Raw genomic sequence first — 72,089 nt, 5'->3', positions numbered from 1 at the left:
CAACCCCCAAGTCAAAGAAATACCAATAATTAGGTGCACTGTGGGTACATACATCAACCAAAATAAAATGGCTCGTGATCAACTTTCCACTTAGCTCAGCTTACTCTCTAGTGAGAAAAGCAAGCAGCCAGCAGATCCCAGAATCTAGAGAGTAAGCTGAGCTAGCAGCCAGCAGATCCCAGAATCTAGAGAGTAAGCTGAGCTAGCAGCCAGCAGATCCCAGGAATCTAGAGAGAAAGCTGAGCTAGCAGCCAGCAGATCCCAGGAATCTAGAGAGTAAGCTGAGCTAGCAGCCAGCAGATCCCAGGAATCTAGAGAGTAAGCTGAACTAGCAGCCAGCAGATCCCAGGAATCTAGAGAGTAAGCTGAGCTAGCAGCCAGCAGATCCCAGGAATCTAGAGAGTAAGCTGAGCTAGCAGCCAGCAGATCCCAGGAATCTAGAGAGTAAGCTGAGCTAGCAGCCAGCAGATCCCAGGAATGATGCCTGTTGGCCTTCTACCTGGGCTCTGAGAAGGCAGCTGTCTAGACAGTGTATATTCTTAGATATAATCTCTGGATCTCCTTGACAGTTGGGTGCAATTCCAATTGCACTTCAGGGGGGAAAGTCTGTGCTAAACATCCACTGCAGGAGATGTTCCAGTTCACTGGAATTCCATTATTCAGAGGATGATTCCTAGCCCAGAACAACAGAGCTCTATGTTTGTGCAACACTGGCGTTTCAGAGTAGCTATAAATTGGATTCCTCTGAGGGCGCTTATGTAAGGCTTGAGAAGGAAAGACATAGGTGGTGCTTTGCTCACAATGCTGTTTTTATATTACATACTGGAGAACATATACTTACAAAAGACAAAACTCAGATGCACTCCATTACCAAAGTTAAAATGACGTACGGTAAAGCTTTAATTTTGCCTATTCCCTTTTCAAGTTCAGTCTTCTTTGGAAATACTAGCTTACAAGAGAAATATTCATAAATAGTTATGGGGTTAAATGAGGGAACCCCTGATCTTGCCTTCGATTGTGAAAGGCTAGTTATATTAGAATGGCTTGTATGTTACAAGTTAGTACAAGTACCTGTCTTTTTTTCCGAAGCTACTGAGAAATCTGAGTTTCCCAATAATTGTTAGAATTTCAGGTGGCATTTTCTTATTAGAGCTGGTTGACCATGCCACCTTGCCTATAAATAAAATGTCAAGATAGCATTAAACTTTGGCAAAGAGGAAAATGATCATACCTGCATCTGCTTGCAGCCACATACTCAGAGCAGGTGGTAACAGAAAGTTTAATGCCAACACCAGGCGATGTTATGGCAACACTCTCCCTCACTCACAGACTCCTGTTCCCCATGGTGCCTTGCGCTGTTTGCTTTGCTGACAACAAACACACCACAATATGACACTAGATCACTTTCAATTAAGTAAGAAAGAGCTGAGTGGCAGACAGAAGCTCAGGGGAAGATGCATTTTGACTTAATGCCAGTATAAAGCACACCAGCTCTATCTCTGCAAAGCCGTGGTAGTGCCAGATAAAATTCTAGATATTTTACCATCAAAGTTGGCATGAAATATTCATGATGCACATCTACCCTGGAGTGCTAGCAGTTTTCTCTTGTGTTTTCACTCACCTCCACCCAAACTGGGAAAGCAAGACTGTTAATTTAAGCCCCTCTAATAAGAGGAATATAGTATTTTGATTGCACATACTCCTAAGTACCTTTTTTCTGTAAAGTCTAACCAAATAGCAGGGAAAGCATGATATAGACTAAATATGCACTAAGAAATGAATGTAGTTGTGCTTAAAATAAGTAGCATTAACAGTGATGATGTGACTCTGAGGCAGAGTTGATAAACCAAACACACTGAGTCGTGTCCTGGAACACATAGTTCAGAGAAGTGGACACGTATCTTTATATTGTGTCAATTAAATCCTTTATTGCTTAAAGTATCAATAGGAAGTTTTAGTCAGGAATCTGACTCAGATCTGTGCTTGGCCATTTAATCCGAGATTCCAGATACTTCTTCTTCTAGCGTTTGCCCTTCTTCCGTAGCCAGTCAACAGCGTCAGGTTGAGCCTGATGTCTGCTTGTTGCTGGCTTTGAAAGTGACTGGGATCCATGTGGATTCAGTCGGCTAGGAAGGATCGTCAGTTTCCCCAATAAATGGGTACTCACGGGATGCACCACGAGAAGGTCGATCCAATGCATCCCATTCCAGATACTAATATCTCTCAGATCCTTTTGATCAGCATCAGATTTAGTTAAATATCAGGCAGTAAGTACTGTGTCAGACGCCCATGTCCAGTGGAGAAACAATTACAGAAGGCAGAATTCCCACCTTCTGCAACCCATAGAATTTTGGTCCATGCTTCCTACAATGGAGAAATGTTAGGGGAAGATGACTGGGGGCTCTGAACTCCAACTCCATCAGGACCTGACGAGAGAAGAGAAAAACAGGAATATTTCTTACTCAACACTAAAAACATGAGCTGTGAAGCTGCTCTTTGTTTGTGTGTCCGTGTGTGTGCATGTGTGTGTGTATGTAAAGGAAAGTTATTTGTGTTTCATAAATTATAGTATGGTTTCAACCATACAGCCTTTTGAGAAGGTCAAAACTTTGAAATTAGTGCAAAGAGAAGAGGTTGCCAGCATTGAGAGGGAGACAAGCACAGATGGAGCCACAGGGAGCTTTAGGGCAGTGAGTTATTCTCTTGGATCCAATAATGGTGGGTACATGTCCTTATACATTTATTAAAACCTGCAACAAGTCAAGGATGAGCCTAATGCTTCTATGGCTATGAAGTGGTCAGAATGATTGTTCACTGACTGTTAGAGAAACCCTCCTCTAGCGGCAAGTTCAAGGGCAGGGGTAGCTTGCATGTGAGGAGGGAGGATGTGTGAACTGTCAACCTGATTTTGTTGCAATCCCATTGCTTAAATAGGCTACTCTTAAATTTTAGTCTTTATTTTTCAAACTATGCAGTGTCCCGTAAATTTGATTTAGGTTTTTGTTTTTCAATCACAGCTAGGTTTTTTTCATGACCTAACTTTTTTTCTTTCCTTTGGAAAGGAGAAATAATGCAAATTAGAAAACACTGAGCATAAGATGGTAGTTGAAAGCTACCCAGCCAGTGACTATTTAAAAGGAATCACTCATAGCTGTCATGATGCAAGTTAGGTTCATGGACATCTTGTGACGAACACCTCTCCAAAACCCCATTAGGAGACACATGAAATTTCCACTTTTGATTTTGCAAAATTTGTTCTAATCAATAGAATTCTAATTTGTCCATATACCTCATCCTCCTCTTCTTAACATCTCTATCTATCCACTTTTTCAGATTTATCAAACCAATTTTTGAAAATGGATGAGACTAGAGTTAATACAGCTTACTGAAAAAGACACTACTTTTCTTTCTCAGTGGTTCTCTGTAAAATTTGGAAATATTATTGATGCAGGTTAACTCAAACTAGTTTTAATGCCAGTGCATTTCTCATCGAATCTCCTCAGCTACCAGAATTTCATTTCTGAAAGCCACCCTTGATAACACAATAGAAGTGGCAGAGTGGGATTATGAGGGAAACTGTGTGATCACTGAAACTCATAAAGCCTTTGCCTAAAAATAGACCATTTCTGTAAGGCTTACCGGGAGTTACTGTGAGGAAAAGTTCATTTATTTAGCACAGTCTCCACGCCAGCCACAGTCAAGTCCAAGAAGGGCCGCATAATGACACCACTCTACATAATGTCTTTTCGAGGAATGCATTTGAGGTAGTGTGAAGACAGCACCCAGTATTGTCCCGTGTGGCATCACACACGTGTGTGCTTGATAATTGTGTGCTAAAAAACTGCACGTCCACAATCACAACATCCTTGCGGTGTTTGGGAGGACAGTAGCCTGTGACTGGGTACCAAGCCTTACAGACTTCTCCCCTAGAAAGATTTCATGCTCCTGCATGATCATAAAGTTCATCATTTCCCAGGTAAGATTGCCTGACATGTGATAAACCTGATCAATGTATGTTTCAGTGTGTGTATATAAACAAGAATAAAGCTAAGGGCTGGGTGGTGGGGCAGCCAGTGCAGCCCACATATTACAGTACACAAGGACCTAGGTTCAAGCCCCTGGTCCCTACCTGTTAGGGAAAAGCTTCACAAATGGTAAAGCAGGGCTGCAAGTCTCTCCTCTCTCTCTTTCTCTCTCTGATTCTCATTTTCCCTTTCCCTCTCAACTTTTCTCTGTATCCAATAAATACATAAAATATTTTTAAAAGAATGAATCAAAAAGAAAAAAATACCTATTCTGATTTCTCAGTGGCATTATAACTAGCATTGCCAATTTCCAAGAGTCATACCTATAATTAACAGTGAGTATCCTAACCAGGACGTGATTCTTGGTGTAGCAACTGCCCATGATCACGAGAGGCCGTGCCTCTAACTTTTGTCATTTTTTAATTTTTTTATATTTATTTGTGTATTCCCTTTTGCTGCCCTAGTTGCTTTATTGTTGTAGTTATTGTTGTAATTGATGTTGTTATTGTTATATAGTACAGAGAGAAATGGGGAGAGGAGAGGAAGACAGGGGGAGAGAAAGACAGACACCTACAGACCTGCTTCATCACCTGTGAAGTGACTCCCCTGCAGGTGGGGAGCTGGGGGCTCAAACCGGAATCCTTACGCCGGTCCTTGCGCTTTGCGCCACCTGCGCTTAACCATCTGCACTACCACCCGACTCTGAGTTGTGTTTTAGCATCAACACTGCCTTCTTGGTAAGCCAATTTGAAAGGGTTTGGTGGTAACCAAAATGTTGCATCACTTATTTGCGGGCCTTCTTAGGAATGTCTCCATCCTGTGCTCCCTGTTGGTTTTGCATACAGAGCACATGTCTACTGAAAGGTGCCCATCCAGTCATGTTCTCCCCCAAAAACTCCTAAACGGAAACCTTTGATAGGTGCCTAGCTGCTGACCATTTACTAGGCGTCTATAACTTAAATAAAGGGAGAAACTGAACTGTCCCTCCTCCAGGAATCCGTGAACAAACAGGAAAACAATGCCCGTATCTTGGTGGCGTGTAGAAGAATATAGAAATAGACAACTCCACTAGTTGTGATTCATTTTATTAGACAAAATATCCAGCTTGTTTCTTTGAGTACCCCAGAAATGTTCAGATTAAGCATGCGACTTTTTTTTAATCTCTCATCTAATTCACTCTCTTGGGAGTCAGTGGTCTGTCACTCAGGTGCATCCATGTCCCCACCAGCAGTTTCTAAAGTCCATGTGCCCCTTTGTGAGGCCAGAAATGGCCCCCTCCTCTGCACCTGGTAGTATCACTACCAGACTACCCAATTGCCAGCTTTTCTTTGCAGAGTGAACAAAGCAATCCAGAATGCCTAGAGCTTTGGTTCTCCTCGTGGGCAATTTCTTCTCCTGTTTGTGTCTTCAGTGAAGGCCTCTAATGTCCTCCTTCCCCTGCCCCATGAAAGCCCACTGTATGATGAGTGAGGGGTGCTCAGGCCAGGCCTGGAGCAAGTCCAGTTTACAGCGATAGCAGCCCATAGGCTCTCCTGCCAGCTGGGGCGGTGGGGGTGGGGGGAGCCCATTGGCTGTCTATTTCCATCCAAAATAATCCCAAGCAGAATGTCAAATGGTACAATGTTTTGGCAACTCTTGTTAAGAATGGTCCAGTGCCAAATAATGAGACCCATAGGATGGAGAGCGCTTGGCACGTTTAAAGCAAAGAAACAGAGTGTATCTTTTAAGATTCATGGAATTGCTGTAGCCTTCAAAAAAGAAAAAGAAATGCACCATCTGTTTCTTAGTTTCTCTTTCAATTTTTATTTCTGTGGAAGTTCTGCTATAATGACTAGTTCCCTCCAAGATCCCTAAGCATTAACTCAATAGATAATGGCATCTTCTTCTCTTGCTGTGGCATGAGAGAGCTTTACATGTGTGGATCCCCCACTGTTATGTGCCATCTAAAGCCCCTGATGATTATTCAGTGCTATCAGCCAAGAAGTTGACTGATTCATTCTCAGTTTAAAAAAGTCTGGGGGTACTGGGTCATAGTATAATAGTTATGTGAAAGACTTCCATGCCTGAGCCTCCGAGGTGCCAGGTTCAATTCCCAGCACCGCCATAAACCAGAGCTCAGCAGTACTCTGGTTAAAACAAAACCAACAAGAAAATTTAAACAAGACTGTTTCCTAGGGAATCTAAGGGACCATAAATTATCACCAGTCACGGTTATATGTTTGTTCTTAACATCCAACAGCAAGTCTGAGGCAAGTTGAGTGTATGTATGTTTTATTTATTTATTTTTACCAGATCACTAGTCAGCCCTGGCTTATGATGATGTCTAGACTTGAACCTGGGACTTCTGGTTTCTCGGGTGTGAAGGTCTTTTAGCATCACCATCACGTCTCCTCTTCCCTCAGATGAAGGACAGATGAAGGAGGCAAAAGCAATTTTGAGAAGATGGGTCTTAAAAGTAAGCTAGCTGACGTTAGCCTAGAGAGTTCTTGGGGTGAGCAGTGACCTTCACAGCCCCTGACCTTCCTACATGCACAGGCCACCCAGCCTTTCGACTACACAAACCTCCAGCAAAGGTCTCCCCTCACCTGCTGGAAAGCCTGCTGGCCCACGGGATGCCGGCCTGGACGCCTGCCCAGTGGTCTCAGGTTCCCTTGCCTACAGGTCACTCCCAGCATTCCTCCTGTAAGCCTGGGTTGGCTCTCAGAGCTGCGCGTCTCTCTGTTCTTCCACAACTTGATCCTCCTCCCGTGTGTATTTTCCTACCAAGCCCTCAGCAAGAGAAACACCTAGTAGTCTTCACCTATAACTTAATTCTACCATTTCACAGTTGCCTTTTGTGAGGTGGAGTCTCATTAAGCATGTTTTTCTCAAGATAAAACTTGTACATGCAGATAGTGGAATTTAAAATGTTCTCTGTGACTATAAAGATGGTGGGCACACTTCCAGATTTTCCTAGCATTCTTCAGATTTCAGTAAAACTGCCAATAAAGAAATGAAAGAAGTGTTTTTTTTTTTTCTCCCCGTGGAGGGGTAGGTTCCTTTTGCAGAACAGAAAACAGACCAAGGCCCTTAATCATTACTATTATTATTATTCTGGCGCTAGGAGGATGCTACCTGATTAAATTTTCATCTTAATTTGCAGCCTCTCCTAAAGGAAGCACTTAGAAGACTCATTGAAATGCACAAATCTTCCTGGCTACCCCATTCTGTGGACAGGATCAGTCAGTAGAGGTGAAGAAGTGAGAGGTGGGTTCTGACATGCAGATGAGAGCCCTCAGCTCCTCTCTTGGCTTCAGCATCTAGGCACCTCCCTGTCTCAACCCCACTTCCTGAGCAAAAGCCAGCAAAGCGAGGGTGTGTTAGGGCTGCTCAAGTTGAGCAAGGTGTCTGCCGTGGCATCCCCCAGCCTGTGACCGGAATCTCAGGGACTTCGTGAGCCAGGCCTGAGAGCGAAGGGGGTACCGTGCAGAGTCAGAACTATGGTCCGCTACTTGAGCAGTGAGTGGGCGACTTGTTCTCTTGCTGCCTCCAGGGTTTTCACTAGGGCTTGTCAGCTGTAGGACATGCCCACTGGTCCATTTGTTTAACAGGGTAGAGAAAAATTGAAAGCGGTGGGAGGGAGACAGACACCTGCAGCTATGCTTCACCACTTGCGAAGCTTCTTCCCCAGTAGATGGGGGGGGGGGGACTCGGGGCTTGAACTTGGGTCCTTGTGCAAGTAAGGTGTGCACTCAAATGTGAAGATGCTAGGTTGAATATTTCTGATACTGTAGATTTTTTAACTACTAGATTGTGTGTAGCTGTTTGTGCTCTCTTAGTAAAGATAGTAGGTACATCTGTCAGGTTGAATACTGGCTGTGTGTCCAGTAACTATTCTGAGCAGAATGCAACAGGATTTTACCAAGTAGTAGTGAACACAAACATATTTGATACCCAGTTGATCTGAAAAATGTTTATTTTTAGGAGGAACTGAATTCCAAGTATGACCTAAGATAAGCAAGATTATGCCTCTTTAACTTTTCTCCATCAGAAATAGAAAAAAATAATCCAGTTTTAGATCAAAGTTTTCTTGGGAATTAGAGGGATTGATGCACATGAAATTCATATACACACCCTACTCAGAAGCTGAGTTCCTTTTCATCACTTTTTTTTAAAAGATTTTATTTATTTGCTAATAAGATAGGAGAAAGAACCAGACATCATTCTGGAACATGTGCAGCTGGGGATCGAACACACAGGACCTCCTGTCCCAGAGTCCAGTGCCTTATTCACTGTGCCTCCAGGACCACTTAAGTCACTATTTTTTAATTTTTTTTCTTTAAGAAAGGAGACATTAACAAAACTAGGATATGAGGGGTACAGCTCCACACAATTCCCACCACCAGATCTCTATATCCCACCCCGTCCCCTGATAGCTTTCCTATTCTTTATCGCTCTGGGAGCATGGACCCAGGGTCATTGTGGGTTGCAGAAGGTGGAAGGTCTGGCTTGTGGAATTGCTTCCCCACTGAACATGGGCGTTGACTGGTCGGTCCATACTCCCAGTCTGCCTCTCTCTTTCCCTAGTGGGGTGGGTCTCTGGGGAAGCGGAGCTCCAGGTCACATTGGTGGGGTCTTCAGTGCAGGGAATTCTGGTCGGCATCATGCTGGCATCTGGAACCTGGGGGCTGAAAAGAGAGTTAACATACAAAGCCAAACAAATTGTTGAACAATTATGCACCTAAAGGCTGGAATAGTGCAGATGAAGTGTTGGGGGGTACTCACTGCAAACTCTAGTGTACTTTTGCTTTCAGGTATATATTTTGCCCTAGTTTATGGATACGTGTGAACATATGCTCTCTCTCACAGAACCTGGTCTATATCTAGATTTTGGGACTTTGTTAGGAAGTGAACCACCTGGGATAGAATTAGAGAATACTATGAAAGGAAAGGTCTCACCCGAGTAATGAAGCTGAAGGGTTGTCGTTCCACACGTGGAGTCTCTGGACACAGTCTGAGCTGCAGCATGTTGAGGTGGCACTCATTGTGTTGATTAGGTTGCGATCGGCGGATGCAATATCATTTGGTATGAATTGGGAGAAGCATGCAGGAAAGTGAGCCCTATCCTAAGGTTCCAGGACTCGGGGAGTCACTCTCTTTTTAAGAAGTCACTCCATTTTAAGAAGTTCCTTTCCTTCAAATTCCCCCATGTAACAGCCTATGTGTTAGGGAAAGCCAACATAAGTGGTGCTGATTTTTCATCTTTTAAAGAACTTTTTCCTTTCAGTTCGACACATTATTGAATTATTGATATTCATTCTTCTTTCATTTTTCTCCCCGACTTGGCATCAGATGTACTCTCCATGTTTCTGGCTGGGACTCGGCCAGCGTGAACACAGAGGGAGCAGGAAGGAAGAGGTGCTGAGGCCCACGTCTGTCTGTCCTGCTGGGGGCCCATGCCTAGGTCTTCCTCTGAGCAGATTCCCATGGCTTCTCTCCTTGGCACTGTGTTCTCTTTGTCTGTCAGCATCTAGCTGTTGGGGTACCTGAAACAACCCCTAAAGCAGACTGAACTCCTGACAGCCTTCTCCCAGCATGGCCCCTTCCTTTGTGAACCAGCAGAACAACTTGATTCACACATGCAGTGGAGCAAGAATGGAGCAGTTACTTCTCACAGACCCAGGTCTTGCTCTTACAGGCCAGTCTGGCCATGAGTTTCTCTCTCTCTCTCTCTCTCTCTCTCTCTCTCTCATATTAGTGATTTAATAATGGCTAATAAGATTGTAAGATAACAAGGTATGATTCCATATAGTTCCAACCACCAGAGTTCTGTGTCCCATCCCCTCCATTGGAAGCTTCCCTGTTCTTTATCCCTCTGGGAGGATGGACCAAAGATCTTTATGGGGAGCAGAAGGTGGGAGTTCTGGCTTCTGTAATTGCTTCTCCGCTGGACATGGGTGTTGGCACATGGATCCACACCCCCAGCCTGTTTATCTTTCCCTGCTGGGTTAGGGCTCTGGGGAAGGTGGGGTCCAGGACACGTTGGTGAGATTGTCTACCCAGGGAGGTGAGGATGGTTGGTGAGATTGTCTGCCCAGGGAGGTGAGGATGGAGTCACAGCATCTGCAACTTGGTCACTGAGAGGCAATAAGATAGAAAGCAGGACAAAATGTTTAAACAGGAACCCAAAGGTAGGAATAGATCCCATAGTGGAACTAGAGGTCTTCATGTGGGAAGAAGCCAGGAAGTCTATTTCAGGTATGTTCCAAGGGGGCCGTGACTTTAGTAATTTTTGCCTGAGCCTGACAGCTAACATGCCAGTGGACTAAAAGTATTGGCTGGGGGAAGATGGTGTCAGAGTTGAGAATAGGGCTAGAAAACTGAATTAGGGGCAGAGAGTAACTCCCAATCATGAGGAAAGTATATAAACACCATTGACTGTTTACCCCATGAATCTGACCTAGGAACCATATATAGGTGGGCTCACCTTCTACCGCGCGCGCCAGGTTGAGTATAGCTTCCAGAATAGTTTCATAGCAGGTGGTGATAGCTGCCTTGGGCAAAATCCCCCCACTAAGTTCACAAAGTCTTTGAGATTAATGTTCTGGTTTTCACTTCTTATGACTTTTGAGGTGGTCATGGCCCAGAGAAAGAGGACGCCAAGTATGAAAGATAAAATTGGCTGCATAGAAGGAGATGACTGTCTTACAACGTGTGGTGCTCTCACTGGGGATGAGAAATGTGGTTCAGCTTGGAAATCTAGTCACTCCACTTGCCAGTCAGTCAGGTGCCAGTCCCATCAGGAGCAGAGACTGTGCCCTGATAGGAAACAGCTCACATCCCGGAGCAGAAGAGAAGACTTGGATCTCGGGTCTGGCACGGGGGCTTGCTAGGTGCCACCCTTCCTTTCCTCTCGCCTGTTTCCTTCTATTATGTTTCCAGAACCTGACCTGGTTCATGATGGGTGTTGAGAAGTATTACTGAATGTGTTTATCAGTAAACTGGAAGAATCCATCACCCTGCTAAAAATTGTCATTGGTCTACAGTGTGTCCTGTTTACATGTTTTATGAAGTGGTCTAAAGAGCCTTGCGAAAGAAAGCTGAGGTTGACTAGGGGCTGCTGGTTGAAGCTGTGCAACAACCCCACTTAAAGCCAGGAGGGTCTCCGTGGCTCTGTTTTATATTCTGTTTTATTCCACTTGATTGCAGACAGTGGCTCTGACTTTCTCTCCCTCACTGAACTGTCCCCTGCTGTGCACCAGATTTGTTGAGCAGGTCCACAGAACTCACAGCCTCACTCTCCATGGCCCCATGCGGCTTCCACGCAATGGCCAGACAGCCTGGCTGAGAAGCACAGCCCCGTCCCACAGGGAGGACCTTGAGTACCACGTGCCAGCACGAAGACAGGCCGTGGGAACTCTGCAGGGCACAGAGACTTGTCCATGCTGCCACCAAGTGGGTCCACTTAACCTGGTGGATACAAACAGGGAACCAGGTGACATTCCTCCTCACCTACCTCCCAGATTGAGAAGTGCCATTAAACATAGAATGCTATGCATTTGAAACCCCCAAATCTTAAGGTCTTAGGGTAATTTTCTCTGCCTCTTTCTTTTTCTTTCTGCTTCTTCTCTCCCTTACCTCCTCCGTCCCCCCAGCCCCCCCCCCCCCAGGGTTATCAGGAGCCATTTCCTTCCTTCTGTGGAGGGACAGGAGGTATCTGGAGGGGACAGCCCAGGAAATGGGGGTGGTGACAGGTGTGGCTTGGAAAGGTGGAGGTGGGGCCTGGGTCAAAGGGGAGACCTGTGGGCTTCTTGCTCTTGTTCCTTTCTGTTCAGATCACCATGTAAATAGTAACTCCATGTCTCTCTCTCTCTCTCCCTCTCTCTCTCCCCCTCTCTCTCCCCCGTCTCTCTCGTTATAACATGTGAATGTTCTCAATTTTCCTGAGTAAAACTAAAAATTCCTGAAAATCATGCTCTCTCCTCAGTTCTTGTAATAAGTGAACTCTTAAAAAGCTGGTGAAAGGGAGTCGGCCATAAGGATCCCGGCTCCCCACCTGCAGGGGAGTCGCTTCACAGGCGGTGAAGCAGGTCTGCAGGTGTCTGTCTTTCTCTCCCCCTCTCTGTCTTCCCCTACTCTCTCCATTTCTCTCTGTCCTATCCAACAACAACAGCAATAAAATCAAAAATAACTACAAAGATAAAAACAACCAGGGCAACAAAAGGGGGGAAAAGTAGCCTCCAGGAGCAATGGATTCATGGTGCAGACACTGAGCCCAGCAATAACCCTGGAAGCAAAAAAAAAAAAAAAAAAGATTAATCATCAAATCAGTATCTATGGTCTGAATAACCCTAATCTGTTAAAACATACAAATTGGTTTTCTTCATCAAATGATTGATTTTACTGTAATAGGCAAATCGTTTACATAGCTCTATGTCACTTTTGACATTGGCAAATGGTATTTCATTCATGGGCAGGGAGCGTGTGTAGCCTTGAGAAGGATGAAAAGTAGAGTATTGAAGAGGAAAAGTATTGATGGCTTGTTTGCTTCCCACCGAGTCACTAGTTGACAAACAAGAGTTGTGCATTGCACCTACAGATGAGCTGTAGTGTAGACTTTGAGCCACTAGACCACTCGGAACTGTTGATAGACGGCTCACCCCATATCAAGTACTCAGTCCCTCTGCGCACTGCGTCAAGCCATGCTCATGTGTATGCTAACTACGGAGAATCAAGTTGCTGCAAAAAAATAAGTACAGTAGATTTCTTTGCCTCTCCTCATCTGGTCCCTGTTTCTCAAAGCATCCCCTCTCCATTATGTCTTTGTTTCAACCCCATCCAATTTGACTTTGTAATCCTTTAAGCCCATGAGACCATCCCTTTTTTGAATTATCTATTTTTCTTAGACTCATGAATTAACCTTTGGGCTTGAGACTGGATTTTCAGAGGAGAGCTGTTTTTGTTTTTTTGGTTTTTTTTTTGCTGAACTTGGGAATGATATTGGAAGTGGAATGTGAATTTCTCATTCTGTGAAGTTCAGTGACCTCTGAATGAAAAAAAAAAATAAGGACCTATATAATCCATTATTACTCAGCCCTGAGCATTTATGCAGGGGAGAGAGAAGTAGCTAAAACAGCCACCAAGATGGCTCACCTGGGTAGTGTGCCCGACTTGTCAAGTTTACTGCATAAGTGCTAGCGCAGCCCTCAATGCGGTCTCCTCTCTCTCTCTCTCTTTGAAAATGTGCGCCAGCAACATAGAAACCCTGGTGATGACAATAAAAAAGTAAAGAAAGGAAGAAAAAAAGAGGAACTGAAGGGTAGATAGCTTAAATAGCTTGTGATCTAAAGGAGATTGCTATCACAGTGAAGTTTTTGACTTGTTAAAATCCTGCCGCTTGAGAAGAGAGAGATCTCTCATTATCTGTATTTGTGTTTCATGATTATCAGGTCAAGAGGTTCAATTATTAGAGAGGAAAGCTTAGACATGGCACATGGCAAGTTAGTGAAATTAAAATAATAGATATAATAATAGATTAATGTCTTGAACTGGGAAGCTTCATGGAGTTAGTTGGTGGTTGCCTTGAAAAAGATAACACTTCTTTTTTTTTCTTTTGATAACCACCAAAATTTTCACAAGTCTCTGAAACATTTTGCTTACTTCTGTCTTGTTTTCTTTCTTTTCAAGTTCATGTGTATCAGTTTCAAGATTCATGTATAAGTGAAAGTGTCCTGTAATTGTGTTTCATCTCTTTACTTATTTTGCTAAACATAATCACCTCCAGTTCTATCCATTTTGTTCCAAAGGACACAATATCTTCTTTTTTGACTGTAGTATTCCATGGAATATATATCCCATAACTTCTTTTTAAATTTATATTAGTGATTTGATACTGATTTGTAAAATTGTAAGATAATAGGGTTATAATTCTGTACAGTTCCCACCAATAGAATTCCCTGTCCCATTCCCTCGGAGTATGGATCAAAATTGATGGGGTGCAGAAGGTGGGAGTTCCGAGTTCTGTAACGGCTTCGCCACTGGGCATCCCATAACATTTTCAGCCAGTCATCAGTCGATGGGCACTCAGGCTGCTTCTGTTCTGACTATCGTGAATGATGAAGCTATAAGCAGGGATGCATATGACCCTTTGAATTAGAGTTTCAGTGTCCTTTGTTTAAATGTCCAAGAGTGGTATTGCTGGGCCATAAAGTCATTCCATTTATATTTAAGGCCTCTCCATACAGTCTTCCAATGGGGCTGAGCCAGTATGCATTCCTACGAGCAGTGTGGGGGTGTTCCCTTGTCTCCACAACCCCTCCAACACCTGTCACTTTCTGATTGATAGATGGAAGACATTCTGTCAGGTATAAGAGTTTTAATTTGTAATTCTCTAATGATAAGTGGAACATTTCTTTATCTGTCTATGGGTCATGTGTATCTCTTCTTAAGAAAAGTGTTTATATCATGGCCGACTTTTTTAAGACTGTATGCTTTTTAAAAATTTTATTTGCAATTGAAGATTGATTTACAAAATTATGAGATAATGGGTATAATTTTACACTGTTCCCACCATGAGAGTCCCGTGTCCCCATTTTATCCATTGGAAAGTGCAGTAGTTCTCCCAAGCTCACAGATAGGGCTTACCTTTTTTTTTTTTTTTTTTTTTTTTTTTTTTTTTTGCCTCCAGGGTTACTGCGGGGGGCTTGGTGCCTGCACTCCTGCACTATGAATCCACTGCTCCTGGAGGCCATTTTTCCCATGTTGTTGCCCTTGCTGTGGTTGTTATTGTTGTTGGATAGGACAGAGAGAACTTGAGAGAGGAGGAGAGAGAGATAGATACCTGCAGACCTGCTTCACCACTTATGAAGTTAAACTTGTCTTTTTTTGTGTGCATTTATTTTCATGATGATTCAGAGACAACAATTTTCTTTTACTTAGTGTGTGTGTGTGTGTGTGTGTGTGTGTGTGTGTGTGTGTGTGTGTGATTTTTTAGCCAGTATATCTCTTGGCCAGTTGTATACAGTGCTTCTCAAGACTGGAAGAGGTGACAGTAGTGTCCATGCCCTGTCAGAAGATGAAAAGAGGGAGGAGGACACTGTCTTCCTGTCTTTTGTATAGTTAGTTGACTGGCTGGAGTGAATGAGTGAGTCAAATAGTGGATAGGAGCCATGTAGGCCTAAGGAATAAATATTTGATTAGAGAATTTCTGTGCCTTCTTTTTTTTTAAACTTTTTATTTATAAAAAGGAAACACTGACAAAACCATAGGCTAAGAGGGGTACAACCCCACACAATCCCACCACCAGAACTCTGTATCCCTCCCCTCCCCTGATAGCTTTCCTATTGTTTATCCCTCTGGGAGCATGGACCCAGGGTCATTGTGGGATCCAGAAGGTGGAAGGTCTGGCTTCTGTAACTGCTTCCCCACTGAACATGGGTGTTGACAGGTGGATTCATACTCCCAGCCTGTCTCTTTCCCTAGTGGGGCAGGGCTCTGGGGAGGCTGGACACATTGGTGGGGTGGTTATGGTGCCTTCTTTAGGTCATTCTACTAGATTTCCAGGCTTGGTAGCTCAAAGTCTAGTCATAGAAGACTGTTAAGCACCTTTACTTTGGGCTTAGAATTGCCCCTTAGCTGTGCAGGTGTGGACACATGTACACAGCACCATAGGCCAGAGCCTGTACCTAGGATCTGTAACTTTGTATTTCTTTTTCAAGATTTTAATTTTAGTATTTTTAAATATTTTACTTATTGGCTAGAGACAGTTGAGAGAGAAGGTAGACATAGAGAGGGAAAGAGAGACACCTACATCTCTGCTTCACTGTTTGTGATGCAGCCTCTGCAGGTGGGGAGGGACGGGGTAATCTTGAGAAGCTTGCTCAGCTGATAAGGATGCTGTCATGTATTTATTCCTCCTGTGATGGCATTTTCAATATATATATATGTGTGTGTGTATATATGGTATTAATTTGATCTCTGTTACATAATACACCTTTATTTAATGTTGTTTTTTATTAAATTTATTCATTCATGAGAAATGATAGGAGAGAGAGAAAGAACCTGACATCACTCTGGTACATGTGCTGCCAGGGATTGAACTTGGGACCTCGTGCTTGAGAGTCCAAAGCCTTATCCACTGCACCATCTTCCAGAGCACCTTTTATTTTTTCATCCAAGCGTCAGCTCAAGCATCAGATTAGTGCTGTTTGTTTTATAGATGGAAAATTATATAATGGTAGAAGTCCTGTTTTGTCGGTTATTTATACTCCATCTAATGCAACTGAGGAACACAAATTTTATATTTATCTTTGAATTTCTTTCCTGAAGAGGTAGACATGCTACTCATAGATGAAAAGGTAACTGGCTACATAGAAGGGAGTTATGGAGAATTTTGCTCTTGCAAAATTGTCATCCACTTAATTGAAGAGGTTATCATTTAGTCTGAAGAAATAACTTCGTCACTTGCCAAAAACATGCATGGACTTCACACTACAGATACTTTGTGAACATTTTAATTGCACGGTGATAGATAAAATTGTGTGTTGTCAGCATGGCCTTATTTGTTCAGAGAAAAGACAAAGTCAGAGAACCTACCAATCATCTAAAAGGACTCTTATCACCACATCCATATAGGAAAGACTAATAGCAACTCTTGTCAGACTTAGGAATTTTAATGGTATTAACTAATCTTTAAGACTTTTTTCCTGTCATTTTTCATTACTGTTAATATGACAGGCTGTTTCTATTTAGTCTTTGCAGGGATGCTAAAAGGGTTCATAATAGTAATTTTTTAAATAGGACATTTTTTTAGTCAAGAAATAAAACTAAATTTAATATTTAATAATGCTAAACTATTTAAAATTTTGCTTCAAAATTAATTCTGAAGTTACAATGTTGGATATTATGAACTACCTAAGAAAATACTATTTTTATCATCTTTATTTTTATTTATTGGACAGAGACAGCCAGAAATCGAGAGAGGAAAGGGAGAGAGACAAACACTGGCAAAGCTTTGCCCCAGCAGGTGGGGACTGTGGGCTTGAACCTGGGTCCTTGCTCACTGTAACATGCACATTTAACCAGGTGCACCACCATCTGGCCCCCAAAAATACAAATTATGTTAGCATAGAAGCAAAGGACTACAAAAAAAAATGTAGCACAAAGCACAGGAACTGGCATAAGAATCTTGGTTCGAGCCCCCGGCTCGCCACCTGCAGGTGTCTGTCTTTCTCTCCCCACTCTGTCTTCCCCTCCTCTCTCCATTTCTTGGTCCTATCTAACAGTGACATCAATGATGGCAACAATGATAACTACAACAACAATAAAAAGGGGCAACAAAAGGGAAAATATAAAAAATTTTAAAATCCCAGGAAAAAATAGATAAATCAGTTGTATCAACATGTACCACTTGTTCAGATTTGAACAGTAACCTGTTACTCTAATGATCACCTCAGTCTCATGGTTTGGTCTGTCTGCTTTTTAAATTTCTGTTTGATTCTTTTCCCTCAGATTCTCTAGACGTACTTTTTTAAATTTTTATTTGTTACTGGATAGAGACAGAGAAATTGAGAGAGGAAGGGGAGATAGAGAGGGAGAGGGAGAGAGACAGAGAGACTCCTGCAGACCTGCTTCGCCGCGTGTGAAGCTTCCTCCCCCCCTTCAGGTGGGGACCAGGGGCTTGAACCTTGGGCCTTGTACACTGTAATGTGTGCGCTCAACCAGGTGTGCCACCTCCTGCCCCCCCTTTAAAAATTAGACATGATTTTTTATATTTATAAATATCTAGTCATTTCTTGGTTTTTAAAAATACATCTTTCACGAGCACTTACTGGTTCATGAACAAGGAAGAGAAGCACCCAGGTGCCATTCTTTGCTCTGTGTTGACGGGGTGACCACAGGCCCGACAGGGTCCAGGGCACCAGTTCCTACACTGTGGAGCTGTTTGTTTGTTTATCTGAATCTTAGACTATTTAGGTGACTGCAGTCACTGAAGCTCGCCATGTGGTGTGTGAACATAACTAAGCGGAATAGTCTCTGCGTCCTTAAGAATGTGTGCTCTGGAGTGAGGGCTACCGTGGCCCCATCACTTTTCTTTTTTTTTTTTTTTGCCTCCAGGGTTATTGCTGGGGCTCGGTGCCTGCACCATGAATCCACTGCTCCTGGAGGCCACCATTTTCCCTTTTGTTGCCCTTGTTGTCTATCGTTGTTGCTAATACTATTGTCGTCGTTGTTGGATAGGGCAGAGAGAAATGGAGAGAGGAAGGGAAGATAGAGAGGGGAGAGAAAGACAGACACCTGCAGACCTGCTTCGCCGCCTGTGAAGCGACTCCCCTGCAGGTGGGGTCCTTGTGCTTTGCGCCACCTGCACCCAACCCGCTGCGCTACTGCCCAGCCCCCGTCACTCGTTTTTACTAGCAGCCTTGTTGATGTATCCTCTATCCTGACTGATTTTCTGATTAGATTTTATATAGATTACTGAGGACTGAAATCATAAAACTATAATCATCTCAGATTCTGCTCCATCTTCCCTCATGCACTGCGTACACACACACACATTTCTTGCATTGTTGGTTTGGTGCTAATGAATTCCTTTGACTTTGATTATCTGTAAAGCGCTCGGTGCTCCTTCAGACCTGAATGGTATCCTAGCTGGGCAGTACTACTCTGGGGTGGAGTTCTTCTCCATTCAGGCCATTCCATCTGGCCTTGAGCTTCTGTTGAGGAGTGTGCTGATGTCTTAGAGTGGGTCCCTTCTGTGCGGCTCTGCTTTGCTCTCCTTGCTTTTAGGGTACAGAATGACTTAGTTCCACATCTCATATGCCTGACTTTAGAATCTTCACTGAAGAAAATAGAGTGTCCCATCAAGTTTCTAGACCTGTTGTGATAAACTGCTCACCATCTTAGTCTGCTGAGAGCACAGAGATCCTTAAAGGATGCTTTAAGGAAGGGCTCTCCTCCCTCTCCTGCTGTGGTCTGGTTTGACTTTTCTTCATCTGTCTCCCATTGGGTAGGTGCCACTCACCCATCTGGTCTTCACTCCTCCCCAGGTCTAGCAGTGCTGAGCAGGCTCCCAGGGCTGCGGTCGAAACATGTAGCCAGGCCCATGTCTAGGAATTCTCATGTTCTGTCTTTGTGACAAGTGAGGACACCAGTCTTTTTTTTTCTCTTAATAGCGACAGACCAGAGAGAGCGAAAGAGACTCCAGCTCCAGCGACCAGGCAGTGCACACCTGGTGCAGAGCACAGGTGCCCATGAACCAGCACCTGGCTCCGTGCCCCGGCTCCCCACCTGCTGGGGGAGTGCTTCACAAAGCAGTGAAGCAGTGAAGCAGGTGTCTCTCCTCTCTCCTTATCTGTTTAAAAAAGTACTTTTTATTTATTAATGAGAGAGAAAGAAAGAACCAGCTTATCACTCCGGTATATGTGCTGCTGGGGATTGAACTCTGGACTTCATGCTTGAGAGGCCAATGCTTTATCCACTGTACCACCTCCTGGATACACTCTCATCTCTCCTTATCTATGCCACCCTCCCCTTTCAATTTCTCTCAGTCCTATCCAATTGAAAAAAAAATTAAAGAAAGATGACTGCCTGGAGCTGTGATTTGTAGCATCAGCACCAAGCCCCAGCGACAACGCTGGTAGCAGAGGGAGAAACCTGCAGTGGCCAGGCTTCTCTCAGCAAGGGGAGGGCTGGGCTCGAATTGGGTCGCACACAGGGCAAAGTAGCACAGGGTCCAAGTGAGTGATTTCACTAGCCTGAGGATTCCACTCTTGGGAGAATCTGCCTGTCCCCATCCTTGTTTATTTTTTTTGGTGTGTTTTTTAAAAATATTTATTTTATTTCCTTTTGTTACCCTTGTTTCATTGTTGTAGTGATTATTGTTGTTGTTGGATAGGACAGAGAGAAATGGAGAGAGGAGGGGAAGACGGGGAGAGAAAGACAGACACCTGCAGACCTGCTTCACAGCTTGTGAGGCAACCCCCCTGCAGCTGGGGAGTTGGGGCCTCAAGCCGGGATCCTTACGCTGGTCCTTGCACTTTGTGCCACCTGTACTTAAACCGCTGCACGACCACCCAACTCCCTCCCCATTCTTGTTTATTATACTGTGGAGAGTCTTTCACTAATGCTGGACACACACACACACACACACACACACACACACACACACAGAGAGAGAGGGAGAGGGAGAGAGAGACACAGAGACACAGGGTGGGGCAGGTCTCATTCTGTGTCTCACACTTGGAACCTCATGTCTGTAAGCCCAGCACTTGAGCCACTTTGCCACTCTGACTGCTCCTTTTCACAGCCTCTCACACTCCTTCAACTGCCATGTGGACGTGAACTCTCATCTATCTCAGCAAGTGCAGTGTATTTGTGGGGAGATGAACTCAGGGCACCGTGATACCCGAAGTGGAGATCTGCTCATTACCAGGGGTCACGAGGCTTAGTCAAGCCTGGCATCATCTCCGTTCCCAGTGGGAAATACAGGAAGCCGCTGGTGATGTTTCCCGTAGTGACGGGTGTCTGCTCTTGTGAAGGAGAACAGGGTCACCAGGAGGATGAAGCTGGTGTCTGTTAGTAAAAGCACTGGCTCAACAGGAGTGAGGGCGGCACTAGACACAAAGCACTGGCTCAACAGGAGTGAGGGCGGCACTAGACACAGGAAACGGAGAAGGGACTTTCACTTCTGTAGCTGTAATCATGGTGCTCTATTTCCCTTTTTTTAGTTAGTGATTTAATAGTGACTGGGGGTAATAAGAGGGGTATAATTCCACAGGGTTCCCACCACCTGAGTTCCCCTCCATTGGAAGCCTCCCTATTCTTTATCCCTCTCGGAGCATGAACCAGAATTCTTTGAGGAGCAGAAGGTGGGAGATTGCTTCTTCCACTGGACCTGGGTGTTGGCAGGTGGATCCACACCCCCAGCCTGTGTCTGTCTTTCCCTAACGGGGCAGGGCTCTGGGGAGGGGAGGCTCCAGGCCATATGGGTGAGGGCGTCTGTCCAGGGAAGTCAGATTGGCATCATGGTAGTATCTGCAACTTGGTGGCTGAAAAAGCATTAAGATATAGAGTAGGACAAATTGTTTAATAATCAGGAGACTGAAGTTAAGAATATAGCAGATGAGATTTGGGGTCTTCATGTTGGAAGAAGCTAGTAGGTCTATTTCAGGTATGTTCCAAAGGGTCCATGACTTTAGTAATGTTTTCCTGAGCCCAGCAGCTAACATTCAGGTGTGCTAAAAGTATTGTCTAGTAAGATGGTGTCAGAGTTGAAGTCAGGGTTATTTTTTTTCCCCAGTTAACTGGCTTCACAGGCACTTTCACAGAATGCTGTTAGAACAAGGCTCCAGAGGCAAGGGAAGGAAGCAGTCAAAACTGTGAGTCTCTGGTTGAAAGCACCATCTACTGGGGAGTAGGGATAGCTGCTGCTGTTCTGAGCTCTGACCAGGTTCTGCCGATGAAACAGCAAAGAGAAGGTGATGCAATACGGTTGCAAGTCTCTTTACAGAAACTAATACTTGCCGTGCAGCTATACGTATCTGTAAGCACATTTTAGCACAGAAGCCTGGTGCCTTATCCAGAAAAAGTTCTCTGGTACCTTACTCTGTAAAGCCAGCCAGCCAGCCAGCCAGCCCTCATGATTCCTAAAACACTCAGTCAGGATACAAAGCACCGAGGAGGAGAATTTTTCTTTTTGTTTTTCTTTTTTAACTATATTCCTCTTTTATTTTTTTAATTTTTTAAACTATATTCCTCTTTTATTTCTTTTATCTGGGACAAATGTTCTTTTTTAAATTTATTTATAAAAAGGAAACACTGACAAAACCATAGGATAAGAGGGGTACAACTCCACACAGTTCCCACCACCAGAACTCTGTGATCCATCCCCTCCCCTGATAGCTTTCCTATTCTTTATCCCTCTGGGAGCATGGACCCAAGGTCATTGTGGGATGCAGAAGGTGGAAGGTCTGGCTTCTGTAATTGCTTCTCTGCTGAACATGGGGGTTGACAGGTCGATCCATACCCCCAGCCTGCCTCTCTCTTACCCTAGTGGGACAGGGCTATGCAGAAGCAGAACTCGAGGGCACATTGGTGGGGTTGTCTGTCCAGGGAAGTCTGGTCGGCCTCCTGCTAGCATCTGGAACCTGGTGGCCGAGTAATGAGGGTTGACATTCCATTCCTGAAGTCTCTGGACACAGTCTGAGGTGAAGCATGCTGAGGTGGTACTCCTTGCATTGATTATGTTGAGATCGGCGGATGCAATATCATTTAAGCATTCAGGAAATTGAGCCCCACCCTAGAGGTTCCAGGACTGGGGGAAATATAGGCTCTGTAGAGGAAGCAGGAGGTTCCTGTTGTCTTGGGGTTTAAGCAGACAATAGCTAGTTATTGCTGTAATCACATTGTTTGGCAATTGGGTTAACTTTGAAAAACCCCTTTGTTAGGATTTTCTGTATCACACACAACATCACCATATTTTATGTCCTTTGACATTATTTGTATATAGCTGTGCCACCTGTTGCTTCTGTTGTCCCTGGTCTAGGCTTTTGAGAGAGTCAACATATTAAAGACTCAGCCTATGTATTAAAAAGACTCAGTATGTGCTTTAAAAAGATTGAGACATTCAATAGTTTTCCCCTTTCATATTAGTGATTTGTATGACTACAAGTTAATAGGAGTGTACATAAACACCATTCCCACTACCAAAAGACTGCCCCATCCCATCCCCCCACACACACCCCAGGAAGCTGAACATCCACCCTCGCCCTCACCCCAGGGGTTTTACTTTGGTGCCCTACTCCAAATTCAGTCAAATCCTGCTCTGAGTTTCCCTCTCTATTCTTCTTTCTCAACTTCTGTTGATGAGTGGGATCATCCCATACTCATCTTTATCTTTCTGACTTAGCTCACTTACCATAATTCCTTCTAACTCCAGAGGAGGTGGGCTTGTTATTCTTCATAGCGGTGTAGTATTCCATTGTGTATCTAGACCACAGCTTTCTCAGCCACTCATCTGTTGTTGGGCACCTGGGTTGCTTCCAGGTTTTAGCTATTACGAATTGTGTTGCTGTGAACATAGGTATATACAGATCTTTTTGGTTGGGTGTTATGGAATCCTTGGGGTATAGCCCTAGGAGAGGAATTACTGGGTCATATGGAAGGTCCATGTCTAGCAGGAGGAGAATTTTTCAAGCCCATCAGCCATTCTGTCACTAAGCAGACTAGTTCTTGAGCAGAGACACTCGCCTGTATGTTTCCAAGCCAGCTTTCAACCAGAAGCTCAGTCTCCGGCCACAGGAGTTGGCTGTGTTGCCACTGAGCAGACTGTGGGCAGGGTTTGATCAGAATGGAGACAGCATCTCAGTTTTGTGGCACCTAAAGTGTTTGACTTTTTACTGGTTTTTGGCATTGGGATGTCCCAAAGTCCCCCAAATTGTGTTTGGCAAATGAAAGTGAACCCCCACACTGGAGCATTCACAGATGCTGTTTGATTCCGGAGCTGACCTACATGATTTGAAAATTCTTCAGAACAAACTAAAACTTATGCATAGTATTGTTTCCTTTATGTTCAAGTGTGTTTTTTTTTTCATCAAAGAAAAACAGGTGAGAATTCTCACATTTTAATAGAGACCCTGCTCTTGTATCTATTAAAATAAATAGATTGTGAATGTGTGAGAAGCATTCCGACACCACAGACCAGATTAGAGGAATTCAGAATAGAGAACAGTCAGTGTTTGTCTTACACCTGACATCCTTGAACATGACTGAGTCCTGATATGCATCACACTGTCCTCTGTGCAGAGAACTGCGCTGGACAAAGTGGAGCTGAGGGAGCTCTTCTCTCTCTCTCCCCTTACTGTCTCTCTCTCTTTCCCTCTTCCATCCATCCTTACCACTGAGGATTTATGCTTGCAGGATTCCACATCTCCCAACAGACTTCCCCCCTTTTCTATCACAGATGGGAAAAAATAGAGATAACTACAGGCACCAATCCACCACTTGTGGGACTCCGCCTTGCTCAGGGATGGTGTCTGGCTGAGCACCTGGCCTTCGTGCCTGGGAAAATGTTTACTTTACCGGCTGAGCTACTCTCTGGCTTCCCTTCTCATCACTGTCTTCTGACGCTTCCCGCCCCTAATCATACACAAAAGTGAAGGGAAATTTGTAAAATCACATCAATGGACAAAATACAAACCCCTTCCCCTCCCACCTGTCTGTGTGCAGATGCCCTCGGGTCCACTTCATAGCCTTCACCCCAAATCCAACCACATGCGTGAGACAGATCTCGTGCTTCCTCTGCAAAGCTTGTTTCTGACCACGTCTACCCTGCAGACCCCTGGTGGGAGCCGGGGACAGTTCAGCACAGAGTACAGGCTTCAGCAGGGCACGGACTCAGCCTTCAGCCCCCACCAACACCACACGGGAGCACTACATGCAAGGGACAACGCCACAGGCAGTGGGCCAGTGCCTGTGGTCTCTCTCTCTCTCTCTCTCTCTCTCTCTGTCTCCTAACTGAAATTGAAAGGAAAGTACAAAGTCTGCTGGGAGCAGCAGAATCATGCTACAAAAGGGGGGGCCTTCACAGTCTTGAGGTCTCTGCTCCTCATATCCTAAACACTCTGCAATGAGATTAGTCTTCCAGTTTCCTTTTCCTGTCATCTTTGTCTTTCTTCCTGTCTGTCTGTCTTTAAACAAGAGACTTGCTCTGCTCTGGCTTGTGGTGAGTGCAGGCTGTTGAACCGAGGACTTTGGAGCCTCAGGCATAAAAGTCATTTTGCAGAACCACTGTGCTCTCTCCCCAGCCCAGCTCTTGCAATTTTCTCTCTCTTCCGTCTCACTGTCCAAAACCTGCTCCCAAGTCTCACCTCCACATACTGGATTTCCTCTGAACTTGGTCCTTGGGCTTCTGGGAGACAAATTTCACACTCTCCTCATGTGTGGTTGTGCCCGTCCTTGTGCCAGGGTATTTCCAGACCCAGGACGTCTGTGCACTGGCCGTCCTCCAGTGCAGGGTCTAGCCTGGCATGGTTCTTCTTCTAGCGTTTGCCCTTCTTCCGTAGCCAGTCAACAGCATCAGGTTGAGCCTGATGTAAAGTTTCGAGACGTCCTTTGAATCTGGAGAGGTGGCAGTCGTTGACTATGTGGGTCATAGTCTGTCTGTAGCCGCAGGGGCAGTTCGGGTCGTCTCTGGCTCCCCAGCGATGGAACATAGCGGCGCACCGGCCATGGCCTGTTCGATAGCGATTGAGGAGGGCCCAATCATAACATGCTAGGTCAAAGCCCGGTTGACACTTGCAGGGGTCTGTGATGAGGTGTTTGTTCTTTACCTCAGCTGACTGCCAACTCTGTTTCCAAGAGACTGGAACAGAGAAGTTCAGTGTAGGCGTAGGGGACCAGATTGGGTGACGAGACGTCAAGCATTGGACAGGGTGGGCGAAGATATCCGCGTATATTGGCAGGTCCGGTCGAGCATAGACGTGGGAAATGAACTTAGATGATGCCGCATCCCGACGAATATCTGGCGGGGCGATGTTGCTGAAAACTGGCAGCCATGGAACCGGGGTGGAACAGATGGTTCCAGAAATGATCCTCATGGAGGAATATAATTTGGAATCGACCGAGTGGACATGGGGGCTACGGAACCATACTGGGGCACAGTATTCTGCAGTGGAATAGCATAATGCCAGAGATGATGATCGTAGTGTGGAAGCGCTCGCGCCCCATAGGAGCTGGCCAGTCTTGCAATGATGTGATTCCTCGTGCCCACCTTTGCTGCAGTTTTTATGAGATGTTCGTGAAATGACAGAGTGCAATCGAGAGTAACGCCAAGATAGACTGGCTGGGCTTCATGCCGGATTCTCGTACTGCCAAGCTGCACATTAAGCTCACGCGAGGCCGAGGCATGGTGTAGATGGAAAACAGATAATACCATTTTTGCAGTGCTAGGGATTAGTCACCATTTTTTACAGTAATCAGATATCAGAGACATGTCTTTCGTGAGTGTTTCCTCGAGGATGTCGAACTTGGATGCCTGAGTTGCACAGCAGATGTCATCGGTGTAGATGAACTTCCTTGAAGAAGTTTCTGGGAGGTCATTGATGTAAATATTAAATAGCGTAGGAGCCAGAACAGAGCCCTGGGGGAGGCCACTTGAGACAGGTCTCCATCTGCTAGACTTGTCACCCAGATGCACCCGGAATCTTCTGTTTTGGAGAAGAAACGATATAGTGTTGGCCACCCATGGAGGCAGGAGACCATGGTGCCAGACCGTGTCATAGGCTGCTGTGAGATCAACAAAGACAGCACCCGTCTTTAAATTCTTCTGGAATCCATTTTCAATGTAAGTTGAGAGGGCCAGGGCTTGTTCGCAGGTAGATCTTCCTGGGCGGAAACCAGCTTGGGCGGGTGATAGGAATTTCTCTGTAAGAGGAGAAATACATGACAGAAGCAGCCTCAAGGAGTTTGTAACACACGGAGAGGAGAGAAATTGGTCTATAGCTGGCGGCCAGTGTTGGGTCTTTCTTTGGTTTCAAAACCGCTATAATCTTCGCACGACGCCAAACTTTGGGCATAGACTCAGATTCCAAGATGTGGGACAGGAATGAAGTGAGCTGTTGTTAAAATTCGGCGGCTCTAGCTGGCCGGGCTAGTTTCACGAGCGGGTAACAGAGACGCGGAGACAACGGCTGGGCAGGGAAGCTGTATTTCTTTATTCAGGAGCAACGATTTATAAACTAAGACAAACTAATCACCAAACAGAACTCTGCTGTCTCTTTGCGGCGGCGCAAGCACTCTCTCTTACTCGAACTCTGCAACCCTCCAACTCTCCAACTCCAGAACCCTCTTGAACTCTGCAACTCTGGCACTCAGGAACGCTGGAACTCTGGCGGGGTTCCTAGGGGCGGGGCCAAGCGGGCCTGCGAAAACTAACTGGACTGATCCAATTCTCTTGGCGGGGGAGAACTAGAATGACCCAATGTAAAGCATACAACAGCGAGCCACTTCTTTGCCGCGGGACCCAGGTTAAGAATGAGTTCTGGGGTGATGTTATCATAGCCAGCAGCTGTTCCTGGTTTAACCCTCTTCAAAGCGTCTTCTAGTTCAGACAGAGTAAAAGGAGAGAGTTTTGGAGATGGACCAGATAACCGGAAGTGGGATGACCACTCATGGGAAATTTCTCTTTTCCAGACTGGGTCGATCTTAGCACGTCCAACTTGAATTAGGTGACTGGCCACTGAGTTTGGAGATATGGGAGGATGGGAGACGGGAGGGGGTTGGCTACCGGCACCCAGTCTGTGAAGAAGCTTCCAGGCCTTCCTACTTGAGTGGGTGAAGTTCAGACTTTCCGTGAGTTGTTGCCAGTGGGCTTGGCGTGCTGCATCCAGGGAGGCAATGAGATCGTCAGCCACATCTGGGTCGCCCGACTCATCATACTGCTTTAGTAGTTGCTTGCATTCAGCATCAAGACAAGGCATATAGTTAGCACGTCTCCCACGAGGAATGGCTTGGGAAGCTGCTTTGAAGATGGCTTGGCGGAAGCGCCTGTAGGAATCTTCAGAGGGGATAGAGTTAATTGGAATTGCAGGAATAGATTTGTTGGTAAGATCACTGAACAGACGCCAGTTTGCTTTCCGAAAGTTCCATCTTAGTTTCTCCGAGCACAGAATCAGTGGGAGCTGGAGACCAATGTGGTTGATTGCTGGGCGGTGATGACTGTGTGGGAAGATCTTGAGAACTTGTCTCGTAGCGGGAAAGGCTTGGCTGTTGACTGTGCTAATCCAGCACAGGTCGGGTGACGAGTCTTTATTCCATCTAGCACTGTGAAAAGAGCCTGGCTGTTTGGGATCGTATAATAGGGAGAGGTCATTCGCTGAAGCCCAGTCGGCTAAGATAGAGCCGTCAGCACGTTAAAGTCTCCAACGTAAACGGCTGGGTGATTCGGGCTAGGCAGGACCTCATTATCCCATGAGGCACTGGGAGGCTTATGTACATTGATGAGCTGAATAGTTCCAATAGTAATGGAGTCGTAGAAGGTCAAACGTCCGCAAGACACGATTTGGCGTAGATGGCTCGGCCGTGTTTAGGATGGAGATTATAGCATATTAAATGGAATCCACTGATGGTGAATCGAGCAGCTTCATCGACTGCTATATGTGTTTCTTGTAGGCAGATAACATCTGCCTGATGCTGTATCGCCAGTTGACCAATAAGAACGCGTTTGGCAAAGGACAGCCCCTCAACATTAAGTTGGAGGACTCGAAGAGCAGGACCAACAGCTTGAGAGCTGTCAGGAGCTGCTTGTTGCTGGCTTTGAAAGTGACTGGGATCCATGTGGATTCAGTCGGCTAGGAAGGATCGTCAGTTTCCCCAATGAATGGGGACTCACAGGATGCACCACGGGAAGGTCGATCCAATGTATCCCGGCATGGTGTACAGCAGCAAAGCTGATGTGTGTGGCTTTCCACACAAGGCTCCCGTGTGCCTCAGTGCCCTCTGCTTCCTCTCGCGCCTCACTCAGATGGGCTTCTGCAATCTCTGCTGGTTCTTGCTCTTCACAGAGTGTGGAGAGAAAACTGAGCACGTCAGCCCTCCACCAAGCCCTGCCAGCTCTGCATCACAGAATCCCAGACGTGCCTGTGGACTGCTTCTCTTCTCTGTCCTTCCTCAAGTGTGTTTGCACACGCTGAGTGCACTGGGTCCCAGCGTGTCCCGTTCAGGCCCACGCTTCTATGCACAAGACATTGCATTTCCCTCACTTGGGTCTCAGAGACTGGGCCTCACTTGTTCATTGTTCCTCTTTACCTCTCTCTCTCACTCTCACTCTCACTCCTACTTTTCACAGACCTTGAGAGCTTATTAACACAATTAAAACTAATTGCTAGTCTCAAACATAGATTTGTTAAATCTTGTCAAATTGAAATAGACTTAATTAATGAAGAGTCCCCAGGATAGGAGAAACCCAGCCCTTTGCTCTCCCCAAAGCCTTTTCTCTGCTCCTTCTCATCATTGCCAGTTAAGCCTCAGTGATTTTTCCTGACGTTTGTGATAAGTATCTTCTCACGTTTAGTTTTGGTCCCATTGGTGGCTTGCACAATGTTCAGGCATGTCAGTGACTTTTCTCAAGTGTGGTCCACTTATTGTTGGAACAGTGAGTCTGTTTCTCTTTAAATTTGCCATTGTATTAGCAATGTGTTCCCTTTGTTTCCTGTACCCTTGTGCACTTCATAGTAAGTTTCACTGGGAGAATATCAGTGTATTTTGCCAAACTACTGCCCAACCCCTTCCGTGCCCTGCTCTTACTCCGATGGAAGGTCCAGCCTTCACATCCTGGAGCCCACAATCTGGGCTTCTGCAGGCCTAGGAGATGCTCACTCCTCACGTTTCCCAAGAAAATCGGGGGGTTTCTCTACTCAGCAGAATTTAGCATTACTTTTTTTTTCCATCCATGCCAGTCTGTGCTATAATGGTGCCTCTATGATTTTAGAGGATGATCTTGATTATTAATGATTACTCTTCTGTCTGTGACCTACTCGAATCATAAATGCGAATGGAAGTCACTCTACTGTTTTGGTTTTTTATTCCCTTTTGTCACCTTTGTTTTTGTGTTTTTTTTGTAGTTATTATTATTGATGTCGTCATTGCTGGATAGGACAGAGAAATGGGGGGAGACAGAAAGAGAGAGAAAGACAGACACCTGCAGACCTGCTTCACCGCCTGTGAAGTGACTCCTCTGCAGGTGGGGAGTCGGGGGCTCGAACCAGGATCCCTACACCAGTCCTTGCACTTTGTGCCACGTGCTGCGCTTAACCCACTGCGCCACCACTCGAATCACTCACTCCACTGTTTTTTTTTATCCTCCCTTGAGGCTTTGTGGATTTTTCTTGCTGTTATGTGGACATATTTTGTGTATTCTGAAGTGATTATTTTTTTGTCCGTGATATGTGTTAATAGCTTCTTCTCATCAGCCATCTTGCCCCTTGTCTCTCGTGTTTGACTAGCAGAGACTTCTCATTGGGTTAGCATTTTCCTGTGTTGCTTAAGCCTCTTTTTACTCAAATGAGAATGCATTTTAATATATGAAGCTGTGTTTGAGCTTTTTTTTTTTTTACATCTGTTTCTGATCCAACTGCTACCGATTGTAAGATGGAATAAGGAGGGGGGCTGGTTTCTAATCTTCTAGTTCTTTTATGGGCATCAAATTGTCTTAGGCAGCGTAAGTCTCTCACTAATTATTGAGCAAGAATGACAGTTTCGTCATACAGCAAATAGGAGGTGGGAAGCACTTGCTGATTTTGAACATCACTTGTGACATAATGCTTTTAATTAGCAGTGCAATTATTGCCAGCAACTTACCAATACTGCTAGACTAGCTTATCAGAGGGCTGGGGAGATAACATGGTTATGCAAAAGATGTTAATGTCTGATGCTCTGAAAACCCGGGTTAAAACCCCAGCACCACCATAAGCCAGAGCTGAGCAGGCACTCTGATAATAATAATAATAATAATGGTAATAATAATAATTGCAGATATTGCTATAAGGCAAACAGCCTCACCAATATGTCCTGGAACCCCATCTCCCAGACTAGGGAAAGATAGAAACAGGCTGGGGGGATGGATCCACATGCCCATACCCATGTCCAATGGAGAAGCACTTACAGAAGCCAGAACTCCCACTTTCTGTTCCCCATGCAGAATTTTGGTCCATGCTCCCAGAGGGATAAAGAATAGGGAAGCTTCCCGATGGGAGGGGATGGGACATGGAACTCTGGTGGTGGGAATTATATGGAATTATAACCCTGTTATCTTACTATCTTGTTAGTTATTATTAAATCATTAATAAAAATAGAGAAAATCATTAGTGAAAACTCTAGAGGTTGTATACCTAGAAATTAAATAATAATTTTTAATACCTGGTTCTTAATCCAAATTTACTCCAATGAAATAAACATAGGAAAATGATTTAACCTCAGTTTGTTTTTGGAATGTCCTGTTCATATCAAAGCTGTCTGCTTCAGGGTGGGGGTATAGCATAATGGTTATGCAAAGCGACTTTCATGCCTCTCAAGTCCCAGGTTCAGTCCCCCACACCGCTGTACGCCAGAGCTGAGCAGTGCTCTAGTTAAAAAAAAAAAAAAAAAAAAAAGCTGTCTGCTTCCAGTAGAATCAGAGGATTCAGAGGATTGAGATAGATGCCATAAAATAGTCCGTCAGGGCTAAGAGAACGTTGATCAGGTAGGACTCGTGCATTATGCATTTCCCTGGAGCCCCGTGGCGGGGGGCACGGAGGCAGTGGGGAGAATCTAAGATGCTGTGTTGTCTCCTCTCTCTCTCTCTCTCTCTCTCTCTCTCTTTTCCCTCCAGGGCTCACTGCCTACACTACGAATCGACTGCTCCTAGTGGCCATTCCCCTCCCCCTTTTTGTTGCCCATGTTGTTCGATAGGACAGAGAGGTGGCATCTCAGTGTTGTCTTTATTTGCATTTCTCTGATAATCAGCGACCTGGAGTGATTTTTCATGTGTTTGTTAGCCTTTTGGATCTCTTCTATAGTAAATGTTATGTTCATATCCTCTGTCCATTTTTGGATGGGTCATGTGGTTTTTTTTTTTGTTGTTAACTTTGCTGAGCTCTTTGTATATTTTTGGTGATTAGTTTCTTGTCTGATGTATGGCATGTGAAGATCTTCTCCCATTCTGTGAGGGGTCTCTTTGTGTGATAGTTTCTTTGGCTGTGCATAAGGTTTTCAATTTGATATAGTCCCATTCATACCACCTCACTCCTGTGAGAATGACATACATCAAAAAGGACAGCAGCAACAAATGCTGGAGAGGCTGTGGGGACAGAGGCATCCTTCTGCACACTGATGGGAATTTAAACTGCTCCAGTCTCAGTGGAGAGCAGTCTGGAGAACTCTCACGAGGCTAGACATGGACCTTCCACATGGCCCAGTAATTTCTCTCCTGGGGATGTACCCCAAGGACTCCATAACACCCAACCAAAAAGAGGTGTGTACTCCTATGTTCATAGCAGCACAATTTGTAATAGCCAAAACCTGGAAGCAACCCAGGTGCCCAACAGCAGATGAGTGGCTGAGCAAGCTGTGGCATATATACACAATGGAATACTACGCAGCTATGAAGAACAATGAGCCCACCTTCTCTCACCTTCTCTGGAGCTAGAAGGAACTGTGTTAAGTGAGCTAAGTCAGAAAGACAAAGACCACCCAGCTCCCTCTCTCTCTCTTTTTACCAGAGTACTGCTCAGCTCTGGCTGATGGTGGTGCAGAGGATTGAACCTGTGACTTTGGAGCCTCAGGCAGAACCACTGTGCTCTCTACCCTCTGCCCCTCCCTCTCTCTCTGAGTGAGAAAGTTCGCTTAGGAGCAATGCAATCGCATGAGCAGGGCCTCTGGTACCACAGCAACGTGGAATCATTGTGGCACTGTGCACACTGTGCCAGGCAGGCTCCAGGCAGCGGCTCCTCACGTCCTGAGCAGGCCCCCGGCCGGGTCCTCGCAAGGTCTTAGTAGGGAGGCGTGAAGGGCCAGTGGGCTCACCAGGCCTGCCTCTCCATCCAGAGCCCATGCTCTCCACACACCCAGGTTGGGGATGCCCAGGTCTCCCCACAGCATACTACACAGGCCAGCGGGTCGTTTGGCTGAGGTTTAACTTACAAGACTTGACGGTGTGCGTTTTGCTTCAGAATTGGCACTGTAGGCACCCTGCTCACATCCGCGCACTGCCAGCTAGGTGATGATACTGCTGGCTTGCTACACTCTCTTATATTCATAGATCCATCCAACAAGTGCTTACTTGGAGCATCACCATATGTAAAGTGACACTAATTGAACCTAAAAGGGACCTAAAAGAGGCTGAAAATTATGTCCGTGCTCTCAGACTGATCTGTCAGGAAAGAACATGTTAGTGTTTTCAGCTCAACATAAAAATAAGAGAGCGTGTCCTTGTAATGTTACTTGTCTGTTTGCTTTTGCCTCAGGGTTGTGGCTGGGGCTCAGTGCCTGCAGTACTAACCCATTGCTCCTGGAGACTGTTTTTGTTTTTTTTTTTTACTTTATTAGATAGGACAGAGAGAAATTGAGAGGAGGGGGAGAGAAATATAAACACCTGCTGACCTGCTTCACCTCTACAGGTGGGGAGTGGGGAGCTCAAACCCAGATCCTTGTGTGGGTCCTTATGCTTAGTACTATGTGCACTTAACGTGGTGTGCCACTGCCTGGCTCCGTTGTTGTTAGGTTTTTTTTTTTTAATGTACGATTTCAGAAAAAATAGAGCTCTAATTAGAAACATCTTTCTTACATATTTTAATTAAACATACAACTCTTTTTTCACATGCTTTATTTCATTTTCTTTTAAATTACTTTCTAATTTTATTTTATTAATAAATTATCAACAAAACTTATAGGATAAGCAGGGTACAGTTCCCACCACCAGAGTTCCGTGTCCCATCCCTCCACTGGAAGCTTTCCTGTTCTTTATCCCTCTGGAGTATGGACCAGAGATCCTCATGGGGTGCAGAAGGTGGGAGGGCTAGCTTTTGTAATTGCTTCTCCACTGGGTGTTGGCAGGTCGATCCGTACTCCCAGCCTGTTTCTGTCTTTCACTAGTGGGGCAGGGCTCCAGAGAAGAAAATATTATAGGCCCAGGGAGGCCGTACAGCCGTGCAAATGTCTTCAGGGAGACATTCTTAAAGTTCAGAGGTCTCAGGTTCAATCCTCGGCACCACCAGAAGCCAAAACTCAGGAGTGCTTTGGTCTTTCTCTCCCTGGCATTAAAATAAAGAGGTAAAATTATTGTATACTACACATGTCTTTTTCAAACACTTAATTATACATTTCATGTTTAGTATATTCCTCTTTTTTTTTTGCCTCCAGGGTTATTGCTGGGGTTCAGTGCCTGCACTATGAATCCACTGCTCCTGGAGGCTGTTTTTTTTTCTTTTGTTGCCATAATTGTTTATCATTGTTATTACTGTCATTGTTGTTGGATAGGACAGAGAGAAATCGAGAGAGGAGGTGAGACAAAGATAGACACACCTGCAGACCAGCTTCATCAACCATGAAGTGACCCTCCTGCAGATGGGGAGCAAGGGGTTTGAACCGGGATCCTTACGCTAGTCCTTGCGCGTACTGCCATGTGTGCTTAACCTGCTGCGCTACTGCCTGGCTCCTTAGTATCTTCTTCTTAAAAAGAGTATTTACTTCTGGATAGAGAGGGAGGGAGACATCTGTAGCCCTGCTTCACCACTCGTGAAACTTCCTCCCTGCAGGTGTGGGGACCAGGGGCTTGAACCTGGGTCCTCCTGCACTGTAGTGTGTGCACTTAACCAGGTGCACTACTGCCTGGCCCCAGCATGATATTCTAAATACAGTAAATGACCAAGAAAGTCTTGGCCAGCCAGCATGACTGTGACTCCCCTGCTGCTTAAAGAGCAGGCACTGTTCTGAGCTCTGGGTGGCCACCATCTGCTCAGTCCACACATCCCATGGGATATCTGAGCCCAAGTGCTACAGGGGTGATGACCGCACCCTCTCAAGCAAGCATGCTTTCACATCCCTGACAGTGGATCTGCACAGGCATCACAAAATGGTTCTCGCAATCAGCCAGAACCTTTATGGGAATTAGGATAGAATTTCATTGTACAAGGACAAGTTTCACTTTTTTTTTTTTTTTTCCAATAGAGCCTTGCTCAGCTCTGGCTTATGGTGGTGCGGGGAGTAGAACCTGGGACTTTGGAGCCTCAGTCATGTAAGAGAGTCTGCATAAGCATTATGCTATCACCCCACCCCTGGTTTCTGTTGTTTTTTTAAGCACTTTATTGGGGAGATGATAATGGGTGAGATAGTTGTTGCTCTCTGTGCCCAGCTTATCTCCATGTGAGAGGCTCTGTCAGCCACACCCAGCCACAGGGACAACATTCAGCCGCAGTTCTCTGGGCCGCCCAGCCCTCTGCTAACCCTGCGGAGTCCCTGGGTGTGCTGGGACAAGCCACACAGTCTGATGTTCACCCCGTGGCCTCCCTTTCTTTGTTTCTGAAGTTCCGCTTAGGGGAGAGGTCATCTGCTATTCAAAAGGACACGCCGAGGTTACTGCTAGTTCAAGCCAGGCTTCTCTCCTGTAAAAGTGAATCAAGACAGCCTCCAGCAGAGGAAGAAACGTTACTTTTCCTCTGAGCCCACGGCAGTGGACAAAGCTGGTTCTTCCTCTGTGCTAGGAGTGGGTAGTGCTTACACTTCATTTTGAATGTGCAGGTGTGGCTCGAAGCAAAACCCTCTGTGTGCGGTTTAAGCGATCCCCGACATTTCAACACTACTGGAAGAGTGCAAACAGATGGCACCCCGAGCAGAAATGGAGCCCGAGTGAGGCATAGCGGGCGGGGACTGAGAAGCATTCTCTTCTCCCCACTCCTTTTTTTTTTTTTTCCTGTTAAGTAAAGTTAGGTGAAGTAATTCCAACCCACAGAAGGCTATTATCAAGAGATCACTGGTGTCAGCTTCTATTTGTGTCACAAGAAGAGGGAATATGTACAGCTAACCAAGAAAAAAAAAAAAGGAATAAGAATGAGATTTTTGAAAAAAGGAGTGGGAAATAAAATGCATGACTGGGTCTGGGGTAAAACGGAAGCTACCATGGGCTTGTACCAAACCACCAGCAGGCAAACAATTAGGAAGGTGCTTTTCTAGTAAGATTGCAGTTTCCAAGGCGCTAGCCTTCCAACTTGCTTGTTTGCCAAGTCACACATTATTAAGTTCCATGTTAATTATAATTGAAGAGAGCCCACGCGGAACATGAGCTGATGTGCTCTGCAGATCAGCCCAGGGGCATCCAGCCTCCAGCCTGAGCCTCCAGTCCTGACGGGTGGTTAGTGGCAGAGAAATGTCCCCCAAGAATCACTGTCATTCCCTTCTGACCATCAATGTATTTACCAACTTTAAAACTAAAAATATTTAACCCAGTGTAGCCAAATTACAGTATCTAAAAACCATCATTAGCATTTAAGGAAACATTGCCTCTCGTAGATTGCAGAAAGCAGCCATGAGGCTCTGGGCGTGCTCAGCGATCCCCCCTAGCTGCTAGCAAGCCCTGTGGTTCCCCGCAAAGATTGAGGCTGGCGTGTTCTACAAGGATGCCAGCCGTGTCCATGGGAGCTGGAGCTGACTGAGCTACACAGATTGTGGTCAGTTGTGTTTGCAGTGAAAATCGTGACCTTCTCATTCATGATCACGACGGTTAGATATTTTGAAAAGTAACTTTTAAAATACTGCTTTTTTACTTCATATATATATATGTGTGTGTGTATATATATATATATATATATATATATAATGGAGAGACAGAGAGAAACTGAGGTGGAAGGGGGAGATAGAGGAGAGGTCAAGAGACAACAGCAGCCCTGCTTCACTGCTTGTGAGCACTGCCCCCATTCAGATGGAGGCGGGGCGGGGGCTAGAACACGGGTCCCTGAGCTTGGTGATGTGTGATTGCTGACACACGCGGGCTGTTGTTCATCTCCGTGGAACAGGTGTCTGCGGGGCACTACATTTTTGTTATGTTTTCATTAACAAATACAGGTTAATATGCACTCATCTGAGAGCTGGGGGTGGGGGTATGGAAGTAAACAAAAACAATGTCAAGCCTTTTCCAGACTGGTTGTGAGTGAGGGCGGCTCACCTCCCATAAGAGGTTCAGGGGCAGCCTGGGTAAAGGAGAGGGGAGCACTAGGAAGGTTGGGTCAGGGCTTGTTCCCAAAGCATGTGCAGTGAATTGAGAGCCTTTATTTCCCCTGTTGAGTGAGATGGGAACCGCTGGAGAAAGACTTATTTTCAACAGAAAAGAAAAGTTTTTTTTTTAATTTATGCATTATTTATTTAATTTTTTGCCTCTAGGGTTATTCCTGGTTGCCCGGTGCCTGCACTATGAACCCACTGCTCCTGGAGGCTATTATTTCCCTTTTGTTGCCCTTGTTGTTTATCGTTATTGTTATTGATGTAGCTGTTGTTAGATAGGACAGAGAAATTGAAAGAGGGGAGAAAGAGGAGGGGAGAAAGACACCTGCAGACCTGCTTCACCACCTATGAAGCGACCCCCCTGCCGGTGGGGAGCCGGGGGCTCGGACCGAAATCCTTATGCCGGTCCTTATGCTTCAAGGCACCATGTGCACTTAACCCGTTGCGCTCCCGCCTGGTCCCCTATTTATGCATTTTTGATGCTATTCCAAGCCAGAGTGAAAGGCCAGAGAGGAAGCATTTTCTCCAGAAGGAAAGATGATGGTGGTGCTTGTGTGGACCCACTGTTGACAGACTGGAGATGACAGAGAGAGTGAGTGGGAACTGAAAGTGCTGCTTCATTGCTTTCCAGAGCGCTGTTCCAGCTGCACCCTGGCGGCCGTTCAGCAGACGTGGGCACTGACCTGGGCACTGGTAAGCAAGATCCACATTTCTCTTTGGACTTTCTGATTTTGGAGTGCTTCTCGGCGCCTAAGGTGAGATCTGAGTGTCACTTGGTTACCCAGATCTGAGCTTCAGCACAACGTTCCAGGCTGGACACATGTCAGGGACCTAGATGATCCTATATAAGGCTGGGAGGTCTCTAAGGGACAAGAAGAAAGGCACATCCCAGCTACTTCAATATTTACAGTTCAGAAGGTGAAAGACATGAACAAAAACAGAGAAAGAGTGACCAGGTCTGTAGGGGCAAGTCCCAGGAAAGTCTGGCTGGATTCCCAGCTGTCCACATGAAGATGACAGTCCCAGACTGACTGCACAGCGTGGAGGTCTGTGGGGACCCTGGCAAGAGCACCTCAGGGGTCCTCCTGCAGTAAAGTCTGTTTGCAGTCAGGAGAACACAGCCAGTAAAGGCTGAGGCAGTGCTCCAAGGAGTCCTGCCATGAAAGAGAGCAGAGGATGGGTGTGCCTTGAAAAGGAACATGCAGAGACACGGGACTGGTGATAGAGGGGGAGGAGAGGGCTTGGTATATTGCCCCAAAGTAAAGGACTCTGGTGGGGGTAGGGGTGGGGGCCTCAGGGCCAGGAGGGTGGAGGAAGACCTCGGTGAGAGTGTTTTGCAGAAAACTGAGGAATTTTACACATGTACCAACAGCTGTATTTATTGTAAACCGTTAATCCCCTGAAATATATCTTTTTAAAATTTATTTATTGAATAGAGACGGTCAGAAATCGAGAGGGATGGAGAGAGTGAGAGACAGAGAGACACCTGCAACACTGCTTCACCACTTGCAAAGCTTTCCCCCTTGCAGGTGGGGACAGGGGGATCTCGACCCAGGTCCTTACAATGTAGCATGAGCACTCAACCAGGTGAGCCACCACCCGGCCCCCTGAAATGTTTTTTTAAAAGATTTAAAAAAATAAAGTAGGCCTCTGTGCCTAAGTGATTGATGGTGCTATTTGAGAAGTAGAATCTTAAAGATGAGCATGGAGAGGAACCTGCACGTCAGCTGGCTATATTCAGAGCTTTTCTCCAGTACATTTCCAACGGCCTATGAAAAATTTATACGGGAGTCAGGCGGTAGTGCAGCAGGTTAAGCGCACATAGTACAAAGCCTAAGGATCTACACCAGGATCCCAGTTCAAGTCCCGGCTCCCCACCTGCGGGGAGGATGCTTCACAAGCAGCGAAGCAGGTCTGCAGGTGTCTTCTTTCTCTCTCCCTCTCTATATTCCCCCTCCTCTCTCAATTTCTCTCTGTCCTACCTAAAATATCGGGGGGGAAAATGGCCACAGGAGCAGTGGATTCTTAGTGCAGGCACTGAGCCCCAGCAACAACCCTGGAGCCAAATATAAAAATAATAAATATTTACACAGAGAAGTGCTTCTGTAACTTTGTCCAAAAGTTGTGTATTTCAACATGCAAAAAAAAAAAAAAAAAAAGATGGTACTAGATTATTGATAAAAAGTTCTTTCAGAAATTCTGTTCTATATTCTGATAAACTGAAAAGACTCATAACACTATGGTAGCTGCTGCTCCAAGTACCTTGACACGTTGGTGCCGGGTGCAGATTCACTGTGAAAAGCTGGCATGATTGGAGTTCAGATGGAAGCTCTGTGAGCCAGTGTGTGTTCTGTTCACTTGTTGTTTATTTTACCCCCAGTTGAAGGCTCAGCTCTTTTGTTTGGTAGCTATTGTTTTAACTTGCTCCCCAGGACTCAGGAAACAGCACATTGGCAAAGAAACCTGCTCCCATGGAAAGGATGAATGCAACCTGGCATTGACTCACAAGGCAGGGACTCTGGCATAGTACACAGCAGGATGTGGTAGGCTGCTGGGTGCCATTGTCCATTGGAGAGAGCGCGTCAGGTTTGGGGCGGGATGTGTGCTGGCAGCTGTCAGGAGGGACGCCCCTCTGTTAGTTACACTGTCAGCTTGTGAGCTGGGCTAGTGGGCACGCCAAGCTCAACTCCCCACCCTGCCATGACTGCAAGGTGGCCTTGGTTGTATTCAGAGCTCCTAAGCAAAAATTCTATGGGATTTCTATCCTTGGCACTTTGCCCAGAAGAGTTGGTTTTGAGGCAAGCTTTACTTTCATTTTATTTACTTATTTTCTGACAGAAACAGTGAAAGAGACTGAGGCAAGGCTTCCCGCAGTGTGTGGGGGGCAGGCCTGGGGCGTGGTGCACTGTCCAGGAAAACAACTTCACTGGCCTCCGGTTTTTATTTATTTACTAAAGTGCAGCTGAAGTATATGTCTGACATGAGATTCCAGAGAGCAGGGGGTCGGGTGGTAGTGCAGCGGGTTAAGTGCACGTGGCGCAAAGCGCAAGGACCAGGCATAAGGATCCTGGTTCGAGCCCCCGGCTCCCCACCTGCAGGGGAGTCAATTCACAGGTGGTGAAGCAGGTCTGCTGGTGTCTGTCTTTCCCTCTCTTGTCTTCCCCTCCTCTCTCCACTTCTCTCTGTCCTATCCAACAACGGCATTAATAACAACAGCAATAATAACTACAACTAAAACAAGGGCAACAAAAGGGAATAAATAAATATTAAAAAAAAAAAATCTGAGAGAGCAAACCAGCCCAATGTAGCCTCTGTAAGTTCCGGGGACGGCTCGCCTTCATGCTTGAATCCCCACTTTTCTGGATGTGGAGAGTGATTGCTTCTGCCCAGTGCTCAGTCATACAGGCTGTAGACCCCTGAGCAGCCACAGAGAAAAGGCAGCAAGCACTAACACGCATCACTAACGGGCAGAAGTTCAGTTCTCCGTTTGCATCAGCAGGTGAGTTCTGGATGAGCAATTTAAAAATCACCACCCATGATTTTATTTTTCAGACTTAAAGGCACATTGTTGAAAAGTTCAAATTGTAAAATTCATTACCTGCCATTATTACATTGACATTAAAAAAAAGGATGTGGGCATTTATAATAAGTTTAGAGGGGCTCAAGGGGTAGAGTGCATGCCTTGCATGAATGAGGCCCTAAGTTCCTTCCCCAGCACCACGCAAAGAAAGACATCGTAAATGACAGAGCAGTGCTCTAGTCTTGCACCAGTGAAGAAAATCTTAAAAAGATGAGAGTAAAACTTTGACAAGTTTGACACTTAAAAACTTAAAATAAAGGCTGTGTGATTTATAAATAAATAGCCATGGATACTTTTCCAGTGATAGCGACTTGAAGAATGATAACTTTCAAGATGATAATCTAGACAAGATTCCTTTTCATTTCAACTACCTCTTTCCTATGTTGGTAATAGCAGGGGTCTTAAGAGAACATCCATGATCCATGTCATAGTCACCCCAGACTCCTGATTCTGTAGATGGTTCTCTTCTGTAGTTGATGACGGAAATGTGATCAAACTTACAGCTTAGCTTTGATGCTTTTTCACTGTTTCACTTCTGGTGGTAAACCGTGGGAGGTCGCCCACTTCAGTCCCATCAGCCAGCCATTTCCATCGCCTTGTCTACAAGGCCTTTGTTGTAGCTGCAACCCAGGAAGAGGTGGGTGGCCCAGACCAGGGAGAGGGACAGCAGCTGGTCCAGGCGGCCGCTGCCGTAGGGCGGGTCACGGAAGTCGGCCAGGTGGCGCAGGATGAATTCCATGCGGGCTTTCCATTGCTTCTTGCTCTCCGAGTAGGAGCAGAGCTGTTTGGCGAAGTCGGTCGGTCGCCTGCCGCACCTGGAGAGCAGCTTCTCCACGGCGGCGGCAGCTGCCTCACCACCCACCATTGCGGTCTCCGTCTCCGATGTCTGTTTTTTTTTTTTTAAAGATTTTTAAAAATATTTTTTTATTTATTTATTTTCGCTTTTGTTGCCCTTGTTTTATTGTTGTAGTTGTTATTGTTGTCGTTATTGATGTTGTTGTTGTTGGATAGGACAGAGAGAAATGAAGAGAGGAGGGGAAAATGGGGAGAGAAAGACAGACACCTGCAGAAGCGACTCCCCTGCAGGTGGGGAGCCGGGAGCTCAAACTGGGATCCTAACGCCGGTCCCTGCGCTTTTCACCATGTGCGCTTAACCCGCTGCGCTACTGCCCGACTGTTTTATTTTTTAGTGACTAAGAAATAGTTGTATTCCATAAGACCCAAAATGTTCTGTGCTGTGGTCTAGAACTTTATTAAATCCCACAGTGTGTCACACTGGCATGGAAGAAAGACTCATCTCTTTACCCAGAACCTTCAGGATGCCTGCTGTTTCACCAGTTGTCTTCAAGGTAAGTCTCCGAGCAATGATACAGAAGCGAACCTACCTGAATAAACTTGAATAAACCTCAGGGAGCTCCACAGTGGGGTGTTACAGAATGACTGTCTTCAAATGTTGCCATGGAGAAGTATTGTTAAACTGAAGCCGAGAAACAGTCACAGCAAAAGTCCCTCCTGATGGTGTGGTGCAGTCACGTCTCATCCAGCACCCATCTTGCTGGGGAGCATCCGTGCACTGTCCCCACTAGGCTTTCCTCTGAGTCCCTCTCACTCCACAGTTGATAAGGGAGACAGTTCTCCAAGCTGAGAAGGACACGATAAAGCAACCAGTCTGACTTTGGTTAGATGAGGCTGAGGGTGCTGCTCAGGCTGAGATAAGCTCATCAAAACCTGAGGTAGTTGAGAGCCTTCTCTTTCAAGAATATCACTTTCTGACAACGAGCTCTTCAGACACCTCAAGGAAGAAGGATGGTAGGGGCTGGCTGTGGGAATACGTAAAGCTCTGAACCTTGTCTCCATCTCGCCGCTGGCTACTCCCCTGTCTTTCCCCCTTCCCCCCTCCCCCCCTTCCCCTCAGTGCTTTTGGACAGCTTGGCGTTTGTGACTTGGGAGTAGATGGCCTGCATGGCTAACTTCGGAGCTGGCCTCGCGGCTGTGAGCGGGCATGACGGGGCACGGCCCTGAGACTAGAGCGGGGAGAGGTCCTGGGCAGGGGCAGGGAAGCTGTCTGGTTTCAGGACGACTTAGTTTGCGGTGGGCCAGGGGAACTCAGTCTCCGCCAGGATGTCGTCCTTGCTCTGGGCAGAGTTTGCCTGGCAGACGGGCTTCTGCAGCTCAGGAAGGAGGTGCAAATGGGCTTGTTTTGTTCAGAGGTTCCACTCAGCTAGAGGGCTCCCTGGTCTTTAGCCCAAGGCGGCAGGGGTGTCACAGTGAAGCTCCAGGGCCTCCTGTCTTCTGAAGACCGTCAGTACACTTAAATCAATCCATGCGGCATTGTGCTTGACTGGCTCAAGCCATGCGGAGCTCACTGCTGGAGGAGCTGGCCCGGGCACGTGGGAGCCGGGCAAGTTCAAGGGCCACAGGCCAGGAGTCCCGCGTGGGTCTCTGTGCTCACTGAGGGCCTTGTCACACTCACCAGCTGTGTAAGATCCGAGGAAGACAACACACACGCTCATCTCATGGAGTTCAAACCTTCCACTTAAGTTTTTTTTGTTGTTTTGTTTTTGCCTCCAGGGTTCTTGCTGGGACTACGAATCCACTGCTCCTAGAGGCCATTCTTTTCCCCTTTTGTTGCCCTTGTTATCATTGTTGTAGTTATTATTGTTGTTATTGTTGTTGGATAGGACAGAGAGAAATGGAGAGAGGGGAAGACAGAGAGGGGGAGAGAAAGACAGACCCCTGCAGACCTGCTTCACCGCCTGTGAAGCGACCCCCCTGCAGGTAGGAAGCCGGGGGCTCGAACCCAAATCCTTGAGCAGGTCCTTGCGCTTCGTACTCTGTGTGCTTAGCCATTTACACCACCACCCTGACCCCTGATTTCTGGCTGTCTCTAACCACTAAATAAAGATTATATATCTCCTTAGGCCCTAACAGGCTGTTGGCATGGGCACGGCGCAAGGATCCCTGTTCAAGCCCCCAGCCCCCACCTGCAGGGGGTCACTTTGCAAGCCGTGAGGCAGGTCTGCAGGTGTCTGTCTTTCCCTCTTCCTCTATCCCCCTCCTTTCTCAAATTCTGTCATTGTGCCTCATGCCATGTGCGCCTAACCCACTGCTCTGCTGCCCAGCCCTCACTTAGGATTTTTATCTGATTAGAATTGTGTTCAGCTGATCCCATCACAAATACCTTTTTTAAAATACTGATTTTCTTTTTTAGGGGATTAATGTTTTACAGTCGACAGTAAATGACAGTAGTTTGTATATGCACAACGTAGAAGCACCTTCTGCTCACAGTGACTTTCTCAGGATAACTGGCATTGACTGGTGACGCAAAGTTGTGTGGTTCGGTTCTGGTTTGAAGATGCAAAGTTCTAAAAATGTGTGGCAATTGTCTTACAGGGAGAAAAAGCAGAATTGACTCACATTTTAGTTGAGGGGAATTGGTGATGAGAAGCAGTTTTGAACACATTTTGATAAATTTATCAGACAAAAGAATAGATACAGATACAATGACTGATTTGTGTTGTTTCAAGAATGCTATTTCAAGTGTTCCTTTTTTTTAATGGCTCTTAGAGACTTTACACTTCAGCAAAAGGAAAACAGAAGTATTATGGAGGCATCTGTTGTAGCTAAATTTTCTGTGTGATATCACATCAAACCCACATAATATAATTAGTGTAAGACTTGTTAATAATCATAGACTTCCTGCTTCATACATAGCAAATTCTTTTAAATTCGAACAAGCAAGCAATGTAATCCAAGATATTTTTTTTAGAAATAGAATGTTAAGCGGGTTCAGTTTAGAGCATGCAATCACTGTCAGACAAACTATTATGGTAACCGTCAGTTGTCACCCATACTTCAGAAGTAGGCAGCTTCTCACAGGCAGGAGCCTACGAACCCCTCTGGGAATACCGAGTCGGCCATGCATCTGAAGTGAGGAACATTCTCTTCCACTGGAGAGTTTCACGGGGCTGAGCTCAGACAAGCAGACTCTGCACAGCCAGCCCTGGTCACAGGAGCACCTGCACACCACCCACAGGGACTGTCCTTGCTGGACAGTTTTTGTGTAGGATTCATATCTAGAGGGACAAATTAGGGTATTCGTGTTTATCCCCCCCCCCCCACCAAGGTTGTCACTGGGGCTAAGTGCCTGCATGACTCAGCTGTTCTCAGTTTTCCCTTTTGTTTGATAGAGGGTGAGGTCGAGGTAGAGAGGGGAGATTCAGAGACAGTGCAGTGCTACTCATGTCACCCCACTTGTGAAGCTCCTCCCCAGCCCCCCACCCCAGGAATGTGCTGGTGATTGAATATGGATGCACATACACATGCCTGATGAATTGGGGGCGTTCCCTGGAGTCCAGCGACAGGTAGGAAAGGTGAAGGGAAGTGAGAGTTCAGAATCCATGGAGACATTTGTTGTGATAGAGACAAGTACGTATGGGGCTAAAAGAATGGTTACTTGAAGTCAACAAGAAATTTTTTTAAAAAAAATCCAAGATATTCTAAAATCTAAAATTTGAAGAGGCCAGGCAGTGGCGTAGCTCTCTGAGCTCACATGTAACCATGAGCAGGAACCCTGGCTCCAGCCCCAGCCCCAGCCCCATCTTGGGGGTTGGGGGGTGGGGGTGCTTCATGAGTGAAGCAGGTCTATTAGGTATCAGTCTTTCTACCCCCCCTTTCTATCTCCTTGTTTTCTCTCAGCTTCTCCCTGTCCTGTCAAAGAGACCCCCCCAAAAAAGATTTTTTAATTGCCATTGGTAGTGGTGGGTTCATCATGCAGTCACCAAGCCCCAGCAATAGCCCTGCTATTAAGAGGGTGTGTGTGTGTGTGTGTGTGTGTGTGTGTGTGTGTGTGTGTGTGTGTGTGTGTGTGTGTGTGTGTGTGTGTGTGTGTGTGTGTGATATAAACTTCAGTAGTGATCCTCAGCAAGTTACACAGTGAACTATATCTTTTTTGTTTTTTGTCAGTAGGGCTGTCCCCTCAGGTTCAGTGTCTGTGGGACTAGCCCTCTGTCAGCAGCTGCCCCCCACCCCCATCTTCTTTATTCTAGAACAAGGCTGAGGAACATTTTTGTCTGAGGGCCATTTAGACATTTATAGCCTAATCGTCGGGACACATAAAATCGTCAGCTTGCAAAATTAGCAGCTGATGTCGCTATGAAAAGACCAGGAGAAGAGCAGGTGAGGAGGCAAACATTTATTTTTTTTGCCTCCAGGGTTATTGCTGGGGCTCAGTGTCTGCACAACAAATCCACCGCTCCTGGAGGCCGTTTCCCCATGTTGTTGTCCTTGTACTTGCCCTTGTTATTGTTGTCATTGCTATTGTCATTGATATTGTTGGCAGGACAGAGAAATGGAGAGAGGAGGGGAAGACAGAGAAGGGGAGGGAAAGATAGACCCCTGCAGACCTGCTTCACCACCTGTGAAGCGACTCCCCTGCAGGTGGGGAGCCGGGGGCTCGAACCGGGATCCTTATGCCCATCCTTGCGCTTTGTGCCACGTGCGCTTAACCTACTACCGCCTGACCTGCGCCTAATGTCAGTTTTTGATTATTTTTTTATTATTTCTGGTCAGTACCATTTTAGTTGTCAGCACCCAGGGCCTTGTGGGGGGAGGAAGAGAGGCTGCAGAGGTGGCAGGATAGGCTTGCGATGACTCGCAGGTCACACCCCAAAGCTAGCTTCCTCTCTTGGAAAGTAGAGAGTGGTGAACAATCAGGAAACAAACGTGTTTCCCACTGGGAAGAATTCAGAAGAGCGGGAGGCGGAACATCTGTTCTGCAGTAGCTTAGTCTGTGATGGCAGCATCCCGAGCAGGGAGAAGTCTCACCTCAGCACCAGAGCCCCTTTGCAGCCCCTGTGCCCTGGGTCAGAGCCCCCAGCGACTCCTCTGCTCGAGACCCATCTCCGCCCAGCCCCACATGGCCGACCACATGCCCTGGGCTGATCTCCACACATGGCCCGATACTCATAACCGCACACTCAGCCGAGAGGTCAGACCCTGACCGCGGGGTTTGGACTTCAGGCGTCTGGTCAGAACTGTCGCGCTCCCTCGAAGGCAGAGCTCCTGACGGGGACAACAGAGTCGAGCTCCATTTGGATAAGCCTGTACTTTTACCTCAAGGCAGGCCGTGCGTCTTTATCGTGGTTCTGATGAAAAGGAAGCTCCGAAGTGACCCGTGAACAGGAAGTCGAACTATTGCTGGAGATGTCTGAGCAGACTTGTTCTTTCTAGAATGGTCTGTAATCAGAGCACAACTAGCTGGCTAAACAAGAAGCTCTTGGCTTGTTTGAGGTCTAAACAGAGGATAATGGGATTGCTAGGTTTTCTTCCCGACTGGGGGACCGGCCGGCCACGTTTGTCCATCAAAGCCGATCACTGTAGACAGCCAGTCTGACCAAAGAGCACTAAAAAGATTTGTCTTCAATCTTCTTCTTCTAGCGTTTGCCCTTCTTCCGTAGCCAGTCAACAGCGTCAGGTTGAGCCTGATGCAATAATAAGGGCTTTTAAAAAATTTGCCTGCATCATATTAAATACTTTTTACGTTCTGATTCAATTTGTCAGAGGACAGTTGTACAGTTCTAAATCGCAAGGGGGCATCTCTGAAGAACCCAGAGCCACTGAACAATGCCAGACTGGAAGGAGCTGAAGAGTGTGTGTGTGTGGGGGGGGGGGGGGTACAGCTCCGGGAGACCTTTGCTCAACACAGCAACTCAGCCAGGTGCATGCTGGTTGAGGAGGGCTTACCACAGGCTTCTGCGGATGCCCCACAATGGATGCTCGTTGTTTCAGTTCTGTTGCTGGTTAAAAAAAAAAAGCTTCATGACCCAGTGCTCTGTGTTGATTTCGCAAAAGCCCACCTGTTGCCTGCACTTGTCATCAGATATTTTCTTTTTTTGTTATTTTCCCTTTTGCCCTTGTTTTTTATTGTTGTTGTAATTATTGTTATTGATGTTGTCATTGTTAGGACAGAGAGAAATGGAGAGAGGAGGGGAAGACAGAGGGGGAGAGAAAGACAGACACCTGCAGACCTGCTTCACCGCCTGCAGGTGGGGAGCCTGGGGCTCAAACGGGGATCCTTACACCGGTCCTTGCGCTTTACGCCACGTGCACTTAACCCGCTGTGCTACTGCCTGACTCCCATCTTCAGATATTTTCTAACAGAGCTGGCAGAGCTGTGACCTTTATCTGAATCATAAAGGTGGGGGGTGGCATTTTCTTTCATGTAAGAACTAAGTCTAAATAGCTGTTCAAATGGCAGGGAACTAGCAGCATAATAAGGTGCCCAGCTCATTTGCTTTGTACTTTGCTTATAAACATTCTGAAGGGGTGAGTGTCAATGTGAATATACTTAGCATGTGTGTTTCCAGGCTTAGAGTGACAGGAAGTGCACTGTAACTTAAAAGCCTGATCTAGTGCTGTGCTGTTAGGAATTCCTGCTTGTGCACTGGAACGCGGACAAGAATCTCTGGTCAGGTTCAGGAAAGGGGTGGGGAGACTGGAAACAGCCCCAGTGGGTCACCTCATCTGTTCCTGGGTGACTGCATTTAGTGGGGGCACATCCTTCCTGTGAAGGACTCGGTAGACTGGATGTTGGCCCCCACTGGCCCCGTGGGTCACAGCTGCTCCTCTCAGAGCCTGGACACTGGGCATTTGGAAGCTGCTGAGGTCATCAGGGAGGGGCTCCCAGGGGGAGCTGGTGCCCCCATGGCAGTAAGAGCCCAGGACCCCCCTCCCCCCATAAGATAAACACTGAGCCAGGGTGACAGCAGAGTGTTGAGAAATTGGAAAATAGTTACATGTTCTTAATATTGGGGTGAGGGGGGACCTCCTTTCTGTCAGTGCTCATGCTGACCGACGTGGTACTACCCAGATTTTGTTGGGAAATTGTGCAGATGTGGTTGAGTTTGGCAGGGCCCACAAACCACCCTCTGCTAGTATGGCCAGTCCCTTTTCTACATACCAATCTTCTGCTTTGTCTTATAAATGATTAAAGGTCTCCTCCCCACCACGTTACCCCCTCAGGCTATTGCTAATTCCGGCCAGCTAAAACCATAGCAACAGTAGCTAAGGAAGTTCCCAGCATGCCTTTTTCTTTTCTCCACCCCCTTTCCTAGCCATCTCCATCCCGACTTGCCACTTCCAGTTTTGTCCCATAAAACCCACTTCTGTTCCTGGTTTTGTTCTTTTCTGTCCTGTGTCCCATTGTGGTTTGGCGCCACGTGGCCTAACCCGCTATGCTCACACCCGACTCTGGGGCATCCGCCTGAATGAATAAATCGTATTACCATGCCACCACAAGTTCCTGGCCTCCTGCCCGTGGAGCTAGCCTGGCAGAGTTGGTATGGAACGTAAGGGGCATGTGGAACCAGAGAGCCTAGGTCAGGCTCGTTCTGTGCGTATTCCAACCACAGGTTTGGAGTCTGCGAACTGCCCTCAGACACAGGTGCTGACTCCTCCAGCAGGTGAAAGGAGTGCTGGGGGGGGGCACGTGGTGCTCCTGGCTAAGTACTCACCTTACACTGTGCAAGGAGACAGGTTCAAGGCCCTGGTCCCCACCTGCAGAGGTCTGTGTATCTAATAATCAGTTTTAAAATAAAAGAATGTACTTATCTGGGAATGAGGAGGACTGGGTGAGGTGACTCGATAGCAGCAGGAAGCTCACTCCCACCCCACACACCCAGGAGGGGAAGCCTGCACAAGTGTGATACGGGGCAAGATTTACTGCTCTTCCCTATGTGAAAGGTGTGTTGTTGGGAGCAGTGTGAGAGAACCATGTGTCCTCTCACTCTGTGAGCTGCAGCCGCTTCTGTCTTTCCCTAGGGCAGGGCTGTGGGGAGGTGAGGCTGTCTGCAGGGACGTCTGGTTGGCATCATGCTAGCAGTATGCTGTGCCAGTGGTCTGGTTCTGCCCCAACACCTCAAACAGTAGACGCCCCTCAGAACTACGGAATCACACCTCTCACTTTGCAAACACAGCCAGAGCTTCGTTTTCACGTGGCTTTTCATTAACAGATAACTTTGAAAAGTAAGACTGACTTTTGTGGCTGTTTGTTTTTTTAATTTTTAATTAAAGGAAATGAGACCATAGGATAAGAGGGGTACAACTCCACACAATTCTCACCACCACCAGAACTCCATATCCCCTCCCCTCCCTTGATAGCTTCCTATTCTTTAACCCTCTGGGAATATGGACCCAGGGTCATTATGGGGTGCAGAAGGTGGAAGGTTTGGCTTCTGTAATTGCTTCCCTGCTGAACATGGGCATTGACAGGTCGATCCATACTGCCTGTCTGCCTCTCTCTTTCCCTAGTAGGGTGAGGCTCTGGGGAGGTGGGGCTCCAGGACACACTGGTGAGGATGTCTGCCAGGGAAGTCAGGTTGGCATCATGGTAGCATCTGGAACCTGGTGGTTCAAAAAGAGTTAAGATATAAAGCAGAACAAATTCTTGACTAATCATGAACCTAAAGGCTGTAATATTGCAGATGAAGATTTGCTGTCTGTTTTAGGTATATTCCAAGGGGGCCCATGACCCTACTAGTTTTTGCCTGAGCCTGACATCTAATATGCAGTTGGGAAAAGGACCAGAAAGCTGGATCAGGGAAGAGAGTAGCTCCCAAATATGGGGAAAGCGTATAAATATTGTTAACTGTAAACCCCATTGATTTGATCTGGGGCCCGTATTCAGCACAGGAGCCTGTGTAACCTCTGCATCCCTGTAGGTCTGAGCTCAGATTCTGTGGTCACGGCTAGGAACATTCTAGGCTGTGCCAATTTCAGGACCCATTATCCTCAGGTGACAGGTAGAGAATGTTGTCCAACCTCTCTTTGGAGAATGGAACACTCCCTAAAAATGTTGATCCACATTGAGGGCAAGGTCCTATAGGGGCTCACAAAGGGGTCCATGATGTTGTTCCTGATGGAGATGACCAGTGACCGTGGAGAGGGGGATCTGTTAGAGGTCTAGGCCCATCATGTCTGTGTGGGAATCTCAGGGCTCCCTGACTAGGGCCCATGTCTCTGTTTGGTTTTTAAATACCCTTTTTTTGGTATTATCTTTATTAATCAATTGAAGAGAGACAGACACCTGCAGCACTGATCCACCACTTATGAGCCTTTACCCCTGCAGGTGAGGACTGGAGGCTGGAGCCTGGGTCGATTCTATGTTCCTCAGAGCACTCTTTCTTTTTAATTAAAAAGAACTGAAAATCGTGCTCTGATAAGTCCATGACACATTTCCCATCCATGGGCAGTCGGATGACGTACAGGTGCCCGTCTTGAATGGCTCTAAAGGGTGACAGTCTCCAGTCATCCAAAGCAACCATCCATCCTCCCAATCCCGCATTTGCTGTTCTCAGGAAAAGCATCTTTCTAGGTTGTTCCCACTGCAGCCATGTGCCAGACGCCCGCATGCCGTCTGTGTGCATGTGACAGCTCCCGGCTGCCTGCTTCCCTCTCTCTCTCTGCGTGTGTGGAGGTGGAGTGTTACCTGATGCCAGTGCCTCCCCAGCACATGGTCACAACTATCTGTGTACATTTGCCAATTTTTCCCCATGGTCCTGTTTTGGGGGAAAGGGAAGGCCAGTGTTTGTTCCCCCAACATTGAAAAGTTCATCACACATCATCTCAACAAGGAATTGGAGAGAGCATGATGACTTTTATTCAGGAAAATTGGGAACGTTCACATGTTAGGGCATGAGAGAGAGAGAGAGAGAGAAACAGAGTTGATACTGGCACGATGCTATCTGGACACAGAAGCCAACTCAAAGGTTTAGCTTTTTAAAACCCACGCCCTGCCTGTAACCACTTCTGTTTTCTGGCGGTATCTCTTCCTAAGTCACATCTATGACTACTTCCAAATGTCCCTCCCCTTTTCCTCCTCGCTCTCTGGGTGGCGCAGGCTGGAAGGAGAAGGCAGTGCACGTCCACACGGAGGGTACCGGTGACCTTTTCTGAGAGACTGATACACATGTCAACTTTGGAAATACTGAAATTTGCAGCCAAAGTGGCTCTGTAGAGAAGCCTTGTTTTAATGTCACCTCACCCCTGTTTCTTTGCTGTGAACAGCATAACCGAAAAGGTTCTGAGTATCTCTCATGAAAGCTTGAAGGAAAAACAGAGTCAGAGTCTAGCAACAAGGGCCCTGAGCACTGTGTTGGGAGGACTCAGCTCTAAACCACGGCCTGGCCCTGCCTCCTTGTAGACCCAGACCTGTTCGGGCTCTCTGTTGACTCCCAAGCTTTTGACGTCAGCCTGAACCTTTTTTTTATTTCTTTGTTTATCGACTTATTCTCACCAGAATGCCTTGCTAGTTTCCAAAGTCATGTGCCCCCTTGTGAGCATGGTGGTCGGCGTATCAGCGGGCTCACTGAAAGTAACCCCTAGGTCCTGGCGACCCCTCCTGGGCCCCCATTTCTTAGTTTTCTCTGGAGTGGAGACCTTGCTTCCTGTTGAGCGGAAGCTGCGGTTCCCAGTGGGGGGATCCCCCTCCACACACTCAAACCACGGTTATTTCTATCAGAATGACACTATTAATCCCAGATTTCCCAGACGGCTCAACCAGCTCATTGAACTAGACTCTGATTTGGAAAATTGTATCGTACTCGGGGAAGTCACTGCTTCTTGGCTGAGATGCTTAGACTCTAGAAATTATTTTTGAAGATGTTGCCATGAGCCCTGTAGGGAAACCTACTCCTGCTCAGAAAGTTAAGTGTAGGGTTAGTTTCTGAGGTGCACAGGCTTGCTTTCTTTCTCCCTTTCAGAAGTGTTTGGGAAAACAAGAAAACAGATGAGGGGTAAACTAGAAATGATCATGTGTGATATCTTCCCTCTTGTTCCCTTACTCTTTTTTCCTTCTGACAGAGCAGTTGTTCTAGGGAGCAAATCGATTCTGTCACCCCATGGCTGAAGGCCAAGCCTGTGGCTCCCCACCACTCAGCAGAGAGGTGTCTAGTCCTGCCCTGTGCTCCGGGCCTGAGGGGTAAAGCACACACCGCCTCGGGAGGCTCTGAATACTAGACCAAAAACTCCACCTTCCTTCTAGAGCCAGCTCAGAAACTTTATTTTTCTTTCTTGGGGGGAGGGGTAAATGGTTTACAGTGGACAGTAGAATACAGTAGCTTGTACATGGGTTTCGGGGTGTCTCTCTCCTTCTCCGGCAGGGTGTCCTCCAGGGGAAAGGTAACGGGCTGGTTCTTTCTCGCTCACGACAGGGGTGACACGAAGTAAAAGACACCAGGGGACTCTTAGCGTGAATCTAGAATCTGAGTCCTTGAGTCCCAGAATCCTAGAGTCCATTTATTAGCAAAATTGACATGAGTTAAATAGAAAAGCAATGGAGGTAATTATTGTTGCAATATGACAGAAATTACAGGTTTCTTAACAGTCAGCATGCCCCTAAAGTAGGGGGTTGGTATAACAGGAATTGATGAGATACAAAACAGTTATTCTCATAACACAAGCAACTTAATCATCCAAAGGTATTTGAGAGAAGCATAGGGATTAAATCCGTAGGGTGAGACAGAGAGAAGATGGATATCAAAAGGCCATATAGTTTGGAATTTCTCTTGTCTGGGGTCTGAGGTGTGTGATGAAGTGTGTGATAAGGTGTGTTCTTCTGTGATCAGAAGGTGACTTTGAATGAGTGAATCTGCGGCCATGTGGCCTGCAGTTAATGGAGGGAAGTACTGGGGTATCTGTGGGCCTGAGAGTCAAGAAGGAAAGAACCAAGTCTGAGTTTCCCCCCTTATGCTCACCTCGGTTGAGAGAGACTTACCAAGAGGTTATCTTCTCAGACCTCCATCCAAGGATGGGGGTGGTTCTCCCTAAGCTCTATCAGGCTCACACATGTTCCCAACACATGGGTAACATCTCCCAGTTTTCCACATAACAATTCAACCCCCATAGGTCCTCCTCTGCCGTCATGCTCCAGGACCTGAACCCTCCCCGCCACCCTCACCCCGGAGTCTTTGACTTTGGTGCAATACGCCATCTGCAGTCCAAGTTCTGCTTTGTGTCCCCCCTTTGTTGCAAGAACTTCTTCTAATGTGAGCTCTTTTGAACGCCCCCAGATCTGCGTGACCATAACTTTAGATGTCATAGGAGGGGTGTTGTTACTTATCTGAAGTGCTTTATTTAGTGTAGTGGCTGTGTCTTCTATTGATCTGGGGTCTCGAGATAGATCACGGGGTGCACTTACCTCTGTGACCTGAATCTCACATGGCTCAGTTTACCTGAGCACACACATGGGCTCCAGTGATAGAGTTCCAGCCCAAGTGCAAAGTCCAGGAGATCTGAAGGTGGAGGTTGAAATGCAAGTGTCAAGGTACGAGAAACATGGGGCCCGGCTGAAAACCAGGTCTGCAGCCAAGTTCGTTCAGGTCTTCACATGGGAGGAGACACCCACACCACCAGCACAGGGTGCCCCAGTCAACACAACAAACATCACAGACACAGGACCGGCCAGGGGGCGCACCTGGTTGAGCACACTGCAGTGCACAAGGACCTGGGTTCAAGCCCCTGGTCCCCTCTATCTCCCCTCTCAATTTCTGTCTCTAGCTAATACTTTTTTTGATCAGATACTTGTATGTGGGGACGCAGGTTACAGCCTACCTGGTGCTGCACTGGAGTGTCTGCCTCTCTCCCTCTCTTCTGCTGTGCCACCTCGCTACTCAGATTCTTACTAAACCTTATACTTGTGGTACGGGGATCTTAGCTGCCTCCCTCAGCACCCTGGCTAGGGAGCCTCTCGGATGACACACAGGAGCTCTGTGACTGTCTCGACCCGAAGGAGGAGCATCCGGAGGTTTCCGCTGGACAGAGGCCAAGGGCACCTGACCATTCTCTCCCCAGAAAGAATGCACAGAAGTTCTATGAAGTTCTTAGTAGAAAGGCTGCGTCTACTGTTGACAGCACAGGCCCAGTGCACCGAGAGTCCCCACTCTACCCCATGGACAGCTGAGTCACGTGAACAAGATTTGTTGATGGCCTCCATGGTTATCGCTGGGGCTTGGTGATAGACACCTGCAGACGTGCTTCACTGCTTGTAAAGTGACCCCGCTGCAGGTAGGGAACTGGGGATCAAGTCACCCCACGATGAGCCACATCTAAAATTCCTGAAAGATGCGGTTCACTGAATCCTTGGCTTCACTGTGTGAACTGCTGTTGCTATTAGAACTAGACTGTAGAGACTTTTCTCAGCTGCACCACCACCCACGTATTTTAAAAGCCCTATCTGTTACAAATCTAACAATTCTAGTAAAGTTGCAAGACTCTCTGTAAATCATACAACAGTGGCTCTGAGTCACTTTGGGGGTCTTGGAATGGTGGTGGATCTTTCTAGGCCCATCTCTCTCCAGCTCCAGAGCGTGCGCAGGCTTTCTCGGGGACCTGTGAGCCCAGGGCCTCCCTGTCTCGGGCTACTCTCATAGAGTAGCCATCTGCTTGGCGGGAAGGGAACCCACGCAGTGAACTCAGAACCGTCTGGAATGGAAGGGCAGGGCAGCAAAGTAAGTAGCAGAAAAGGTGGATTTTTTTCTTATCCACTGGACTCACTGCGGGCCTCTGAGTCAACCCCCCCAGGGAAATGGTGCTCAGGACTCAGTATTTTTTTATCTTTATTTTATTTACTGGATAGAGACAGCCAGAAATCAAGAAGGAAGGGGGTGCTACAGAGGGAGAGAGACGACTGCAGGTAGGGACCAGGGGCTCAAACCTGGGTCCTTGTGCACTGTGACACGTGCACTCAACCAGGAGTGCCACCATCCAACCCCCAGGACTCAGTATTATGTTGTATTTCCCTCACCACAATTTAAGCACTCCTGACTGTCATTTTTTCCTTTTCTTTTGCTAGGCCAGAGACCTTAAGTAAGGTGAGGGAAGGAGGACGGTTACCTGCAGACCTGCGTCACTACTCTTGAAGCTTTGCCCCTGCAACTGGGGGGGGAGAGGGCTTGAACCTGGGTCCTCACTCATGGTAATGTGTGTGCACCACCACCTCCTGGCCCCCTTCTGAGCCTCTCCTTGATGCCCACAGACTCTCTACCTTCCTGCCACACTTGGCTGGCGGGTTTCTGGGGCCTTCTGCGTGGTAGAGTGCTCTCTGCTGAAAGCTAGCCAATCTCAAATCTATTCTACCTTTAACCTAAGGACATTTTAACACCTCCGATTCTCATCCACCTGCAAAGGCCAGAGGAGGAGGTGAGACAAAACCAGGGCAAGTGGGAAAGGCATGTGGCCTCCCCGTGTGTCGGCCTTGTCGCCCATTAGTTCTACCCAGGGGTCTGAGTTTTGTCTTCCGATTCTGTCTCACCCATGCTCCTGTTTAGAGCTCTGGCCTGTTGCCATCACAGGCACCTCTGAGCATCTCCGGGGTCTAAGAGTGGGGCAAGCAGGGGAGACGGGCCAGGCCAGACTAGAGGTGTGGGCTGGTCTGCACCCCACTGGCCCCATCACGATGACTGAGCTCCACCACCACAGGAGCTCATCCGGAACCTTCCCTGCTGCCTCTGCTCAGAGAAACATGGTGCTACACTCTGACATTCTTTTTTTTTTTCCATAGTTGTTGCTTAAATCTTTCTACAAAAAAATAATCCATTGAATTTGTAAGGAGATAGATGCAGAGCAAAGTCCAGCTCAGCTCTGGTTTATGGTGGTGCTGGGGATTGAACCTCAGGCATGGAAGTCTTTTGCAGAAGCGCTCTATCTCCCCAGCCCAATGTTCTGTCTTCTGTCTCTCAGGTTTGCCCGTCATATTTTAGATAGTGGCTGCCCTGCTTAGTTACTCAGGGCCTCCATGTTAGAAAAGCTGCCAGCCCATTGTACATGCAGACCCGCCCATGCAAGAGCGCACACGCACACAGTTAGCAGAGACTGAATTGGAGAGGCTGTTTACAGGGGCAGCCCCAGGGACAACGGGTTCCTACAGGAAAGGTGCTTGTCAAACTCCAAGGAAATGGAGGTAGATAGATCTTTATCAGATCACTGCGCCAACTGGAACAGTTAAACCACCCAAAAAGCAGGATGGAGACCTCAGCCTCTTCCACACAGGAAGCTAACAGCCAACACACGCTGGAGGGACAGACACTGAGGCAGCAAACAGTGAATTTAAATGCTTTGTGAGGACACCTTCCAAAGTCACTCAAAGTCAGTCCCTGAAGTCTTGTATGTGAATTCTTTTTCTTTTACAAACCTCCCCCCCACTGTGAAAATGCCTTTTCCGCATCTCATCTCTACTGACTCCGCATAGCACTTTCTTTGGCAACAACTCCTGGGACAGTCAAATGCCCTGAGAATTGCCAGGCAGGAGAGTGCTTTCCACAGCACTGCTAGACTTCTTCTCCCAGACACCCTTCCCAGGAAAACCAGCCTACTCCAGTCACCACAGTCAGAGGCTCTGTTCCGCTGTCTAAGGCAGGGACTGTCCATCAGAAACTCGCAAGTAAAAATGCAATAAAAACTTCCCCCAGTCACTTCACGGAGGGGGAAGAGGAGGAATAGGCTGAACACTGCAATTCATGGAGAAACGATGAGCCTGATCTGTATTTGATGGGGAACCGGGGATCCCAGTGTTTATAAGACGTGCTCGCTGTGTGGGGTCTGCATGACTTTACTGTCTTTCACATCTGTGTGCCTGACTTCTGTGATGATGGCGTCACAGAGGAGAATTGGAGGAAGAGGTGGAGTTAGAGGAGGGGAGGATGAAAAATGGAAAGAGGAAAGGTAAGGGGAGAGAGATTGGGAGGAGGAACATGAGTGGTAGAAGAGAGGGAAAGGGGCAAGAGGAGGAAGAAGTGAAAGAAGAGTAGGGGAAGATTGGGAATAGGCAGAAGAGGAAGTTTTTTCCTATTTTATTTTCCCTTTTGTTGCCCTTGTTTTTTCGTTGTTGTAGTTATTGATGTTGTTGTTGGATAGGACAGAGAGAAATGGAGAGAGAAAGACAGACACCTGCAGACCTGCTTCACCGCCTGTGAAGTGACTCCCCCTGAAGGTGGGGAGCCGGGGCCTCGAATGAGGATCCTTCCGCCTTGTGCCACCTGCGCTTAACCCCCTGCACTACCGCCCCACTCCCAAAACTCAGGATTCTTTATCATGATAATCTGTTTGCCTCTTGTTTTGAATCTATCATCTATCGCAGCACTTCAGTGGTGTGCATGAACCAGCTGTCTGTATCCTGCTGTCTCCTCAGATGAGCAGCTCGGTCCTGTCAGTCACCGTTGAATCCTCTGGTCTATAAAGACCAGTGGCATGGCATGCAGATTTCTGTGAGTTACAGCCCTTATCTTACTCCTTTCTGCAGCTTCTATTTCAGTTCCTGGCTGCCTCCCGGCTCTGTCTAACTAAATTGTTTTAAGATGACTATCAGATATCTAGGTACTCATTATTTCTGGAAGCTGTCTCCTACCTTTCAACCTTCCCATGATATATATAGCTGTCAAAAGCCTGGACATAGTCCAAGGCACTGCATCTTCTACTAAGAAACATATTAAGGCTGTCACTGGGCTATTTCTTGAGGAAGGAAATGAGAGGTGCTAAGTCATGGTCATGATCTTAATCAGACCGTTAGATTTTGTTGTACTCGTTGTCAGGACCTATGCCATGCCAGTGTCCTGAGGTCAACGAGGATAGATGTCTTTGTCATGACCTATTAACAGAGACATTAACAATGCCACTTTCATTCATCTAGACAATAGTGACTATTCAGGATGTGCCAACTGGAGAAGGTTCAGAGTCCTCCAGAAGTAAAGTATTTTTGAGATGATTGTTTATATTCTTCTAGCTTTTTTTTTTTAATAGAATGAATGTAGTTAGTCCTATCCGCAAAACGGGCAAGTTTACTCAGACTTTGAATCTGTGTACAACTTCAGTAACGTCTGCTTCTGATGTCTAGCAGGGCTTCGTTTCATTTTAAAGAAATCATTTGATTTTTAATTGCCTCATTGACCTTTGATCTTGTTAGAAATCCCATTAGAATTAAACTCATCCACCACTAGGCATTTGTTCTTTTTATCCAAAGGAGGTTTTATTTTTTTCTTCTAATTGTTCATTAAAATCTGGCCTGGGCAATAACTTGCTCCTTGCAGCAATCCCACACTGTCCCACTCAAACCCGCCTTTGCCCTTTTAATCCCTTGTTTCTTAAATTCCACCTACAAGTGGCATCATCTGGTATTCCTCCTCCTACTACTGGTTTATCTTACATAATATGACAAGAGTAAAACATCTTATCAGTCTGGGTAGAAAGCTCAGTGGTTATGCAAAGAGACTCATGCCTGAGGCTGCAAGTCTTCACCGCTGAGCAGTGTGCTGGCAAAACAAACATCTACCTAACAATATTACTATGTCCATAATGCCTTTACACAAAATCCTCTCAGAATGGACAACGCTTGTTAATCAGAGAATTAAACAACTATGGGGTTTTTGTTAAAAAAAAGAGAGAAGTAAAGTTAGTCTGGGGTAGGAACCCTGTCCCACTAGGAAAAGAGAGGCAGGCTGGGAGTATGGATCCACCTGCCAACACCCCTGTCCAGTGGAGAAGCAGTTCTAGAAGTCAGACCTCCCCATAAAGAATTTTTGTTCCATCCTCCTAGAAAAAGAATTGAGTTGAGTTCTCTCCAACTCAGAGCACGTGCCTGGGAAGGAACACTCTCACGCTAGCCCGACACTATCCAACAACAACGCAATCAGTAACAGCAATAATTACTATAACAAAACAATGGCAACAAAGAGAATAATATAAAAATTTTGAAACTGGCAAGTGTTGGGAAGTCATTACAAGTTTGTATCTCATAGCTAAACAATAGCAGGAGTCTAATTCCTCACCATCCCCACCACCGGAGTCCTGTATCACCATCCCTTTCACAGGAAACGACAGTAGTTCTGCCAAGGTCACAGATATGGATTACTGCAGTTTCTACATCTGTATATATACATATACATACATACACATCTCTATATATATTTGCCCACCTACACCTAGTACTACTTCTCAATATCCTTCCTTTTATCCCCCTCTTCTCTAATTCCTGATGGAACTGGAGTTCAGAGCCCTCTGGTCATCTTCCCTCTATCATTTCTCCCCCCTCTAAGTTATGGATCCAAATTCTTGATGGGGTGCAGAAGATAGAAGTTTTGGCTTCTGTGATTGCTTCTCTGCTGGACATTGGCAGGTGGATCCCTCCCCCAGCCTGTCTCTCTCCCTAGTTGGGCAGGGCTCTGGTGCCTCTGCTTTTCACGTCATACCAGGCTCCAGCCTGTGCTGTGGTCTCCTTTCTCTTTCTGACTGAAAAAGTCATCAGGAGCACTCAAAAAAAAGTTTGCTTTATGGATCTCAGAAAACCTGAATTATATTTTGTATATCTAAAAAAGTAAAATGCTAAATATTTTACTAACAAGTGTGAAGCGTATGCATTAGGCATTCAAAGAAGTGATTAATAAAATCATAGAATGAACATTCACTCCTTTGTCATTGGTCAGTGTGAGAATTTGTAAGCAGTGACCATAAGCAACACCCGAGTGTCATTCAAAGACGCTGGGGGGCTGGCCCCTGACTCTCCTTAGTCAGACAGGAGGAAGCTGCTACCTGCAACGTGTTTTCTGTCTGCTGCTGCCAACATTTCACATCTACTAGAGCCCGAATCTCCACCCACCACTGCAGTATCTGTCTGCACACACTTCACCCTCGTCCAGAGGAGACTGGCCGCCAAGGTTGCCTACATACACACCTTGCAGGGGCGTGTGAGGAGGATGTCACATGCATGTTTTTGTGAACGATCCTCACTTGAAAGCCTTTACGTTTATAATAGTATGATTAGTGGAATCATTTACCATACAGACGTCTGCACAAAGTTATCTTTGTACATATTTACAAGTATTTTCATGTACATGTTCAGATAAACAGTCTGATCTGAAAGTCACTGGGATTAGTACGTTTCTTTGGAATTGATTCTATATTAAGGAGGGAAAAAAAAGCCAAGCAGTGAATAATGGGCTATGAAACAGCAATAGAAAGGGCTTGATCAGTCACCAGCTCATTCGCCTGGCTACATCACCCAAGCCAATAAAAAGCAGCATGAATAGGAAGAATCATAGTGGGCAGTGTTAGGTGTTAATTGAGGGTCCAGGGGAACTTATGTCATCAAACTGACAGCTTCCATGAAGATAAAGTACTATGTGCTAAAAAATAAATCGAGTGAAGAAATCAGCTTTTCTAGGGGGGCCGTTGAGCTTCTCTGCTGTCGCTAGGGTGGGCTTGGAGCAGCAAGGTGGAAGGGTCGGACTGTTTGGTGCACAAGTCTAGAAGATGCTCCTCCAGTCTGCTTCCTGCCCATTTGCATGCTGGCCACACCCCAAATCTGAAGGTCTTTCCTTCATGATTCCTTTGAATGTGTCTTCTGTTCCCTCCTCTTTCTTAGCTCTCCCTGTGTTACCAGTGACTGTTTGCCTTCCATTTCTTTTTTTTAAATTTTTAAATTTATTTTCCCTTTTGTTGCCCTTGTGTTTTTATTGTTATTGATGTCATTGTTGTTGGATAGGACAGAGAGAAATGGAGAGAGGAGGGGAAGACAAAGAAGGGGAGAGAAAGACAGACACCTGCAGACCTGCTTCACTGCTTGTAAAGTGACTCCCCTGCAGGTGGGGAGCTGGGGGCTCAAACCGGGATCCTTATGCCGGTCCTTGCGCTTTGCGCCATGTGCACTTAGCCCGCTGCGCTACCGCCCGACTCCCTGACTTCCATTTCTATCACAATGACTTCCAGACAGACAGACAGGCCAACTAGAGCAAGTAAGCAAATAAAGCTCTTCACTCACACTGAGCCGTATGGCCGCCGAGCCGCCTCTGCTTTTGAAGAAAAAAACAAAACACTAAACTCTGAAAACCCAGGTCTTTTGCATATGTGGTGGAGTTTGTTAAAAAGTACAGTATTTTTAATAGAAAATAAAGCTGAAAACACCACTCACTATGTGTCACATTTGCCACGCTTCTGGTGGGCGTGTGATTTATGGCAGATCTGAGCACTAACTCCATGATTAGCTTACGAGATATTTCACAAATAGAAGAGGTTTGTTCTCATCTCACGCACAGAGAGGTCTCATCAAGTGTCCTCTGGTGGGGGATTATGCAGTCTAGAAAGTGTTAATTTTAACCAATTATGTTTTACTCTGTCCTCAGTATTCTCCCACTCACAGCTATTAGAATAGAGAGCTGTTTGAACTTCTCAAAAGCAAAATTTGTTCTTAGCTACTTAGTGCTTTGAAAAAAACTAAACTTGACATTCACACGCCTTTTGGGGGGGGGGGAAGATGCCTGAAAGACATTCAGCCAATTTCAGAACCACACTGTTTGCTTTCCATTTTCATCTTCATTAGATGGAAGTGTAAGAAGGTTGAGTGGGGGAACTGGCAGGCAGAGTAGAGTAGGGCCCTTTTTAGAAATAATCACCAGTGCCTTTGTAAAGGTCAGATGAGTTACTGTGCTTTTTGACTTAGTAATATTTTTAGAGGGAAAATAAATGATCTCATAAAAATAGTTGAAGGTCAAAGTAAAAAAATAAGTAAGTACCTGTCAATTGTGAGGAGAAAAAAATGACAATTGGGGAAAAGGGAAAACTTTTGAGTTTCCAAGTGAATCCAAGCTAGCAAAGCCAAAAATAGAAAGGTGAGAAAGACAGTGATACCAGGATGGAACGGAAACCTGAGGTGCCAAGATTTGGGCAGGTTTGGGCTTAAGGGAAAATTTTACTTTTTAAAAAAAGATGGGGGGGGGGTGTCAGGCATTGGCATTAAACTCAGTTTAGCCCCGGCTCCCCACCTGCAATGGGGAAGCTTCACAAGTGAAGCAGGTCTGCAGGTGTCTTTCTCTTTCCCTCTCCTACCAAATAAAAATGGAAAAAATGGCCTCCAGGAGCAGTCAGTTCGTAGTGCTGACACCAAGCCGTTGGAAGTGAGAGAGAGAGAGAGAGAGATCGGTCATAGTACTGAACATAATATTACGGCATCATAAAAACATTACAGCGATTGTCAAAACACCTGTAGTCACACACAACCCTTCAGTGGTAGTATCTTGCTATATTTGGGTTCTTGATTCACTGCCCATCTGGTACCACCTGTTCCATCTAGCTTTTAGAGCAGGAGGCTACCTGTCACCTGGTGAACCTGGTGACCTGGTCTGCTGCCATCCCAGCTACAAGTGTCACTGTAGTGCCTGACTACATTGTAGGGGGAGACGAACGCTTTCAGTTGACCACAATGGCATGGAGCCTTTAATGAATGCTCACACTACTGCAGGGATCCATGGTCGCATGGTTACTCAAAGACTGATGGCTAGCTCTTCTTAATCCTTTTATCATCATCATCATCATTCCCTTTAGATAGGGGCAGAGAGACTGACCACAACATGGAAGCAGCTCACTGTCCAACTCACATAATCACCAACCTGTGTGGAATATCTCCCTCCCATTAATAGATGGGGAAAAAAGAGGCACAGGGAAGCTACATGAAATGGCTGATGTTACAGGAGGTAGGAGGATTTACATGTAGAAATATAATTTATAAGTAATTCATAAATGAACGCCATTACTATTATTTGAGTGAGAAGAGAAAAAAAGGAGAGTCCTGCTCTACCAGGCCAGCCACCTCCTGACTGATATAATTCTGACACGTGCAGCTAAGGGCTGGAACCAGCACGCCACCCACCTGGCCCCCATCTTTATTTGACAGAGAGCCAGAAATGGAGAGGAAGGAGAAAAGGGAGAGGGGACCAGGAGGTGGTGCACCTGGTTAAGCACTCACAGTGCACAAGGACCCAGGTTCAAGCCCCTGGTCCTCACCTGCAGGGGGGAAGCTTCACAAGTGGTGAAGCAGGGCTGCAGGTGTCTGTCTCTTTCCTCTGAGAATTTTGTCTGTCAAGCTGGGGGAGATAGCATAATGGTTATGCAAACAGACTCATGCCTGAGGCTCTAAAGTCCCAGGTTCAATCTTCCACATCACCATAAACTAGAGCTGAGCGGTGCTCTGGCTTTAAAAAGAAGAAACGATATAAGTTATCAATAAATATAGCTCTACCTATTTTTATCTTCCATAAATTAAGAAACAAATTAGAAACTTACACAGCAATTAGGCATTTAGAGAAAGAGAAACATGGATACAAATAGAAGCCAACCTGACAGGGAGGAAGAAAAAAAGTATCAATATTTTATCCTCTGAGAAACATTCCACAGGTTTGCAGGAGAGGGTAATGGTTTTGACCCTTTTCCTCACTTGCAGAAAACAAGGCTCAGTTCAACTTAAAATGCCTTTCCCCAATATACCGAGAGTTAGTTTAATAATTTCTAGGCACAGGATAGAAATCTTTGTGTGTTGAAATACGGACACGTTACCACTGTCCTGTTCATCAGTCTGAAAGTCGCCGGCCTCATACGGCTATCCCAGGGAGCGTAAAATGAAATACATGCTCATATACCCTCTGTTTACTAATTTATAAGGCAGGCCTTGAATATTTAATATCTGTATGAATTAATAGAAAAGCTATAATGCCAACAAAATGGATAGGCTCCGCTTGAACTGCTCTTCACTCGCCTGTCCCTCCTCCAGCTGTCTGCCTGCAGAGGTGGGAGCCATAATGACTGCACTCCGGAAACGTCACATGTTCCGCAGAGCAGAAGTCTCTAGGAAAAAGCACCTGTCCAGCACGGGGGATTTCCCACGACATAGTGTCCTCCTACAGTGCTGGATGAATGCTAGAATGCGGGGAGGGGAGTGGGGGTGGGGGTGGCACTTTGATTATCATTTGAATTTCTTTATTGGGGGATGGGCTTATTGTCCACAGTGAAACCCAATAGTTTTCACATTTGTAACATTTCCACGTGACGATACAACCCCCACTAGGTCCTCCTCTGCCATCATGCTCCAGTAACTGAAACCACCCCCCCCTACCCCACCCCAGAGTCTTTTACTTTGGTGCAAGACACCAACTCCAGTCCAAGTTCTGCTTAGTGCTTTCCTTCTGATCTTGTTTTGCAACTTCTATGAGTGAGATCTTCCCATATATTCATCCTTTAGCTTCTGACTTATCTTCACTTCACATGATTCCTTCAAGTTCCATCCAAGATGAGGTGAAGAAGGTGAATTCACCATTTTTAATACCTGAGTAATATTCCATTGTGTAGAAGGTGAATTCACCATTTTAATAGCTGAGTAATATTCCGTTGTGTAGATAGACCACAACTTACGTGGCCACCCATCTGTTGTTGAACCCCTAGGTTGCTTCCAGGTCACTTTTTTTTAAATTAGTGATTTGATAATGATCAACAAGATTATAGGATAAGAGAGGTACAGTTCCCACCACCAGAGTTCCCTGTCCCCTCATTTCTATTGGAAGCTTCCTTATTTTTTTAAATCTATTCATTTATTCCCTTTTGTTGCCTTTGTTGTTTTATTCTTGTTGTTATTGATGTCATTGGATAAGACAGAGATGAGAGAAAGACAGACACCTGCAGACCTGCTTCACCCGCCTGTGAAGCGACTCCCCTGTAGGTGGGGGACCCAGGGGCTCGAACCAGGATCCTTACACTGATTCCTGTGCTTTGCGCCACCTGCACTTAACCCGCTGCGCTACCGCCCGGCTCCCGGAAGCTTCCCTATTCTTTATCTCTCTGGGAACATGGGGAGCAGAAGGTGGGAGAGTTCTGGCTTCTGTCATTGCTTCTCTGCTGAACATGGGTGTTGGCAGGTGGATCCACACCCCCAGCCTGTGTCTGTCTTTCCCTAGTGGGGCAGGGCTCTGGGGAGGTGGGGTTCCAGGTTAAAATACCATCTGACCTGAACCCAAAGGAAATGCTTCTGCCGAGGGTGACGTCTGTGCAAGGAGAGCAGCTCTTTGCCCAGAGTCTCCGCCACAGCCTACAGAAGGTGCCAACTGCCTGGGTGGAGCTGCAGAGAGCACATGGAGAGGAGAGAGCTTCTGTGAAGCAAAGATGGCAGCTGAGTATGTCACGCGTGCCTCTGAGCACAGCAGCGCCTATGTGCTGACTTCAGGCTTCTGCTCAGACCACCTTTCACTGAATCAAGACTCCCCTGATTCATCTCCCCCTCTCTGTTCTGTGGAAAACAGACCTTCTCTTCCACTTGCAACCCCAGGCTTTTCTTCACAGTCACACCACAGCACGGAGATGAGAGCTTCCAGCTGCAGGGGCAGTCGTGGGCACACTGGTGTCTAAGCCGCTAATGGAATCTGTGTACAAATGATCTGAGTCACCAACAGACAGCCTGCGTGAGGCAGTGCACGCTGGAATTAGCTTCCTGCTCCCCTTGCTTGAGCCCCGTTTTAGATTCAGTTTCAACCCAGCCGCACTTCATATTTTGCTACTACTGAAAGCTATCATCAGACTTCTCTCTCTCTTTTTAAATTTTTTTCCTATATTTTTATGTTTTTATTTTATTTATAAAAAGGAAACATTGACAAAACCATAGGATAAGAAGGGTACAACTCAAGAGAGTCCGGCGGTAGTACAGTGGGTTAAGCGCACGTGGCGCGAAGCATAAGAACCGGCGTAAGGATCCTGGTTTGAGCCCCCGGCTCCCCACCTGCAGGGGAGTCGCTTCACAGGCGGTGAAGCAGGTCTGCAGGTGTCTCTCTTTCTCTCCCCCTCTCTGTCTTCCCCTCCTCTCTCCATTTCTCTCTGTCCTATCCAACAGGGACATTAATAACAACTATAACAATAAAAAACAACAAGGGCAACAAAAGGGAAAATAAATATAAAAAAATTTAAAAAGAGGGGTACAACTCCACACAGTTCCCACCACCAGAACTCCATATCCCACCCCCTCCCCTGACAGCTTTCCCATTCTCTATCCCTCTGGGAGCATGGACCCAGGGTCATTGTGGGTTGCAGAAGGTGGAAGGTCTGGCTTCTGTAATTGCTTCCCCGCTGAACATGGATGTTGACTGGTGGATCCACACTCCCAGCCTGCCTCTCTCTTTCCCTAGTGAGGGAGGGCTCTGGGGAATCGGAGCTCCAGGTCACATACTTATTGGGATTTTGGCGAAGCCATGATGAATTTTTGCATAGGAAAATCTGTCAGGACTTTCCCAACAATTCCATAGTTTGCTTAAGTAGATTTATCCATTGTCTTTATTTCTGTAATCTCCAGGATCTCACCACTCTGGAGCAACTTCTCAGATACAGAGGAAAAGATCCAGACAGGCAGACAACACAGCATGGAAGCTCCCTCCCTGTAATTGTCCCTGGAGTTCAAGCAGGGGTCACCTGCCCAGGTGAGCTCTCTTGCTGGCCCTGTGAGTTGACTGTAAAAGCAGAAACCCTGGGTTTCTCCACAGTCAGAATGTCGGGAAAGATCCACCACACGTGTGCTCATTTCATGGTCACCGTCTGCTGACATCCCACAGGCTTGTGGTGACGCCAGTACCTTGCCCTCCTGGGGAAATCATCTTGCGTGTTTACTACACAGCCAGTTCTCTTTTGCTGCTTCGAGATCGAAACCCCAGTCTTTCTGGAGATCCAGGAGGCGCTACTTAAGTTGTTCTGCCTGTGGGAGACTGAAGTAATACAGGAAATGATCCTTAAAACCCCACTGCCGTGTCTTACTTGGAGGAAGGGAGTTTGTGTACAGAAGTTAGATCAGTGAAGCCAGAACATTTGGTTATTTGTTTATTTTTATTTTGGAGAGACATACACAGGTGAGGACCAGGGGCTTGAACCCTGGTCCTTCTGCATTGTGATAAGTGCGCTCAACCGAGTGTGCCACCAGCTGGCCCTAGCATTTATTTTTGAGAGACAACATTTGTACAGTTCTTGTCAAGCAAGTACAAATGAGTCTCTCAAGCTCTCCAGGCTTTACTTTTCATACCTAGAGGAAGGTGCCAGTCGGGTTGACCCTGCCCAGCACAATGCCTGAGACTCAATGTGGCACTTTACAAGTTACCTCCTCTCAGACGCCCTTCTCTCAAGCCCTGCCAGCAAAAACACTGTGCTGTAAATCAGCGTATCTGGCCGTGCTTTATAGACTGTGAGCATAGCAGTATGGAACACTATCAAAAGATACTTTATCACAGCACTGGATGATCACAAGAGGGTAGGGTTGCTTTCCTAGGAAAAGGCTTAAGCGGCCCCTGGCTGTGATACATGGGGCATCTCATTGAGCCTCTGACAGTAGTGAATAAAATGCCATTTTCCACCTTGTGTAAGTGAAGAACTGAGTCACTTACCCAGAGGTTTCAGAGTGAGATTTGGAATTTACTCCCATCTGACTCCAAAGTCCATATGCTTTCAGCCACGGCACTGGAACGAGGCTGGGGGTCAGCTGTGGGGGCTCAGGAGCAGCATGTCCCCCGGGGCCCAGCCCGCTCTGGGTGCAGCTCCCTAAGCCTCTCTGAAGAGTCACGGCTAGGCTGGGCCGGCCAGACCAGGCTCTCTGGGTCCCCACGCACAAGGCACTGAAACCACCACCTCCTCCAAGTTGGGGAGGTCACAGAAACTCCCTGTGAGCCAGAGGAAGAGGTCAGGTGGAGAATGGCCTGGCCAGAGGATGCCACGGCCGCCACCCCCTCCATGCACAGCTTGCACTGCACGGGGCCTGTGCCATTATCATCTCTCAATCTTCAGCAGTTTAGTTCATGTCTTTGCATCTGAATTTACCATTCTGAAAAGTGAGGTGTGTGTGAATGAATGATTCAGAGAGCCACTTCATTTTGAAGGCTGTTAAGAGTAATTTGTTTCCTCGTACGCCGGCATTTTCAAGACCCATACCCTCACCCTTCCACTTGACTGACAGCTACTCATACTGTCCTTCACAGTGTCAGTCCTGCTGAACATCTGGCCAGAGGACGGGGCCTGCAGTCCACGGACAGAGAGCCCGCCACCTCTGAGTTCAGTATAGCTATGGCATAAGGCGTGCTGTGGTGAAGGTCAGAGGAGGACACGGCACTGAGCAGAAGCAGATGCAGGTAAATGCACACAGTACAGAGGACGGGTCACTTCCCTTTCAGAGACAAGACTCAGGCACTGAAGGCAGCATCAGTCAATTCTGAGAGGGGTAGCAGAAGTTAGGAGAAACGAGTTGAGGTCCAGACATGTCATTTACTTAGCAATCAGGGACGTCTAGGCACATGTATGAATGAACAAAAATACAAAATACAGTCTAAATGTTTAACAGATTGGGGCTCTTGGTTTCTCTGCCTTTTAGAAGACAGCTTCCTGTTTCCTCTCAGACAAGCAGAGTTTTTTTTTTTTTCAATATTTATTCCCTTGTTTTATTGTTGTTATTGATGTCATTGTTGTTGGATAGGACGGAGAGAAAGAGAGAGAGGAGGGGAAGACAGGGGGAGAGAAAGACACCTGCAGACCTGCCTCACTGCCTGTGAAGCGACTCCCCTGCAGGTGGGAAGCCGGGGGCTCGAACTGGGATCCTTACGCCAGTCCTTGCACTTTGTGCCACCTGCACTTAACCCGGTGTGCTACCGCCCGACTCCCGACAAGCAGAGTTTTAAGTAGTCATTCTGATGTTACGAGAAGAAAAACTAAAGACAACTCATCTTAGTTTGATTAAAGATTTAAGGTCACAGAGCAAGTCACAGCACCCAGACTGGACAGAAGCACGGGTGTCAGGAAGATTAGACACAGAGCTGTGGTGAGAGCAGCCAATGGGAAGTTACTCCATGCTCCAGAATCAGGTGAGAGCAGCCAATGGGAAGTTACTCCATGTTCGTGAATCAGGAAAAGTGATGCTACAGGGCCAGGTGGTGGCAGACATTACATGCAAGCTCCTGGTCCCCACCCGCAGGGGGAAAGGCTTTAGACATGGTGAGGCAGGGCTGCAGATGTCTCTCTCTCTATCCAATAATAAATATTTAACAAAACTTAAAGAAATCTTAATCTTTACTGAAGATTAAAAAAAAAAAAAGAAAAGAAAAATACTGCAAAACTAGCCGTTACTCAAAGTCTTTATAAAACAAATCAATATTAACAAAAATCCAAGGGCATTTTACATACATATAAATATCCCTAAAATCGATATGAAAGCATGTAAGATCCCAAATATTTAACACTATGACGTTGGCAAAAAGGAAAACTAGAGACATAGACAATTGTAACACAGAGTCCACCAGCATCGGGTAAGGAAGCCAAGCCACTCAGTGGAAGACAAGACTGGACAACCATACACAGAGCCAGGAAACAGTCTACCGTATGCCACTCAGCAAGGCAGGACGCCCGGGGACACGTCTGCGTTGTCCTGTGCCCCGGCTGGACTCAAGTCCAGCACTCACAGCACTGGGGCAGGCTCAGCACGGTGTTCTCTCTCCTTCCCATCAGATGGGAAGGATGACCTGGGGTGGGGAAGCCCTGGCAGCAGCTACAAATTAGCTGGCTATGGATTCAAAATTTAACTTGAAGTCTATAAAACCTAAAACTTGAAGGAAAAAAAAAAAGCCGGGAGTCGGGCGGTAGCGCAGTGGGTTAAGCGCTGGTGGTGCGAAGTGCAGAGACTGGTTTACGGACCCTGGTTCGAGCCCCCGGCTCCCCACCTGCAGGGGAGTCGCTTCACAGGTGGTGAAGCAGGTCTGCAGGTGTCTGTCTTTCTCTCTCCATTTCTGTCTGTCCTATCCAACAATGAAGATATCAATAACAACAATAATAAAAAACAACAAAAGGCAACAAAAGGGAAAATAAATATTAAAAATTCAAAAACCTGAATCTGCTAGAAGCTAGGTCTCTCTATACCATGCTGACTTCAGTCTTGCAAAAACCCAAATCACTGCATACAACTACAACAACTAAAAGCTTCTGCAAAACAAAGACCAGCAAAGTGAAAACTGCAGCCCAATAAATGGGAGAAAACAGCAATCGAAGAGACATCTTCCCCTAAGAAATGGTGGCCAAAAGGTTAACCTGGCACGTGTAAAGGTGTTCAGCCATCACTGATCACCAAGGACTTGCACATCACAATCACAACACGATGTCACCTCATGCCTGTTAGAACAGGCATCCTAGACATACCGGTTATAGGGCTGGGGTGGTGGCTCCCCAGTGGAGTAGGGCACATATGTCACCAAGCATAAGGACTCGAGCTCCAGCCCCTGCTCCCTACCTGCAGACTTCTGACAAGTAGAGACATTGCTGTCATGTGCCAATAAATATATAAAAAGATAAAATATACCTATATAAGATAATATTCCACCACAAGAAGAGACAAATCCTTCTGTTGTGACCATCTTGATATTCTACTAAGGAAAATACACGACGTAGATATGTATAATCTATGTATAATCTCAAAATCAATACAGAAAAAAGTAGAATGATAACTGTCAGGTACAGGGGCAGGGAAGGGTTGCTGAGAGAAACTAATCAAAGAACAACACCTCCCTTATTTTTATCATCTTTACTTGCTGGATAGAGACAGCCAGAAATTGAGAGGGGAGGAAGAGATAGAGAGACACCGGCATCCCTGCTTCACCACTTACAAAGATTTCCTGGTACAAGTGGGGACCAGGGTTCAAACCTGGATCCTTGCACACTGACAGATGTGCCCACCACCAACCAGCCCTAAGAAGAACACTTCCAATTAGAAGATGAGTAAGTTATGGGACTTCATTGCCTGCAAGTTACTAAGACTGCATCTTAACATAGTTCTCAACACAAAACAAAAGAGAAAAGGTTCCCTATATGATGTCATACTTAGACGGACCCAATTGTCAATACTGACGGAAATCATGAGACCAATCATGAGACCTGATTTTGCTGGGCAGAGCCTGGAGCTCCGCTCCCCGAGAGCCCCGCTCTGCTAGGGAAAGAGAGAGGCAGACTGGGAGTATGGGTCGACCTGTCAACGCCCATGTTCAGCGGGGAAGCAATTACAGAAGCCAGACCTTCCACCTTCTGCAACCCTCAATGACCCTGGGTCCATGCTCCCAGAGGGATAAAGAATAGGAAAGCTATCAGGGGAGGGGATGGGATACGGAGTTCTGGTGGTGGGAATTGTGTGGAAATATCTTTCTCTTAATCTATAGTCTTGTCAGTATTTCCATTTATAAATAATTTTTTTAAAGTGTGAAAAAATCTTCAGTATGGAGTTTTAAAAATCACAATGCAGCTATTATAGGGAAAACTAGGGCAGGCAGTGAAAGTGGGAAACTATCTCTAGCCACTGATTTGCTGAAGAATATTCTAGTTGTGACAATCACAGTAAAGGTGAAGTCAACACAACCCTCCCGTGAGCTTCTTTTCAGCCAGTCTCTGCACCAAGGGCTCAGTTGACTCACTTTCTTCCAAGGACAGTCCCTTAGATAATCACTGGTCGCTTTGATAAGACTGTGTTTATGCCCTTAACATGTTCCAGGCATTCCATATATCCATATGCCCATGGATATATTGCCACAGGGCAGGCTAACCTTTCTCTCTGTAGGAAGACAGGACACTGGTACGATTATAGTGTGATGTAGGTAGGTCTAAGCATGATATAATACTCAAAGACTGGGTTCAAGCCCCCAACCCTCACCTGCAGGGTGAAAACTTTGCAAGTGGTGAGGCAGGGCTGCAGGTATCACTCTCCACTTCTCTGTCTCTAACCAATAAATAAAAATAATTTAAAAATTGAGACGTCTTAGTTTTAACAAAACTTAACATACTCACCAAGTAGTATGTGCACACCAACATGTAATTCAGAGCGGCTAGCTGAACTATAGCCCCGACACCAGCTCTGTGTGAATGCAGCTGCACCTGGTGCCCACCGCCAGCCCTTCCTCATCGTCCAC

The 72,089-nt window shown here is 46.4% G+C and overlaps 1 pseudogene; it reads right to left on the bottom strand.

The window, feature by feature from the left end:
- Window positions 1-40,780: 40,780 nt before the first annotated feature.
- LOC103111434 (CDKN2AIP N-terminal-like protein) lies at window positions 40,781-41,309 on the bottom strand (annotated as a pseudogene).
- Window positions 41,310-72,089: the final 30,780 nt, after the last annotated feature.

Source organism: Erinaceus europaeus, chromosome 20 (genome assembly GCF_950295315.1).
Source record: "Erinaceus europaeus chromosome 20, mEriEur2.1, whole genome shotgun sequence".
Lineage (NCBI taxonomy): Eukaryota > Metazoa > Chordata > Mammalia > Eulipotyphla > Erinaceidae > Erinaceus > Erinaceus europaeus.
Note: the sequence above shows the minus strand (reverse complement) of the source record. Positions and strands in the feature narration are given on the sequence as shown.